Source organism: Sorex araneus, chromosome 6 (assembly GCF_027595985.1).
Source record: "Sorex araneus isolate mSorAra2 chromosome 6, mSorAra2.pri, whole genome shotgun sequence".
NCBI classification, from domain to species: domain Eukaryota; kingdom Metazoa; phylum Chordata; class Mammalia; order Eulipotyphla; family Soricidae; genus Sorex; species Sorex araneus.
The window spans coordinates 26705699-26772626 of NC_073307.1; the positions used below are offsets into that span (position 1 = coordinate 26705699).

At 51.6% G+C, this 66928-nt stretch overlaps 2 protein-coding genes across 8 annotated transcripts; one reads left to right on the forward strand and one right to left on the reverse strand.

Moving 5' to 3' along the window:
• The first annotated feature begins 6281 nt into the window (after window positions 1–6281).
• On the forward strand, window positions 6282–25318 carry SKP1 (S-phase kinase associated protein 1). Its single transcript, XM_004609865.2, has 6 exons — window positions 6282–6439; window positions 10937–11033; window positions 15267–15340; window positions 22380–22523; window positions 22794–22934; window positions 24896–25318. Exons 2-6 carry the CDS (start codon window positions 10937–10939, stop codon window positions 24929–24931), a joined length of 492 nt encoding a protein of 163 aa, XP_004609922.1. The 5' UTR covers window positions 6282–6439; the 3' UTR covers window positions 24932–25318.
• A 6956-nt stretch (window positions 25319–32274) lies between these two features.
• TCF7 (transcription factor 7) lies at window positions 32275–58208 on the reverse strand. 7 transcript variants are annotated; one of them, XM_055144000.1, is made up of 11 exons: window positions 57910–58208; window positions 57740–57806; window positions 57010–57134; window positions 41565–41676; window positions 40845–40935; window positions 37921–38040; window positions 37302–37464; window positions 37091–37198; window positions 36343–36391; window positions 35229–35301; window positions 32275–33959 (listed from the first exon to the last, which is right to left on the reverse strand). In XM_055144000.1, exons 1-11 carry the CDS (start codon window positions 58153–58155, stop codon window positions 33521–33523), a joined length of 1593 nt encoding a protein of 530 aa, XP_054999975.1. In that variant the 5' UTR covers window positions 58156–58208; the 3' UTR covers window positions 32275–33520. The 7 variants fall into 7 exon arrangements, with proteins under 7 accessions (XP_054999975.1, XP_054999976.1, XP_054999979.1 ...); XM_055144004.1 differs by lacking the exon at window positions 35229–35301 and adding an exon at window positions 39328–39420 and having other exon boundaries at window positions 33732–33959; XM_055144005.1 differs by lacking the exon at window positions 35229–35301 and adding an exon at window positions 39328–39420 and having other exon boundaries at window positions 33824–33982.
• Between the last annotated feature and the right edge of the window lie 8720 nt (window positions 58209–66928).

A 66928-nucleotide genomic window follows, 5' to 3' on the forward strand; every position in this document is an offset into this window, starting at 1 on the left:
TTCAGGTTTAAATCTCAGTTATACAATGCTCGAATACCCATCCCTTCACCAGTGCTCATATTCCACCACCAAGAATCCCAGTATAGCACCACCCCAGATTTTTTATTTTTTAATGGGGGCATACCCAGTGATGATCAGGGGTTACTCGTGACTGTATGCTCAGAAATTATTCCTGGCAGTACTTGGGGAATTATGGGATTCCAGGATTGAACCTAGGTCAGCCGCATGCCATGCAAGTGCCCTACCTGCTGTACTGTGTTTCCAGTCCTTGGCTCTGACAGCTGCATACCTCGTTACCTCCTTTTAAATTTTTTTTTAAAAAATCTTTTTGCAGTGTGGAGAATAAACCCAGAATCTCACATGCAAACAAGTGCTCTACCCCAGAACTACATTCTTTGAGTCCCAAACCTTTTCATATGCTGGTAGAATAACAACGTTTTTGAATTTCAGGATTGCAAGAAATCTAGCATAAAAGCTTTGGGTTTTAAAAATTCATGTTGGAGGACTGGAGCGATAGCACAGCGGGTAGGGCGTTTGCCTTGCAATGGGTTTGATTCCCAGCATCCCATATGGTCCCCTGAGCACCACCAGGAGTAATTCCTGAGTGCAAAGCCAGGAGTAACCCCTGTGCATTGCCAGGTGTGACCCAAAAAGACAAAAGAAAAATTCATGTGGGGGCCTTACAGTGGATAGTGTTCTTGCTTTGCAGGCAACTGACCTTGGTTCAATGTCCAGCCCATGTGATATCCTAAGCCCTGTCAGGAGTGATACCTGAGCAGAGAGCCAGGAATAAACCCTGTGCACTGCTGGGTCTGGACCCAAAACTGAAAAAAAAAAAAAGTTCATTTTGAAAATAGAAATGCCAAGAATTTGACTCTGTGTGTGTATGTGTGTGTGTGTGTGTGTGTGTGTGTGTGTGTGTGTGTTGCCAGGTTTTGAACCCTGGGCCTCACACATGCAAGATAAATGCTGTATTGCTGAACTACATCCTCAGCTCCTCCCCTTTTATTCAAAATTTGGGGAGAGTATTTGAACCCACACTAGGCAGTCCTTTGAGGGTAACTCAGCCGTGTGCTTGGGGGTTGCACCTGGTAGTGCTCAGGAAGCAAGACAGTGCTGGGGAGCAAGCTAGAGTTGGCCACATGCAAGACAAGTGCCTTAATCCCTGTACTGTGTCTCCGGCCCTCAACAGTTTTAGGCTGAACTGGAAAGATAATACAATGGGTAAGGTACTTCCCTTGCATCTAGCTGACTAGTGTTTGATCCCTGGCATCCCATATGGTGCCCCTGAACACCGCCAGGAGTAACTCTTGAATGCAGAGTGTACAGTAACCCCTGAGCATCACTGGGTGTGGTTAAAAAAAAAACTTTAAAAAAATGTATCTATTTTGGGGGCTGGAGTGACAGCACAGTGGGGTGTTTGCCTTGCATGCAGTTGACCTGGGATTGATTCCCAGCATCCCATATGGTCCCCCGAGCACCTCCAGGAATAATTCCTGAGTGCAAAGTCAGGAATAACCCCTGTGCATCGCTGGGTGTGACCCCCCCCCAAATTATTTTTTAAAAAAAACCTTAAAAAGAAAGTTTAAAGGGGAACCTTGCTGCTCTGGCATCCAGTGTTGTCGGTATAATGAAGCTCCTGAAATGAAGCAGTGCTCAGGGGACTATTTGTGATGCTGGGAATTCTAATTGGAACTTAAGGCAAAATCCTTACCTGCCGTACTATCTCTGGTCCAATATACACCTTTTTTTTAGCTTACACACACATGGCTGCAGAGTGGCTGGAAATCACCTGCAGCACTGGGATCACAGATAAGCAGAGCTTACAAGATCATGGGTGGTGCATGTGGGACACTGGAGATTTTAACTTGTGATTGTGTGTTTGCAAGGCATCTGCTGTAAGCCCATGAACTGTTCCTCCAGACCCTTTTTTGGGGGTGTGTGTGGTGGTATGGAGAATCAAACTTGGAGCCTCATGTATGCAAGGTATACACTTTACCACTGAGGCACATCCTTGACTCTTGACTCCTTTTTTCTTTGCATTCAGGATTTGATCTTCTGGATAACAAAGCAGTCTAATTTTAGATAAAAAAAAAAAAAAAAAAAAACACCTGGACTTTGATTAAAAAAAAAAAAAAAGGAAGGTAAGGCTAAGCAGTGAAATTTAGGGTCAATGAAGTGAAGTAACTTGCTCAAGTTCACATAAGAGCGCTCCTGAACTTAACACCTTGTCAAAGGAGCAAGATTGGTTAACATAGCAACAGAGCCTAACTCTGATCATGGGGACTAAGTTATTTCTTAGCCTATATGCTGTCCTATAGGCCGGAACACACAACTAGAGCCCAGAGTCTGTCCCATGACTATAGGTGCCTGAAAGGGGAGTCTGAGAGGGCAGATTTTTTTTTTTTGTCTTTTGGTGCAAAATTTATATACGTGTTAAATACTACTAGGTTATTGTTCAGGACAAGAATAGAAAGCATGCCCTACAGAAGCTTAGGAACAATGTACAGAACTTTACAGAACAGAGGATAACTTTTTTTTTTTTGCTTTTTTGGGTCACACCCAGCGATGCTTGGGGGTTACTCCTGGCTTTGCACTCAGGAATTACTCTTGGCGGTGCTTGGGGGACCATATGGGATGCCGGGGATCGAACCTAGGTCGACCAAGTGCAAGGCAAACTCCCTACCCGCTGTGCTATCGCTCCGGCCCCAAACAGGATAACTTTTAGTGGAAACCTGGATGCTGACAGAGAATGGAATTGTGAGTAGACTAAGTAAGGAAAAGGAAATCAGGAAAAGGAAGAGCAGGTGGAGTCCAGTGTCAGCTGCCTTCAAGCAGCTGTTGTGATGGTAACATTGGAAACTGGTGTGGGAAGGTTCACTGTGTAAGGGGGCGGGGTGTCTGACTACATCCTTGGCTGAAGTGTCCTTAGATCAAAGTTCTGCATATTCTTATCAGCCAAACTGAAAGCAAAATGTTCCAAATTGAAGCTCAAGTTCACTCAGATATTATTCTTATCAGTGATCAAAGGGTATAGGCCCCAAAGCCAATCTCTCACATTGTCTGGGATTTCAGGAGCTTTATTATACCAACAACACTGGATGCCAGAACAGCAAGGCTCCCCTTTAAATTCTTACACCTCTTCTAATTTTAGGTGCACCAGGAGGTTTTGTCCTCAAAGGAATACTCCTGTGAACCTCTGTTGCAATGAAACTAAAAAGGAAGATAATCTATGGGAACGAATTCACCATAAAGGCTAGATTTTCCCACGTGGATGACTTGAATCTGAGGCTTTTAATTTCCTCAGAAGTAGTATTATGGGAAATAAAATGTTTCTGGCTATTGAGAGATAAAATACCTACACTTGGAGCTGGAGAGATTGTAAAATGGGTAGGGTGCTTGCCTGCATGCAGCAAACCTGGAGTTAATCCCCAGCACCCCATATGGTTTCCCCCGTACCACCAGGAGTAATTACTGAGTGCAGAGTCAGGAATAACCCCTAAGCATCATGAAAAAGCAACAAAACAAAACCAAAACACAAACGAAAAACACAAAATACCTACACTCAAGTGGGACGGATAAGTACAGGGGTTAAGGGACTTGTTTTGCATGCGGCCAACTCTGACTCAATCTTCAGTACTGCATACACCCCCCAAAAAACAAAACAAAAATACCCAAAAAGAAACCTGTTGAGAGGTGTAACAATGAAATAGTTTCTTCTTTTACACACACATTCTCTTCTTCCCCCCTTCCTCACACACACCATACTTAATGTGGGAATAAGTCAGTCTGCAAACCACAGTGCTGCAAATACTTGAGCCTCCTGAGGTGGGTTTGGTTCAGAAAATATATAGCTAACTGCATTACTTTGACAGACAGTTTGGCCCCTTAGTGCTTCATCACCTAGTACCTAGTTCAGATACTCTGGAGCTTAATTAAAATCATCTAGAAGGGGTTGGGGCTGTGACTCAGTGGTCAAGCACCTGAACTTCGAGGGTTTAAACCCTGACATAGCATGACATCCCCCTACCCATTCCCATATGCTCTAGTGGCACTCAGCACCCCTCCCCTGAGTGTGGCTCCTATAACAGGAAAACAAAATAAAAAGAATCACCTGGATAACATTTATTGCTGCTGAGAACTTGTTTAAAAGGCAGGAAGACCTCCCCCCAGGGAGTCTGATTCATTGAAGTCTGATTCATCAAGCCTGGGAACCTGCATTTTCCCCATATGATAAAGCAAAAAGGTTTTGTTTTGTTTCTTGGTCACACCTAGCTCTGTTCAGGAGCCACTTGCCTTGCCACGGTGCTGGGGGTCATACCTCACTCTGCTCAGGAGTCATTCCTCCATAGTGGTGTTGGGTATCAAACTGAGGTCAGCCACATGCGGGCAAGTGTCTTAATCCCTGTACACTTTTTTCGGCACTGAAGGGGAAAAAATGAGTATGTAACAACATACTGATGAACTAAAATCCAGAAGGCAAGAAAAAAAAAGTTAAAAAGTTAAAAATCATTCTAGTATTTATCTGCCAATCACCTAGTTTCCCATCTTCTGAGGCAATTTCAGGTAAATGTATTTGTCCTGCTTCTATTCTGTGCACACAATTGCAGCTATGAGTAGATGGAATCTGCATTTAACTTTTTTTTTTTTTTTAACCATACTGGCTGTGCTCAGAGCTTATGCCTGGCCCTGTGCTCAGGGATTACTCCTGGCAGCCTCTGGGGACCATATGGGTGCTGGGAATCGAACAATCATGTGCAAGCCAAGGATCTAACCTGCTGTACTGTCTCTCTGGCCCCTATGTATTTTTCGGTCTTGGGGCCATACTTGAAGGTGCTCATGGATCACTCCTTTGGAGCTCAGGGAACAATGTCAATTGGAAACCCAAACCAGGTTATAAGTATGCAAGGCAAGGTCCCTATCTGCTGTACTATCTTTCTGGCCTGGAATCTGCATCTAAAAAAGAAACATCCCCAGACATTTTTGAAAAACACTTTCGTGTCAGGCCCTGTGCTGGGGGTGTTCAGCCGCACTGGGCACCTGGCACTGCCTAGTCCTGCTGGGACGCCTAAGGCAGGCTGACAGGCTGCCACCTGGTGTGCCTTGGACAGCGGGGGAGTAGAATTCGGCCAGTCTGGGGGGGCCCTGCTTGCTGGGGCAGCTCTGTGACGTCCTATCAATTGGGGGCAGCAGCGTGGCACGGGGCACACTGGCTCCCACAGCCTGCGGACAAAGGCCTGGAAACCGGAGACGCAGCTTGGCCTCCCAGCCGGGCTCCTCCCGGAGCCGCAGGCCTCTGATTTCTCTCGGGGGCCCCAGGAGTGAAACGTCTTTTGTTTCCCTGGCGTCAGGGCCACCATCACGTGCCCGCGGGTTAGGTGAGCCTGGCGCCTGCGTCTCTAAGGGGATGGGTGCCCGCGCTCCCCAAGCAGGGCAGGGTCAGCCCGGGCAGTTGCGGGCGCCCTGGTTGAGGTAGGGGCTGTCCCCCTTTCTTTTCGGGGTGACTCCATCTCAGGACAATATCAGAGCCTTTGGGGAGCGGGATTCCCGCATAGCAGAGAACTGTCTAGGTGGGACCCTGGCGGTTTTGTTCACTGCGGAATCCCACCACCCACCCACCCACCCCCCCGCCCACACTAAAACTCCCCGTGTCTACTGAATTAATCTAGACTCTTTAGTGTGGGGGTAGCCCACAACGATAATTATTTTCCGGGCCTGCGAGCTCCAGCAGGGCTCAATGGTGGGAAATTAGGGCCCTTAGAGCTCCGTCGCTCCCGCCCCAGCTCTGACGCACACCCGGCCCCTCAACACACTGAGGAGAAATGACCGACGGTGGAGAGTGAGCTGAGGCGGGCGAGGCTCAGCGCTGGGCACGGTAGCCCTGAGTGTCAGGTCGGGGAGCGCGGGGCACAGCTGCCATACTTCCCACCCCGCTCCCGTTTGCCGTGGAACCGGGAGCCTCGGCCCCGCCCAAACGCCGCCCTTGTCACCCCGCCCACACGCTCGTCGTTTCTAGGCTTTTCAGGACCAGGGGTCTTTCTCTTCCGCCTAGGACAGCCCCTGCCTGAAGGACCCTTGTGGGTCGCCGAGCGCCCTCCAGGGCCCCGTGTCGGGCTTGAAGCGCGCGAGCCCGTCTTCGAGGCTGCGAGACGAAGCGTCAGCTCCCCGCACGGCGCCGGCCACCTCCGCACCGCGCTCGGGCCGGTCGGCGCGCTGGGCCCGCCCCGCCTTCCTCGCTTCCCGTCAGGCGATCTCGGCGGCCAGCCCTGGCGGCCCGGTGACGCCGCGGGGGGGTCCTCAGCGCCCGCACCCGCTGCTATAAAGGCCGACGCCGCTGCGCGCGCCGCTGTAGTGGCCTTGTTCTCCGCCTTTCTCTTCCTTGTGCTGACGCGGCTCGGTTCTCGTCAACCTCCAGCCCACCGTCTCCTGACCGAACATCGTGAGTATCCGCCGACCCACCCGGGAAGGGCGGCGCCGCCGCAGGGAGCGGGCTGGGTGGCCGCCCCTTGCGGCCGGGGCCCGCCTGAGGCAGGCGGCACCTGGGCCTGGCTCGCCTGCAGGCCCGCTGGAACCCGTTGCCGTCCCGTTCGCTACACCCCCTCCTCCCTCGCCCCTCGACTCGACGGGGTCGTCTTCGGGTCGCGCGACCCCACGACGCCCCGTGGGCGGCCCGGGCGGGAGGCGGGAGCGTCCCTCGTCGGAACTGAGTCTTCCCCGCCTGCAAGGCCCTGGCGGGGGTGGGGGGGCGCTTAATGGAGGGTTTGTGGGCGACGTGGGCGGGGAGCGCGTTTGTTGTTGGGGGTGCTTGGAGGGAGCCGGGCAGTGGGAGGCCCCGATGTCTCGGCCCTCCGTTCCTCCAACGCCCTCGGTGTCTACAGTCCGGCTCCGAGGCCGAGCCCTGCGGGAAGCCGCCCGCGCGCCCTCGCGTTGCCGGGCCCTGCGGGCACCACCGCGCTCGGCCCGATGTCATCGGGGTGGGGGGCGCCTCCTGGGCCCCTCCGGACGAGACTGGGCTTTGGAAGGGCCTGCGCGTTTCACCTGCTCCGGCTCCGCTTGCTTAATGGCGAGGCGACGTTGTCGTGTGTGTTTTTTTTTTTTTTGGGTCATGCATGTTTTTCCTTCAGGACGCAACAAAGGAATGGATCTGTGTCAGAGAGCAGTGCGGACTCCCCCTTCCCCCCTGCTCGCTTTACAGAGAGGTGGCAGAATTTCAGGTTACTTTAAACAAAAAGAAAAGGGTTTTTTTGTTTTTGTTTGTTTTTTTTTTGTAATGACGTAATCTCACCCACTGCCTGCCGGCCATGGAGGAGGGTGAATACCCAAAGTATAGGATAACGAATGGACTTAAACTTGGGAAATCGAACTTTCATCAATTATGTGAAAATTTTGCACTAGTTGTCTGACACTTTAAGAAATGCTCATTTAGTGTATCATGCTTTTTTTTTTCTTTTTCTTTTTATTTAAGAATTTAAGTCTAGGATTACGAGGTGCATTGAATTACAGATTAACCGATTGCCTTCCTGCCTTTTAATTAGATTTCAGCTCCCTTAAGGGTAACCTAATCCATCAGTTTGACTATGACTAAGCAGGTATTGCTGTTTTTCAAGAGTTCTTTGAAAGAAATATGAAATAGGGGTATGGCTGCTAAGTAATCTAATTAACCAAACTGCCAGACTAGTGACTGTTACGTTCTTTCGAGTACTATGGGATATAAACAAAACAGAATATTTTGCAATTACAAATTGGAATCCTGTTAAGATACTTCTTTCAGAGATAACTTTTGTTGTTGCCTTGTCACAGAGGAGAGTACTTCTCCAGCTGCATTATTGATAAGCATTAAGCCGGGTGCAGAAGCTGTCATATTTGTGAACTGAAGAGTGAAGTAGAATTCTCTCCAGCCGAGTGAGAGCAGTTGATTTCAATGTCTGGCTTTTAAAGTAGTCTGTTTCCCATCTGTTTGTTTTTTTGAGAGAGGTGGGGGTGGGGGGCCCACACCCAACCATGCTCAGAATCACTCAGCTCCTGGCAGTGCTCAGGGGACCTTGCAGTGCCAGGAATCCTGCCCGCAAAGCTTGCACTCAGTCCTTGGAGCCATTTTTTTCTGGTTCAGACATAGTCTGTCTTGGCTTCCATAACAGTTTGGACAATATTGACAATTATTTGAGAAATTTTTAACTGAATAAACATTCTTAATCAACTTAATGGATTTTAAGGCTTTGAACCTAAAGTGAGTGCAGTGAATGTTTTAAATATTGAAAGCCATGTTTTCAAATTAATAGTCACATTACCGAATTATAAGTATCTCAGAAGCTCAGGCCTTTAAAGATATACTCATTGTAAATTACTGGATTATAAATATTTCAGAAGCTTGGGCCTTCAAAGCTATATTATTTGAAATGAAGAGGTTTTGAATTCTCATATTTAGATAGATAATTGGTGTGGTGGCTTGAAGATGGTAAGAAATTACCAGCTTTGGGGCCGGAGCGATAGCACAGCGGGTAGGGCATTTGCCTTGCACGCGGCCAACCCGGGTTCGATCCCCGGCATCCCATATGGTCCCCAAGCACTGCCAGGAGTAATTCCTGAGTGCAAAGCCGGGAGTAACCCCTGAGCATCGCTGGGTGTGACCCAAAAAGCAAAAAAAAAAAAAAAAAGAAATTACCAGCTTAGAAATTTTAGTTAAAAAATATTTTCTTTACCAGAATTTGTTCTTTGAAGTTAATTAATTGCTTAGTTAACTCATTAGTTGCCAAGTGTCTTTTTTCCTAGTATCTCACAGTTTATAAGTTTATACATTTTGGGGGCAGCTTGTTATTACTATAGGAATTTTTGACAGATTTCAAGCCCGGACAGTTCATAGTAGAAAACAAAATCAGTATAATTTAGGTTATTTATTTGGCTTAGGTAATTACATTGATTACTTAAATTTTTTTTAATTCCCTGGTATTGTATGTTTTTGCATTGATCCAGAGAGATAAATTTTGATTCATCTCTTTGAATCTGAATTTATTTTACTTGTAGGTCTCACTCTGGAACAGAGACTACCTTTTTTTGGGGGGGTCACACCCAGCGATGCTCAGGGCTGACTCCTGGCTCTGCACTCAGGAATCACCCCTGGCGGTGCTCAGGTGACCATATGGGATGCTGGGAATTGAACCCAGGTCGGCCGTATGCAAGGCAAACGCCCTACCCGCTGTGCTATCGATCCAGCCCCATGGAACAGTGACTATCTTATGCAATAGTTTTGGTCCACCTGTTCTCACATTTGGAGGCAGTTATGTGGCATTTAACTAGTTAAATGGAGTAGTCGCGATTGGGTGAGAGCAGAAAGACAGGGAGAAAATAAGTCTGTTTTAAATAATACTTTCAGGCAAATGTATAGCTTAAATTCAGACCATTATTGAGTGAATTTAGTAGGGTAAACCTTAGCTCTAGAATCACAAAAAACACAAAGCACAACTTTATTTAAAAAACACGAAGCACAACTTTATTTAAGGGGCCACACCTGGTGCTGCTCAGGGCTTATTCCTGGCTCTGCTTAAGGATAACTCCTGGTGGTATGGGTGGGGGCATGACTTATATGATTTTGGGATCCAACCAGGGTCATCCTCAATGCAAGATTAACCCTCTGATGTGACTATTAATTTCAAAGAGTAAAACTTGACATTTAAAATATTCACCCACTAATAGTATGTGTATATATATATATATTTTTTTTTTTTGGAGGGGGGGGGTCACACCTGGCGTGGCACAGGGGTTACTCCTGGCTTGCACTCAGGAATTACTCATGGTGGTGCTCAGGGGACCATATGGGATGCTGGGAATTGAACCCGGGTCGACCGAGTGCAAGGCAAACGCCCTACCCGCTGTGCTATCACTCCAGCCCCCACTAATAGTATATTTTAACCCCTGTACCATCTCTGCCCCACACACAACTTTGGTTTCTCAGAGAGAGACTTAGAGTAAAGGCAGTAGGACTGCTTTAATGAATGTGAGGGGTGGGCGTGGACAGGTGGGCAGTCACATATGACTATACTCAGGGCTAATTCCTAGTTGTGTTCAGAGGACCACATGGGTTGCCAGGAATTGAACCAGGGTCATCTGCGTGCAAGGCAAACGCCCTATCCACTATACTATTACTTTGGCCCTGTCTATTTCTACCCAGTCCTGATAGAAAAGTTCAGACAAGAAATCATTTAATAACAAAACTTTGGCATAGCAGCAAAATATTTTATATTTAAAACAGTATAATACATTACTGGCAAAAAAACCTTACAGATATGGGTTCAAAGAGAACTCAGTGGACAGGTGTGCACACTTGACATGCTGAAGGACCAGGTTGAATCCCCAGAACTTCCAGGAACACCCCCTGAGAATTGCTGAGTATGGCCAAAAAAACACCAAAAACCTTTTATATCTTTCAGTTGAAAAAGAAATTGGAAGTTAAAATATAGTCACAAAATCACCAAAAAAATAGAATGCTGGAAATATAATAAAAATTTAAAAATTATATTTTGTATATGGGGGCTACATCCATCCATTCTCCTGTGATTCTGGGGCTCTGGGATTGAACAGTGCAAAATGTGATGGGGATTAAACCTGGGCCACTCATTTTTTATGCACTCAGCCCATTGAGTTATCTCTCCAGTTTTCCTTTGAAAAAACTTTTTTAGAAACATTAGAATTTTTTTTTTTAACAGGATTGTATACTGAAATTCATTTTGTTCAATTTGTTCTTTTTGGGTCACTCCATGCAGTGGAGGCTTTGTGGTGCTAGGATACAATACAGTATAGAACTCCCGGTCCTACACATGTGCTAAGCCTAGTGAGGGACCTGTCCATCTCCTCCTTACAATTTTATAGTTAAAATTAGAGGGCTTCTAGCACATAGTGTAATTCTTTATTTCTTAAATTCCAAATTCAATCTTTTTTTTAGATGCCTTCTATTAAGTTGCAGAGTTCCGATGGAGAGATTTTTGAAGTTGATGTGGAAATTGCCAAACAGTCTGTAACTATCAAAACCATGTTGGAAGGTAAGTTTATTAGAAAGTTGGTGTCAGGGGAAAGAGGGAAGAAAATTGATAGTTTAGGTAACTGTGGACATCACAATTGTACTGCATCATAAAGTACTCTGTAACATGGAGTGACATGACAAAGTTTACATTCTTTAAGATGCAAGTTGTATTGTGATTGATATAGGTCAACCTTTCTGCATTGTTCAGATTAGTTTTTTTCTTAGTAAATAGTAAAACTAATGTTCAGAAGATTTCCAACTTTCCAACTCAGTTGATCCATTTTTATTTTTAGTAACTTTGGATTTACAATTTCTCCTAGCAGTGCTTGGGACTTACTCCTGGGTCTGCTCAGGAATCACTTCTGGCAGGATTTGGGGGAATCATATGTAGTGCTGGGGATCAATTTTGGTTGACTCCTGAGTAAGAGAAGTGCCATACTCACTGTATGATCTCTCTGGCTCCAAGTTGCAATGTTTTGCTTTTTTTTTTTTTTAAAAAATAGAATCACCTTGATTTACAAAGTTATTCCTAATTGAGTTTCTGGTACACAATATTACAAAACTAATCCCTTCACCTTTTTGTTTGTTTGGGGGCCCCACCTGGAAGTGCTCCGTGGCTACTATTCGCTCTGCATGCAAGAATCACTCCTAGTAGGCTTAAGAGACCCTCTGGAGTGCCAGGGATCTAACTCGAGTTGGCTGTGTGCATAGCCAGTGCCCTACCCACTGTGCTATTGCTCCAGTCCAGTCCCTTTACTACAGTCCAATCCACTCTTTACCAGTGTCCCCATGTAATCTTTATAGTTTTCTTTTGGCCACACCTGATAGTACTCAGGAATCTCTCTTGGTGGTACCCAGGGAATCGTGTGTCGCTGGGGATTTACAATTTCTAATGATAAATAGGAAAGTCTTTGGAAAAGGGATATCTTCCAATATGATAGCTAGCATATCTTTATTTCAGTAGAAGGGAACAAGTTGGGTAGACTAAAATTTAAATGGATGCCTTCTTTTTGTGCTATGTATTGAACCCTGGTCTGCATATATGGCAATGTAGTTTACAAGTCACATTCTCAGCCCCAATGTTTTCTCTCTCAGCTCCAGTATCTTCTTTTGTTTAAAGGTCGTAACTGATGTACACCGAGTCTGCTCCTGGCTTGGTGCACAGGGGCTGCTCCCAATGGTACCTGTGGGGCCATTTGGTACTAGGGACCAAACCTGGGCTTCTGTATGCAAAGCCCTGACCCCATGTCTTTGGTTTTGGTGTTTGGGCAACATGCAGTGGTGGGACCATGTGGTATCAGGGGACCCAGGTCTCCTGTATATAAAGCATATGCTCCAGCCTATTGAACTATCTTCCTTGCCTTTTTTTTTTGCTTTAAACCAAATTGTTCTTATGTTTATTTTGTTGCTTCCGAAACTGCTACAAAAAAACTGCAGTAGGAGTATAAAAGGCAATAAAACCAGGCATGAAACAATGAAGCGTTCATTAGTTTACATTGATTTTTTTTTTCTTTTAGTATTGCCAGTGGAATGGTGGACAATAGTATGTCGAAGTACAAGTCAGTTTTCTCAGTTTTCAAGAGTCGTAGGGAGTGAGGGCGGACAACTTAGTTGTGATATGAATGTTCTCAGCACTCACATACCAGAGATTTTTACGTAGCGAAAATCTAGTTTTATAGATACCAAAGAGTTAAGTGCCAAACACTAACAATAGACCGTTGAGACGAGGTATGTGAGAAATGATCTTTGTCCTTGAAGAGTTTATAAACTAGGAAGGAGAACAGAGACCAAACAAGGCAAACTGTCATAAAGTATAATTTGAGTATTATAAAATTGTGTGCCAAGTGGTGCTGTGGACATACTGTAACTGATGTGGAGATGGCTTGTAGAAAGACTGCAGTGTGCAGTATTAGTGATGTTTCAAATGTAGAAAAAATTAGTGTTTTTGAATATTCTGAGATAATGTCGATAGGGTATGGTAGAGAAAAAGTTGATTTTAGTTGTAGTTTACTATATTGGGATAATTGCAGTTAGTAGAGCTAACAAGTTTGAAAGGAATGAAGAAAATAAGTTTTAACATACTCCATATGTTTTAGAGTCCTTTAACAGTCCTAGTAGGCATTTGAATATGTGGGTATTAGTCTTTGAGTTGTAGAGTGCTATAGATAGACTTAAATGAATTATGGAAGAATATATCTAGGAGTGAGTTTAGCGGGAACCATATTTGGGTGAGGGTTATAAGTATAGAAATCAGAAGTGAAGAATTGAGTGGAATTTGTGGAAGTCACTGAAAGGAAGATGTTTTGAGGTGCCCAGAGTGGTTAACAGATTTGTATACTGCAAACTGACCATTTAGGTTTTCATAGTTAAGTTTAGAGGACAACAGACATTAAAATATAGTAAAGGCTGAAGTGAAGTTGTAGAGTATATGGTGACGTGTTTGCTGATAAAACTGAATTTATAGTTCATTTTTGTAATTGATACTAATCTTGCGACATTTATCATGTATCTTGGAAAATCCACGTATAGATCCTGTCTGTTAAATTGTAAACCCGGTTGATACATCCCACAGTCACTGCCATTAAGTGCCTGTTAAATGAATAACTATAATATGGTCACTAAAGTGTGTGAAAGCAGTACACATAGCCCCTTCCTAAAGGTGAGTAAGGCTTTATCTAAAAGATGTAGAAACTGATAGACTTACCCACTTGGTTGCTTACTTTGACAATGAATGAATTCTTTATTTCATCTTAATTGATGCCTGTGCTGCTTCAGAAATATTTGCCAATATTAGAACATAGAACTCCTTGAAGGTTTTCCATTCCAGCTTTGATCACTGAAGCAAGTGGACTGATAACACAGCAACAGTTAAACAATTATTTTCCTCTGTAGCCTCTGGGCATCAGAAGTGTTTGATTTTATCTTAAGTACCAGTGGTTTATATAGAATTCTAGTCTTAAAGACTGGAATCATACTGAAATTGGCGGTACACTGTTTTCTTTGTTTTACGGCTATAGTATTGCTGGGTGTAATTCTTCTGGGGGGCATAGAAAAGACAAAACCTAGGACAGTCAAGTGAAAATCTTGACAGATAAACATGTGAATTGATTTGTTCAGGACCAGGGGTGTAGCATCAGGATATAGGTGTCTTTCAGAAGTCTTAAAATATCAAGCCTTATTTTACTGCACAGTCATTGCCATTTTCATGACAATTTTATTTCAAAAGTGAGGGTACAGAGATGTGACTCAGCAGATAAAGCACTTGCCATACATGAAGCCTAGGATTGACCTGTGACACCATGAAGAAAAAAAAGAAGAAAAATCTGGGGTGCAACTCTTTGTGAAGGTGATGTGTGTGTATTCCTTACAAACAGGATAAAATTATTACAATTGCAGTTATTTGATTAAATATGGTAACTTAAAAGAATAAGTATACATTGTATCTGAAAAGCAAAAGAAAAATTGCGCATTCTTAGTTTAAATGGTAGAGAAGTAATCCTTTATGACCATAAGACTCTTATTTTACTGTTACTTAAGCCAAACCTTTTTCCAAATAACATTTGGATCTGAACTGGTCTACTGTAATATTTTTCTCCTTTCCCTTAATATCTTACTTTCCCAAATCTTTTGCAGAATATATTTTTTCCTCTCCTCTTTGATTAAAGTTTTTCGTATAATTCAGGAAAAGCTTAATTAGCTTAATCTAAAGTGAGATATTGCTGTTAAATAGTTTTACTCTAGGTTGCAGTGAAACAGGCAATGATGGGAAAAGGGAAGGTGAGTGAATCAATCTGTACAGCAAAAAGCATTCTTCTTTTTTGGGGTAGGGGGCCCCAAACCCGTTGGTGCTCAGGGCTTACTACTTTCATAGTTAAGAAACTATATGCTCAGGAATCACTCTAGTTGGGGCCGTTGTGGGGGACTATATATGGTGCTGGGATCAAACTTGGATTCAGCACATGCAAGGCAAGCGCCTTTATACCATCACTCTTGCCCCAACCTGTAGGTTTTTTATCTATATTTTTAATCTTGCATGTTTGAACTGTGCTTGGCTCTACCCTTGGTTTTCTGATAGCCAAGTAAACTTAATACTAACTACAATTCTCTGTTCTCTGCTGACTCTTAAATGTTTTTATGTGTACTTTTTATAGTCTTTTAGACATCTTGTAAGTTACTTGTTTGAAACATAAACTGCTTGCTGTTAAAGTTTTTAAATTAGAAAATAATGGCAGTTCTCTTCTGGTTGTCTTAGATTTGGGAATGGATGATGAAGGAGATGATGACCCAGTTCCTCTTCCAAATGTTAATGCAGCAATATTAAAAAAGGTAAGCTTGCTAACAGTATACTTGAATTTGTGCTTTTCTTTTCTTTTTTCATTTAGTACAATTCCCATGTTGGTATATAGTAAGAGAGTCTTCTTGCCTGAAGGCCTGGCTGTCTTCCCTGGGGCCCCTCCGAGGGGGTGGGCTCCACCTTCCCTCCACACCCCGAGCAGAGCTCCCACGGCCGAAGACTGCCAGAGCCTAGCCATAGCCATGCTCAAGGCCCCTCTCCACATGTTCGGACGAACCTCACGCATGAAGGTACGGGGGCTGAGACCTCCAAGCCTTCTCGGATCAGGACTGGGCCTCTTCCGCCCAGATTTCCCATTTTCCAGTAGCTAGGTGGTCACACCCAGGGACTGCCCCTGGCGTCGTGTAATCCTACCAACAACCAACATTTAGAGACTTAAAACCAAGCTCCTGGAAGGGCGCAGCCACTTCAAGGCCGAGAGACATCTTATAGCCTACTTCTCCCTCTGGGAGAACCTGGCAAGCTACCGAGAGTTTCCTGCCCACATGGAAGAGCCTTGCAAACTCCCCATGGTATATTCATATGCTAAAACCAGTAACAGTGCTGGGTCTCATTCCCCTGACCCTGAAAGAGCCTCCAATGCGGCATCGTTGGGAAGGACGATTAAAGAGAGGCTTCTAACATCTCAGGGCTAGGACGAATGGAGACATTACTGAGACTGCTTGAAAAATTTGACGATCAATGGGATGATGATGATGTTGGTATATATAGGTTTCTTTATTTAACATATAATTATGACTAAGTATTTTTAGTTTATTTACCCAGCCCCTTGTGAGAATTAAAGTTGTCTAATCTTTTGTTGGGCTGGAGCGAAAGTGTAGGGTGTTTTCCTTGCACTTGGCTGATCCAGGTTTGATACCTCCGTCCCTCTCAGAGAGCCTGGCAAGCTACCGAGGGTATCCTGCCCGTACAGCAGAGCCTGGCAAGCTACCCTGGTGTATTCGATATGCCAGAAACAGTAACAAGTCTCACTTGGAGATGTTACTAGTGCCCTCTCAAGCAAATCAATGAGCAATGGGATGACAGTGATACAGTGAATCTTTTGTTATTGATATTTTTTAAAAAGAAAATAACATGGGGCTGGAGCGATAGCACAGCAGGTAGGGCGTTTGCCTTGCACGAGGCCGACCCGGATTTGATTCCCAGCATCCCATATAGTCCCCTGAGCAAAAACCGCCAGGGGTAATTCCTGAGTGCAGAGCCAGGAGTGACCCCTGTGCATCGCCGGGTGTGACCCCCCCAAAAAAAAAGAAAATAGCATATGCTTATTAAAAATGTAAAAAAAATTTTTTTTAGTATGGTTATTAAAAAGAGTATGCCTTAAGTGAGAGTGAGGACAGGATATGTGCTTTTACTTAGGCTTTATAGCCATACCTGACTGTCCTCAGAGCTTATTCCTGTCTCTGCGCTTGGAGGTCATTACTGATGGGGCTTGGGGAAACCATATGTGGTGTCAGGGGTTGAACCCAGCTTTGCAGCGTTTATGGTAAAACCTGCTGTACTATCTCTGCAGCCCTTTTGTTGTTCTTTTACTGGTCTTGTTTTGGGGCCACACTTGGCGATGCTCAAAGCTTTCTTCCTGGCTCTGCACTCAGGAATCACTCCTGTCAGTGCTCCGGGGACCATATGGAATGCCAGGGATTGAATAGGCCATCTGTGAGCAAGGCAAGTGCCCTGCCTGCTGTACTATCGTTCCAGCCCTTTATTTGTATTTTTATGTGGTGCTAGGGATTGAACCTAGGGCCTTACACATGTGCTTTACTGCTGAGCTATATCCCAGGTCTGGCCTTCTGTGGTGTCTCCCTCATCTCCCCCTTATCATTATCACCTGGGTACTTTACCTTGTGCCTAAGCATAAAACTACTCCACATTGAATAGAATTTTAAGGTTTATGGGCATATGTGCCTTAAAAAAGCTAGTTACTTTAGTGCTTGTCTGAAAAATTACCAGCCAGTTTCCACTTGTAGGTAGGGGGATGCTGGCTAGAAGATCTATCTAAATATTGAAAAAATTCAGTATTTTATAGTTTAGAGCTTAAATGGATTGACTCCAGTTAGTTTCCTAATTGATCATAAACAGTTTCATTTGGATGGTTTCTTTTGACCCTGACAGACATGCAATGATTCTAGGTAGTATTTGTTTGTTTGTTTATGCTTTTTTTGGGTCACACCTGGAGATGCACAGGGTTTATTCCTGGCTTTGCACTCAGGAATTACTCCTGACAGTGCTCAGGGGACCATATGGGATGCTGGGAATTGAACCCAGGTCAACTGCGTGCAAGGCAAACACCCTACCTGTCTGAGTCAGTCAGGGCACTCCGGACTCTGTGCTCAGAGATCACTCCTGGAGGATATCAGGGACCATAGAGGTTCTGGGGATTGAACTTGGGTTGGCCATGTGCAAGGCAAGCACCCTATTCACTGTACTGTCTGGCCCCAATTTTTTTTTTCCTCCATACCAAATTGGCTATTACCAATTTATTTAATTTGATAGAAAGTTAAAATGTTTTGTTTTTTAGGGACTATACCTGTCAGTGCTTGGGAGTTGCTCACAGTTGTTTGCTTGGTGGTCATTCCTGGCGTGCCAGGGATTTTGAACCCTGGCCTCATGCCCTTTGAGCTGTCTTTCTGGTCAAAATTTATTCTTTAAACCTGAACATTAATATGTTAATGACCTTTTTCTTACAGGCATTTAGTTTTTACTGATTTTTGGTTACACCTGGCTGTGCTCATGGCTTACTCCAAGATTAAGTCAGAGCTCAGGGGACCATATGGAGTGCTAGGAATTGTATCCTTGGGTTCTGCACCCAAGACAAATACCTTAACAGGAGTACTGTCTCTCCCAGACCCCTTAAGACCATACCTGGTGGTGCTTAGGAGCTGCTCCTGGCATGGTGCTGTTCTGGGGTTTGAACCTAGCCCTTCTGCATGCAAAGTTTGCACTCTTGCACTCTGCTCAGTGAGCTCTCTTTCTGGCCCTCTAAGAGGCTTTAAAAAGAAAAAAAAGCATGAGTGCTGGCGAGATAGTACAACTCTTGGATTGTGTCTTGCCAGTTTGCGGTATTTTTTGTTTTTGTTTTTGTTTTTTCCTTTTTACATTTTGGGTCACTCCTGGCAGTGCTCAGAGGACCATATGGGATACTGGGAATTGAACCCCGGGTCAGCTGCATGCAAGGCAAATGCCCTACCCAATGTGCTATTTCTCCAGCCCCGCCAGTGTTGAGTTTGAACCACATATGGTCTTCTAAAAGTATCACCAGGGGTTACTCCTGAGCACACCTGGGAGTGGTCTAAAAACAAAAACAAATTGTGAAAAATGCATAATATTGAATTTGCTATTTTAATATTTTTCAGTGTACAATTCACTGACATGAAGTAGTATATCTATATAGTCATACAGTTGCCACCAGTTGGTGAAAAAACCTGAAAAATTTCAAAAACCTGAAATTTTTTCACCAATTCAAACAAACTTTATACTCATTAAACAATAACTTCCCATTACTGCTTCACATTGTTACTATTTTCTGTATGAATTTGACTACCCTGTTTACCTCATTTGTTCTTAAGTGATTGGCCTATTTTAATTAGCATAATGATATCATGGTTTGTCCATGTTGTAGTTTTGTTTTTTACTTGAAATATTTTTAAAAAAATTTTTTGGTTTGGGGTCCACACCCAACATCGTGCTCGGGGATCACTGCTGGCAGGGCTCAGTGGATCATACGGAGTGCTGGGATCAAACCTGGGTCAGTTGCATGCAAGACAGTCAAGCACCTACCTGCTGTATTATCTCTTTCCCAGCCTCCTATAGTTTTTGTTTTTTTGTTTTTTGAAGGGGTGTATTGAACCACGCCTGCTGTGCTCGGGGATTTCTTCTGGCTCTGTGCTCAGGCAACACTGAGACAAGGGGTCAGTGAACTCCCGAGGTGCCAGGGTTCAAACCTTTATCAACCACTTGCAAGGCAGGTACCTTGTTCTACCATTCTCTCTGGCCCTAAAAGTTCTATTTATTTTTTTTGGTTGGGGAAGGGAGTGTTGGGCCACAGCTAATGTTGTTCATGGCTTACTGCTAGTCCTGTGCTCAGAGATCACTGCTGGCAGTTTTTTCCTTTTATTTTTGGGGTAGGGCACACTTTGCAGTGCTTAGTGAGTTTTCTTGTCTTTGTGTTCAGGTGTAACCCCTGGAATTCTCAGTGTAACCCCTGGAATTCTCAGGGACCATATTATGGTGCTCAGGATCTGAAACAGGGTTGTTTGCATGTAAGGCAAGGATCTTACCACCTGTACTATCTATCTCGCCCCTAGAGTTGTTGCTAATGTGTGTTTCTTAAGACAATTCATAAGGGATTAAACACTAGACCTCACACATGCAAGGCTTTACCACTTGCTACCATTTTACCCTGATCCTAAACATTAGATTTTATTTACTTAGATGTATTTCTGATTCTGGGTTATTGTGCTAATAAAGTTTGTATCTTTGGGGGCCCAGAGAGAGTACAAAGGTTAAGGCACTTGCTTAGTATGCAGCTGTGGCTGCAACTCTGGTTTAATCCTGCCATTGCATGTTGCTCTTGAGCACAGAACCAGGTAGGAACCTGAACACTGCTGGATGTGGAACCCACCCCCTATATTCCCAATTCAGTTTCAGTACTAATGCACAATGCTCCAAAAAGGAGTTTTACATGTATTCAAATGTCCTTTTAAGTATTGAAACTATAGCAGTGAACCAAATACACAAACTCAGTTCTAATGAGTTTGTGTAAGGAAAATGAACAGTGATATAGCATAGCTGTTTGGGGGGAGGGAGGGTGTGCAGAGCGATAGTACAGCTGGTAAATAAAGTGCTTGCCTTGCACACAACTGACCGGGTTCGATCCCTGGCACCTCATATGGTCCCCCCAAACTCCACCAGGAGTAAGCCTTGAGTACCATTAGGTGTGACCCAAACATTCCCTCCCCCCCACCTCCCGGGGAAAAAAGAGGCCCCTGCAAGGAACCAAAGAAACAAAGGGCAGAGCACAAACTACATATAAGAGACCCAGGCTCTATCTCTGGCACTGCAGTGATCCTCTGAGCACTACAGGGAATAACCCTGAGCACTACTGGATGTGGCCTGAAAACTGGAAAAAAAAAAAAAAAAGAAGGAAAAGGCTATCTGATGTTAGGGAGATAGCATAGGGGGTAGGGCTTATACCTTATATATATGCATGGGGCCTGGTTTGATCCCTGGCATTACTTGGTTTTCCAAGAATTATTGGAATGGAGACCCATTCCAGTTATAAGTCCAGAATCATAACTCTGGAGTCCCTGAATGCTGCTTTCTATAGTCCTGGTGGTCCCCAACATCAGGGTCCCTAGCCTCACTACAGCCTTGGACCCTAGCATTGTCTAAACACACTACTTGACTGAGAATCAGTGGGAATGGCTGGGACCACCTGGGGATTTCTTGAGAGGCTAGGAAAATGAGAAAAGCAGTGGCATATAAATGAGTTGGTATATAGAGATTTAGCTGTTTATCTGTTACTGTTTCCTTTTCCTTTCCCTTTGTTACTTTTTGTGACCAAGGGTCTCACAGTTACTGTGTATGTTGAAGTTTCATGTGCCTTAGTTATGCTTATGCACAATTTGGAGGGGCAGAAGTAAGGCCTGAGCGCAGCTGGGTGTGGCCCCAAACCCTAATAATAATGGCACTAATTACTTTTCTACTAAGGGAACTTTTCTTTTTAAATTTTTTATTAGTGAATCACCGTGAGATAGTTACAGACTTACAAACTTTCATGCTTGCCTTTCAGTCATACAATGATTGGGTACCCATTCCTCCACCAGTGCCCATTTTCCACCATCAATGGTCCCAGAATCCCTTCCTCCACCCCACCCTGCCTCTGTGGCAGGGCATTCCCTTTTGCTCTCTCCTTTTGGGTGTTGTGGTTTGCAATAGAGGTACTAAGTGGCCATCATATTTGGTCTGTAGTCTAGTTTCAGCCCGCATCTCCCATCCTGAGCAAGTCCTCCCAGTACCTTTTACTTGGTGGACCCTTCTCAATCTGAGCTGCCTTTTCTACTAAGGGAATTTTTTTTTTTTTTTTTTTTTTTTTTTGCTTTTTGGGTCGCACCAGCAATGCACAGGGGTTACCTCCTGGCTTTGCACCCCGGAATTAATCCTGGCAGTGCTTAGGGGACCATATGGGATGCTGGAAATCGAACCAGGTCGGCCATGTGCAAGGCAAACACCCTACCCGCTGTACTATCGCTCCAGCCCCACTAAGGGAACTTTTGGGCCTTTATTTTTAATTTTCTTGTTATTGTTTTGGAGCCTCACCCAGTGCTCTAAAGATTGCTCTTGGTTTTGTGCTCAGGGATCACTCCTGGTGGGCTTGGGGGACCATATGGGGTGCCGGGGATCGAACCTGGTTTGGCCACATTCAAAATAAGCACTTTACCCACTGTACAATGTCTCTGGGACTACTGTTGCTGTTCTTTTGTTTATTTATTTAACCTATTGCTCTAGTGTAGTCTTATTTTTTAAAATTTTGCGGGTACACTGCTGTGCTAACTCCTGACCTCGTGCTTAAGGATCACTCCTGGAGGTGTTCGGGAAGACCATTTGTGGTGCTAGGGATCAAACCAAGGTCTCCTGTATGTAAGGCAAACGCCTTGCCCACTGAAGCCTTCTCTAATGATTTTTAGGTCTTTTATTCTGGGATAATTTGTTGTATCAGTTGCAGATATTTTACAGTCTTTGTCCTTTGTTTCTCTTGCACAAGAGCTTTATTAATGTGTGGATTAATGTAATCTGTCTGCATCATTTTCTCTTTTCCAAGATTAGCTTCACTTGGGGTTTTGAAGATTTCTTAAACTTAATTTTTGTTTTTTTAAGCTTGGCCTCTAACTTTATTATTCAAGATAACATCTTGCTAATTCTTAGCACAGTTAAGGAATAAACCTGCCTCAAGGTACAATGAGTTCCTTGTGACAAAATGCCAAAAGAGGAATGAACTTTTGTTGTTTGTAGGTTATTCAGTGGTGCACCCACCACAAGGATGACCCCCCTCCTCCTGAGGACGATGAGAACAAAGAAAAGCGAACAGATGATATCCCTGTTTGGGACCAAGAATTCCTGAAAGTGGACCAAGGAACACTTTTTGAACTTATCCTGGTATGAATTTTTAAAATTTTTTAATTTTAATTTTTTTGGATGTCCTGTTTTGTGGGTGATATTGGACAGTATTCTGGAGCTCCCTTTTGTGCTTTGAACAGTGGGGTGCCGCATATGAAGCTTGTACTCAGCTACTTAAACTTTATCTCTAGCCGCAGCTTGCAGTTTTACGTTTTCATTAGACTGTAAATGGTCACTAGTTTTGGATTTGGTTTAAAATATATTTTAATGAAAGCAACAATCCCTTTTTTTAAAAAAAAATTTTTTTAGGCTGCAAACTACTTAGACATCAAAGGTTTGCTTGATGTTACATGCAAGACTGTTGCCAATATGATTAAGGGGAAGACACCTGAGGAGATTCGTAAGACCTTCAACATCAAAAATGACTTTACTGAAGAAGAGGAAGCCCAGGTAGGTAGCCTTCCACTTGTTTTGATCACCTGCTTTATAAGAAACATGCCAGGCAAAGAGGTTCCTGTCTTGATCTTACATGAAGGATAAAAAGTACATTCTACGTCTTAAAAATATTCTTGGTTAAGATTGCTTTGACCCTGAGTTTAAAAGCATTTAGATGATGCCACAATTTTGTTATTTTTAATTTTAGATTTTTGGACCACACCTGTCAATGCTCAGGGCTTATCCTGGCTTTGCACTCAGGAATCATTACTGGCAGGGCTTTGGATACCATATGGGATGCCAGGGATTGAACTCGAGTAGAATCCAGGCAAGCACCCTGCCTGCTGTACTGTCTCTGTGGCCTGTTTCCACATTTTTATAAGCATAAGAAAGATTCACTCAAAGATGCTCTTTGATATCTTTAGCAGTTAATAGTTTTGTTACCTTGGTCTTATGTACTGTAGATCATAAATAATTTAGAAAAAAGTAGGATTTATGGATTGTTGTGTTCTAAAATTTTTTTGTTTAGGCACTGGTTTACAAAACTTAATGGTAGGGTTTCATGCATAAAACATTCTAGCACCACCCATCCATCAGAGTAGATGCTTTCTTCTTCATTGTGCCATTGTCGCCTTTCTCCACCATCTCTTCCCAACACGCAGCTTCAGTTTTCAGTTACTATGGCCTTTAAACATTGTTATTGCTCTACTGTGCTTCTTTATATCCCACATAAGAGAGAGATCATTCTGTTTCTATCCTCCTATGACTAATTTCACTCAGCATGATTGATATTCTCTGAATCCAACTACGTAGCAGCAAATTGGATGATTTCGTTTGTATGCTAGGATTATTTGCAATAACTTAGTGAATGGAGAGGAAATGAAATAATAAAATGATCTTATCGGCAGCTACAATCTGAGATTGAACTACTTTAATTTGTTCTCAGTTCTGGGGAAAATTGCCAGCTTTTGCTTACTGTTATAATTTTTTTTTAATTAGTTTATTTTTAATTAGAGAGTCATCGTGAGGGTACAGTTACTGATCCATACATCTTTGTGCTCATGTTTCCCCCATACAAAGTTCGATAACCCATCCCTTCACCAGTGCCCATTCTCCACCACCAGTAAACCCAACATCCCTCCCCCCCTCCCCAGTCCCGTCTCCCCCCACCTCACCCTGCCACTATGGCAGGGAATTCCCCTTTGTTCTCTCTCTCTGATTAGGTGTTGTGGCTTGCAACTTACTGTTATAATTTTAACAGGACATGGGATGGTAATGAAGGATCACAAGAAAGGCACACTTAACCTGTTTTGTTTTTTTTTTTTAAACATTATTTTAAAAAAATTATTGGTTTCTGGGCCACACCTGGCAGTACTCGGGTTACTCCTGGCTCTGCACTTAGGAATTACTCCTGGTGGTGTTCAGGGGACCATATGGGATGCTGGGAATTTAACCCAGGTCGACTGCAAAGCACCTTACCCACTTTACTATCGCTCTGGCCCCTAATCTAGTTAATTAAAAAAAAAAATCACTGGGCCACACCCAGGGTTGCTCTTGGTTCTGTGCTCAGGGATCACTTCTGGCAGGGCTCAGGGTCTCTAATGTGGTGCTGGGGATTGAACCTGGGTCAGCCATGTGCTAGGAAAGTGCCCTACTTGCTATACTGTCACAGGGCCCCAATCTATTTTTTTGTCTGTCTGGTTTTGGGCTGCCACACCTGGTGATGGCTCAGGGCTTACTCCTGGATCTGCACTCAGGAATCACTCCTGGTGGAGCTCGAAGTAATAAACACTTGGGGGTTTAAGGCAAGTGCCTTATGTGTAATACTATCTCTCGGGCCCCCTAACTTGTTATTTTTATGTTGGTGTGCTTTTTTAAAAAAATTCTACCTTTGACCTACCTCACAGAATGTTAGTGAATAATTAGATAGCAGTGTTAAGAACGATTACCTTGCAGTATTTCATTATCTCTTCTAGGTACGCAAAGAGAACCAGTGGTGTGAAGAGAAGTGAAATGCTCTGCCTGACACTGTAACACTGTAAGGATTGTTCCAAATACTAGTTGCACTGCTCTGTTTATAATTGTTAATATTAGACAAACTGTAGACAAACGCAGCAGCAAATCAGTTGTATTAGCAGAATATTGTCCTCTTTGCATGTGTAGTTTGAGTACAGATTCCAGACCTAAAGCTTGAGTTTCTTCTCTTATGATCAAAAGTGTTTTTTTTTTCTTTTTTTGCTCTGAATAAAACTGAACTGTGGGTTCTCTCTAGAAAGTGGCATTTTGGGCTTTCCCTCTTTTGTAAAGCGATTTCTGCCTAGTTTATTGTCTAGTTGACTTTAGTGACCTATTAAAAGTTGGCGTTGTAAATAAAAACAACTTGCAAAATTTTTTCTGAACTAGAATTAACAACGTATTTTTATTGATGAGTTGAGGACTGTAAAGAGCCTGCTTGAGGTTAATATTCTGAGTGGGGTTATTAGGAGGACTTTTTTCTTCCTGGAGTCAAGTATCCATAGGTATTGATTACCCTATGTATAGCAGGTTTCCCTTAATTTGATTTTAGGACTTGCCATTTTAATCTCTCGGCTTTGAATAAGTTGGTGAGAGACTACTAAAGGTTATGGGGATTTTGTCTGACAAGCTAGTTTGTTAGATTTTCAGTTAAAGACACTTAACACATGTGGTATGTCCTTTTTTTATAATCAGTGATCCCCATATGGAGAACTATTTACACTGCTTGCATGTAAAAAAAAATGTGGCAAAACGCAGAAAGCATCCATCATGAATGCAAGACACTTTCAATAAAAAGTAAGTTACGTAGTAGGTAGTAAGCAGTTTGCTTTTTTTGTACTTAAATATCTTTTACTTAATATTTAAATTTATGAATAAATGTCTACAAGCTGGAAAAGACCTATAGACATTTAAATGTCATAGCTCCGTGGAGGTAGCTGCCATAAAAGTGTACTGACAGACTTTCATCCAACTGTCATTTATAAAGTTCACCGGATCCAGTGTTTCACTGATGTACTTGGGTACCCATGTACTGTTGTCATTTCTAGCTTCTCCCTTGAAATAGTATGATGGGTCTTTTTTCTTTTTTTTTTTTTTTTTTTTTTTTTTGCTTTTTGGGTCACACCCAGCGATGCTCAGGGGTTACTCCTGGCTTTGCACTCAGGAATTACTCCTGGCGGTGCTTAGGGGACCATATGGGATGCCGGGGATCGAACCCAGGTTGGCCGCGTGCAAGGCAAACGCCCTACCCACTGTGCTATCACTCCGGCCCCCTCTTTTTTCTTTTTTTGGAGGTAACTAATGTATTTCCCCCACTTTCAGATTAGCATCATCATCTATTGACATACTGACATGTAGTCTTGTATTCACATAATAGTTTTCTGTTCTCTTCACATTTAGTGTGAGCTATTGTGACTCAGATTATTACTTGACAAATTTGCCTCTACTTCAATACCACATTGTTTTTCGTGTTTCTGGTCTACACCTGGCAATACTAAGGGCTTACTTCTCTGGCTTTGCACTCAATTACTCCTGGCAGTGCTCAGGGGGCCACATGGCATGTCAAGGATTGAACCCGGGTAGGCTGTATGCAAGGCAAGTGCCCTACCCACTGTGCCATCTCTCTAGCTCTACCTTATTTAGTAATAAGTCTCAAGCTCTCATATTATTGCCCACTTATTCTCTGTCAGAGTGAACACTGGTAAATATATCCTACACCCTGTTTTTTTTTTTCAGTCTAAGGTTAAATGATTTTACTTTTGGGATCAGGGTCACACCCCACAGTCTTTAGGTTGCTCTTTTATATTCTTTTTAAATTTTACTATTTTCCTATTTATTTCATCCAATATTCCAACATCAATCCCGTCACCATTGCACTTTCCCACAACCGTTATTTCCTGTTTTCCCAACCAGCACCCAAGCCTGCCCCAACCACAGGTCCTAAATATTTGGGTTACTCTTGACTTTCTGCTTGGGTCACTCCTGGCATTGCTTGGGGGACATATGTGTGTATGAGTGGCGGGGGTTGGGGGTGTAAGTGCATGGTACTAGGGCTCCCATGTGTTTTGCATGCACTCTAACCCTTTGTGAAATCTTCCCAGCCCCAATAATATATTTTTTTTCCTTTTTTTGGATCACAACCAGCATTGCACTGGGGTTACTCCTGACTCTGCACTTAGGAATTACTCCTGGCGGTGCCATATGGGATGCTGGGAATCGAAACCCGGGCTGGCTGCGTACCAGGCAAACGCCCTACCTGCTGTGCTATCGATCCAGCCCCAGTAATATTCTACCCCCATAATATTCTAATTTTTAGACGCAAATTACCTTCTATTTTTTGGTGCCAGGAATTCCCAGGACCTAATATATTTAGCTCACCTTCATACGTCTACCTTTAATATACAAGTCCAATATGCTTAAATTTTGCCTTTGAAACTTTGAGAAAAGGTCACATTTTCCCAAAGTTTCATAAAGGCATCCCTTTCAGTTGCAAGATTGTATTTGTTCTTTCTCAAATGTTATTTCATAATACCTGACTCAACTCTGCATCACTGCTTTGCAGGTTTAAAGGAAAGGTGGAAATATTGCATACTCAGAAAGCTATATTCAGGAGGCTGGAGCAATAGCACAGTGGGTAGGGTGTTTGCCTTGCATGCAGCCAACCCGTGTTTGATTCCCAATATCCCATATGGTCCCTCGAGCACAGAGCCAGGAGTAACCCCTGTGCATTGCCAGGTGGGACCCAAAAAGAAAAAAAAAAAAGCTATATTCAATAGGTATTCTCAAAGTTGCGTTTTTGTGGGGGAGGGAGTGGAGGGTAAAATCTAATTCTACCTACACTTATCTTCACCTTATTCCTCTACTTTGCACATTCAATGAGTAAGCCTTTAGGAAAAAGAATGAGAGACACAAATGAAAAAGGAAGAATTGGTACAGAGCCCTTGGTGAAAGAAGTACCCACTTGAACTCGTAACTGTCTCCCGTGTAATTAATAGTTGCTGCCACTTTTTCAGAATATGACTTTTAATTTGCAAGGACTTCTAAGGATAGGATGGTTTTTACCACATGACCAAATATGCCCTCTCCAGTTTAATGATCACAGTCCCATGTTTTTTAATGGCTTTAAGGTATCTTCTGGGAGGCTGGAGTGATAGCACAGCGGGTATGGCGTTTGCCTTGCATGCGGCCGACCCGAGTTTGATTCCCAGCTTCCCATATGGTCCCCTGAATACCGCCAGAGGTAATTCCTGAGTGCAGAACCAGGAGTAACCCCTGAGGATCGTTGGGTGTGACCCAAAAAGCCAAAAAAAAAAAAAAAGTATCTTCTGGTCTGAGTTAGGCTTTTCTTTCAGGGAAGTAACTGGAGAAGTGTCCCGTATGTTGTTTCAAAACTCTTTGCTTAGGAACATGAAGTTAGGGTTCTTCTCAGATGCCACACCCATCACAGCAGTTAAGACCAGTGAGACTGTTTCTCCAGACTACTAGATAGCCCAGGGGTCTGAGTTTAAAAGAGACCCTGGGATATTTATGTTCTAAAACAGTGACTGGAACAGTTGGGGGCGGGTGTGGGGTGGGGGGGGTCAGAGTATTTGATAAAGCAATGCCTTTATCAAACTGGCTGTTTTAATCACCGATGACACCACCACCACCCTCCCTGGTTCTGGGGCTACACCTAGCAGTATTGAGAGCTAATCCTGGCTCTACTTAGGGATTACTCTTGGAGGGGCTTGTGGGGGAGGGATACCATGTTGGGTGCCAGGGATCGAACCTTACCTGCTGAATTATCTCTTCAGCCAATTTCAACTTTTCTTGACAAATCCTTAAAACTGAAGAGACCTTAGAAATAGCTGTATTAACCTTTCTGCTAAGAAAGTGCTTCTGGACTTTTCAAAAAGTTATAGGAGAGGGGCTGGAGTAATAGCATAGCGGGTAGGGCGTTTGCCTTGCACACGGCCGACCCGGGTTTGATTCCCAGCATCCCATATGGTCCCCTGAGCACTGCCAGGGGTAATTCCTGAGTGCAGAGCCAGGAATAATCCCTGTGCATCGCCGGGTGTGACCCAAAAAGCAAAAAAAAGTTATAGGAGAGAAGGGAGATGCAGATCAGAATAACCATGAGATACTACCTCACACCACAGAGACTGGCACACATCCAAAAGAACAAAAGCAACCGCTGTTGGCAAGGATGAGAGAAAGGGACCCTTCTACATTGCTGGTGGGAATGCCGACTGGTTCAGCCCTTTTGGAAAACAATATGGACGTTTCTCAAAAAAATTAGAAATTGAGCTCCCATTTTACCCAGCAATACCACTGTTGGGAATATATCCCAGAGAAGCAAAAAAGTATAGTCGAAATAACATCTGCACTTATATGTTCATCGCAGCACTGTTTACAATAGCCAGAATCTGGAAAAAACGGAGTGCCCAAGAACAGATGACTGGTTAAAAAAATTTTGGTACATCTATACAATGGAATACTATGCAGCTGTTAGAAAAAATGAAGTCACAAACTTTGCATATAAGTGGATCAACATGGAAAGTATCATGCTAAGTGAAATGAGTCAAAGAGACAGACATAGAAAGATAGCACTCATCTGTGGAATATAAAATAACAGTAGGAGACTAACACCCAAGAATAGTAGAAATAAGTAGCAGGTGGTTGGCTCCATTGCTTGGAAGCTGACCTCACATGCTGGGGGAAAGGGCAGCTCAGATAGAGAAGGGAACACCAAGTAAAATGTGGTTGGAGATCCCGCGCGGGGAGATGCGTGCTGAAAGTGGACTAGAGACTGAACACGATGGCCACTCAATACCCCTATTGCAAATCACAACACCCCAAAGGAGAAAGAGAACAAAAGGGGGGCCAGAGTAATAGCACAGCGGGTAGGGCGTTTGCCTTGCACGCGGCCGACCTGGGTTCGATCCCTGGCATCCCATATGGTTCCCCAAGCACTGCCAGGAGTAATTCCTGAGTGCAAAGCCAGGAGTAACCCCTGTGCATCGCTAGGTGTGACCCAAAAAGCAAAAAAAAAAAAAAAGAACAAAAGGGAATACCCTGCGAAAGGAGTGGGGTGGGATACAGGGTTCAATGGTGGTGGAGAATGGACACTGGTGGAGGGATGGGTTCTCGAACATTGTATGAGGGAAACACAAGCACGGAAAAGTGCAAATCTATGACTGTATCCTCATGGTGATTCACTAATTAAAAAATATTTTTTAAAACTTTATAGGAGCTAGTATAGCAGGTGAGGTGCTTCCCTTGCATATGTCTAACCCAGATTTGACCCCAGCACCCCACATGGTCCTCTTGCCTTGCCATGAAGAACTCCTAATCAGAGCCAGGAATAACCCATGAGTATCACTGGATGTGGCCCAAAAACAAAACTAAGTTATAGTACCAGGCAAGAGAGCACAAATGGTAAGAGAATATGCTTATTTTTTAAGTGTGAAACCCTACTTCCCATCCCCAGTATCATGTGTCTGATTCTTTCTCCCCCTAACAGTGCCAAGTATGGTACTGGTAGCCAAGCATGATTAATCCACTCCAAGTCTCAAATAGTGCCAGGCTCGGCTCTGCGCCTCCTGAATACCACCAGTTACAGTTTGTGATGAAAAAACAGATAAGCAGAGACAGTAAAGGTTAGCACGTGCACGCTACCCAGGTTTAAGCCCCAGCACTGCATGTTCTTTGCTTTACTGGGTATGACCCAGAGATCCCCAAGCATCTCAGGGCTCCAGCAGTGGTATGCTGTCACTGAGCCACCATCTTAGCTGGCTGACTATCTCCAGTTGTGACCCCAGAGTTTCCTGAAAAACAAAAACAGCTCAGAGTGGTCTAGCTATGACAACTGCTTATAAAAGGGGGAAAACCACTTTGAGAGGGCTTTGCTAGCTTCCTGAGTTACCATAATTCACTGAGCACGGGAGGGCATAGGACCTGTTTGCAGCAGAGAAAGGGTCAAGATCTACCATTTCAGGTAGAGGAGACTGCTCCATTAGACTGGAGACCTGGCTTCCTAATCCTCGCATCCATGGGCTCCTCAAGCATAGCCAAAAATAAAAAATAGAAAGTTGTTATCTAGTCACAGAAAATAGGGTACTTGGCTGGGAATGAGAGTAGGATTGCTGGTGTATTTGAATTTGGAACTGTGATCTCAAGTCATGCTCTGGCTTTATAAGGAATGCCCTAGTGTGATTTGGGAGGATTCAAATTTCCTCTTTGAAGTTAGATTTTTAAAAGGCTTGTCTGATTTTAAGGATATTGCCAAAGCCCCCTTCTCTCCCTCACAGTTCACAAAGGCTACATTGTTCATGTACTAAGTGTACTTTAAATGAGACACCAAATCAGATGCAGCAGTCCCTGCTTGCATAAGACCTGGTTAGAGTGTAGTTTTTTAAAACAACTAGGCCAGTACCCAGAGCTGAATTCTTTAAATGGAACAGATGTCAAGAGAATGGCTGCTGTCTAGTATCAGAAACAAGCAAAGCTGGGATTACAACTTCAGGTGGCCTACTTTAAAGAGAACCTATTCGAAAGATGACTGTATTTTTAAATATCAAAAAATGAACTCAGTGAAGTGAAAAATTGTAACTATTCCAGTGACTACTATGGAAGTTATTTCCCAACAATCTAAAGATTAATCTAAAAGATGGCTTGATATCTTTTATATCTGATGTATCTTAGCAAGTTAGTAGTATACTTTAAACAGGACAGAAATTGCTGAGTAAAAAGCAGATTGTGGTGGCCTGGGGGATAGTACAGGTTAAGGTCTTTGCACATGGACAGCCTCAGTTCACTCCCTTGCACCACATGGCTTCCCTCAAGCCAGTATTCCCTCCACCTCAAAGGCAGATTTTGTAGTTTAATCAGGTTTCTGAGGTGTCAAGTAAAATAAGATTACTTCAATCACCTTAAAAAGATGCAGCATTCAGAGGAAAATACAGGTTTCATGATATTAGGTCATAAGATGCCTTCCTGTTTGCTCTTTGCCCTTCAAATGGGTTATGTTCTTATGAAATAAAATTTGTCTCTTCTCTGCCCTTAGAAGAAAATGGAGTAATAGTGGTTGCTATTTCAGGTTGAATTGTTGTAGGGTCCATGGATGGCCGTTTAAACTTATTTATTCTGAATATTGGCTGGTCTGCAGTTGTTGAGGTCAGAGCACTGGGTAAGTAAGAACAAGAACCATACCCAGCATGAGACGAGATCAATCACTGGCTTCTCTGTATTTAGTGCTCTAAAAATGTGTATCATAGTAAGAGAATGACCCACAAGTTCAAAGCTATGAAAAGGGAAAGGAGTGACATTTTCCATGGTTACTGAAACAGCTTATTCTTCCCGGTCAAGCTTTTAAAAATGAAAACCAGTAGAAAGTATCTTTATTCTCATGTTTAAAAAGTTTTCTATGATGCAGTAACAATACAAAAATATTTTAAACACTACACAATGGTCCTTTTTCCGTCAAGACTTTGGTAACACTATACTAGAATATATATATCTTTGGATTCTGAGAAACCAGTGGCTAAAGTAGGAAGTACAGACTTTCATTGTGGGAACAGAATGGGTACAGGCAGCCCTTTTTCTTTGGATTCAGGCTATGTACAGTGAGGAGTAGGCAAAAAACACCAAAAAAAAAAGTTAAATTAAAAGATTGTTTTTTAAGGCTCAGGGTTGAAGCTTGGCTCAGAAATGGTTTAAAGTAGGCTGTGGTAAAAACCCACTATCTACCACTAGACGTTTTCTGGGCTCTTTGCTTTGGTTATACTGGTCCTTCTTGCCGCCCCAAAGGGAAACCAAAGGTGGCCTGGTTTCATGCTGGCAGATGGGTAACGGGGGTTGGTGTGTGTCCTCTCAGCTACTCAAGAGCTGGTTAGACTGATACAAATGAGCTGTAAATGGAGCTGTGAAAAAGGTCCTAGAACTGGGAGGAATGCACAGTGGATTTGGGGCAAACTGCCTTTTCTGAAACCACTAGTGACGGGCGGGCCTGGGGGACTTTAGTATTGGGATTTCTAAGGTAGGTGAATTTCTCCACAAAGAAACATTTGCAAGTAATTTGAACTAGAGCCAGATACCTGACCACCACACACACTTTCCTGGTACGGCAGTGTCAGGTTTTTTGTTGCCTAGGATGATAGGCCTAAACTTACTCCATTCCTTCCTCTCGCAAGCTCCTGAAAACATGGTAAAAGGTTTTCTCTAGTCCAGTTTACAAATAGCAGCTGGTTTTCTGTAAACAGGGCTTCTCTAGCACCTTTAGAGAGAAGCATTGTCTCGAGCTTTGTGGTTATGACCACACTCACACAGCCTTTGACAAACCAGCCCATTCTTGGTCTCTGAAGTGTCATATGGGAAGAGTTGACTGGGGAGTCGAGGGGATGGCTAAGGAGGGGCAGGGGCAGGGCAAGCAGCTGGGCTCCACCAGCCCACCTATGGCCCATAGGCAAAAAGCAAGGGGTGTAGGGGCACATGATTGGTAAGACAGATGGTAAAAAGACTGGATTGACTGCATACTGCCACAGGCACAGATGCCTGGTAGATGCCACCACAGATTTTAGTCCCAGCACCAGCAGTCTGAATTGATGGCCTCAGGTTCTGGCAAAAGTTGTGGTGCCTTCTCCGGGTCCTGAACCTGGAGAAGGAGTTAACAGGACCCCTGGCCGGTTTCCACGTGCTTTGGGGCTCTGTCGCCGCCTCTCCGAGGGTGGACCCCTGGGGGAGGCCACATGTCCTATGCATGCTAAGCTGCCTGAATCTGAGAGTCCTGTTGCTGTGTACTCTGCAGGGTGGGGGCCTAGAGGGGCCCAGGGGGGTGGGAGGCTGAGAGCAACCGAAAGACCTGGTGATGTTGGTGCTGACTCCGCAGGGCTAGCAAGCAGTTCTGTGGGGAAGTGGGGCAGCAGGAGGTATGAGGGTGAGTCCTGGGGGCCTGGGGACCCAGGACAGCCTAGAGCACTGTCATCGGAAGGAACGGGGCTGGGGCAGCGGCCTTCTCCGGGTAAGTACCGAATGCATTTCTTTTTCCTCCTAGGAATAGTGAAGAGAGTTATCTGTAAACAGAGGGTGAATTCACAGTCATACACCACAACCAAAAAAACGCTGTCTTGCACAGGCATACTTGACCACCTGTCCCCTTCCCATAAGGCAGCTCCAGAACTAGCACAGCAACTCCACTACGCCTGGCTCAAATGTGGGGTAGGTGCAGTTCCCAGCAGAGCCACAAGGTGGCATGGGAATCCACTGTTTCACATGGGTATGTGGAGCTCAGATCTGCAGTAAGGCAAGGAGGGGCTGCAATGCTCCTGGCTTCTTGGACTGAGCATCCAAATGCTCAGAGCTGGGTTAGGGCAGAGAAGGGGAAAGCAGAAGGGACAAGGAACTCTTCTAACTGTTCTCTGGCTATAGCTGTGTCTCGTGGTAATGGTTGGTGTAGGACTGAGGATGGAGTTGCCGCCCATCATGGATACACACACACATTCCCCTCCATTCCTCGTTCTCCTCAAATAAGGAACGTGATGGGCACTGAGAAGTTGGGGAAAACTGTCCCTTAAAACCAGTAAAATAACTGCCAAAGTGCTTTTAGCCACACCAGGCCTGGTCTAAATGAGACTATTTTAGCCACTTGGTAGTTAGATTTTTCTTTCACTGTAGCACTGTCGTCCCGCATTCACAAATAATTCTGCTGTATAGTGGAACACTGCGTTAGGACTCCCAAGGCCTGAATGTGGCTTTTTGTCTCTGACGGCTTAGTAGTACTCTTGATCCTCTACTTTTCAAGTCTCCTGGTCTCAGTAAGAACAAGATAATGAGTCATAGCCACTTGACAACCAGGTTATTCAGGCTCTCTAGTTATCTGGCTATTCTTGGACTTAAGGATTTGGGATGGGATAATAGGGATCCCAACTTGGACAAATGGGGAAGCTTGTAGGCCCTAAAGACTTTCAGGGCAGAAGCAAGAGATCACATCACCTTAATGGTGTAGGTGAGATTTTATGAGAACCCACCAGGCCTGGATATCGCCAGCCCACCACTGCTAGGGGATCCGAGGCACTAGGGACAGATGCCTTCTGGAGTCTGGCCTTCTTTCCCTTCTCTTCTGTCTCTTCCCCCATAATGCTATGTTTACCTAGCTTCCAATGATCTCTGCAGTCTGTTCAGCGTTCACTCTCAGAAGGTGGGGCTCCCCGTCTTTGGGCATAGCAGGGGGCCAGAGGAGGACTACATTCTAGCAGAACATGTGCAGAGTCAAGGGAGCAGCTTGAAGCAAAGGGAGGTTGGTGGTGGGGACAAACCCACCTGCACGGACCACACCAATCCGTCTGCTGGTTGAGGCCAAAGCGAGCACGGCATTTCTTAGGCGAGCCAGGGTCTGCTCACAGCAATGGCAGAGGGGCATAGCAGGGCAGAGGGTGAGCAGGCAGGCAGCAGGGCAGAGCAGGGCCCAGAAAGAAGAGGTAACATCAGTGTTAGCCAGTCACAGATACCCCCACAGTCCCCAAAGGCAGAGTAAACCTCTCCATGGCACAGCCAGCCCCAGTGGGAGCCCTAGGGTCAAAGCCAAGGTATCAGAGAGATGGGCACCCAGCAAGGCAGTGGAAGAATGATTTGGGCAGGGGTTGGGGGTGATGGACACTCAGGCTAGCTCCTCTCTGGCAGCATGGAACTATGGGAGAAGAGTCCAGAGAAACTTATAGGGATGCAATATGACCTTTTTAAAAAATGTATGCTGCCCATTTTCCTGGTTTTTGTTTTTTTTCTCCTTCAGTTTTACCAGTGTGTGACTCGTACTGTTCTCTCTATAGCTTCGAGCCTAATCTATACTTACTAGGTGAAAAGAAAGGCCCCCTCAACATTAGAGAACAAGCGAAGGCTTCTGTCCTGTACCCCTTGTAGCCTCCAGCTTTCCTGTGGAACAGCGCATCTGAGAAAGTCACAAATGAACAGTCTGGGCAGGAATTCATCCACAGACCTGCAGCAAAGGGCTCGCTGGGTTCTTGAAACAGCGCTTTGCACTAGCATTGCCAAGACCCACCCGACTGGCTCTGCCTAGCAACCTGCATCCCCCTCCGCAAGCAAGACTGGTCAGGATGCAGTGTTGGAATTCAGCACTGGAGTATACAGTCTATTCCTTATGGTTTTACTAGACAGAGGCTAGCTTGTGGAGGGGTTGGGGTGGGAGTGTGTTGCTGCTTCATGAATTGGCTTCTTCTGGTCTGCCCTGGGACTTAGGAGTTGGCCACTGTGCAGAGTTTTGAGTAGGGATCTCATTTACAGATCTCATTTCCAGAAGCCTGGCATCTTGGCTTTGACGATTCCTAACTACCTGGTTCCTCAGTCGGGGCCAGAGTAGGGCTGCTGATGAAATGGGGGCCTGCAGAGGAGGCTCTGCTCTGCTGAGGGAATGCCTCACCTGTGTTGGATTCTTGCTGTTTTTCTCTCGACCTCCTTTTCTTCTTACCCTGCAGGGAAAAAAATTGATGGCGTTTACCTGAGAGGCTTATGTTGGAATCTGTGAGCAACTGGCTGGCACATGGGCCTGACTGCTGCTGGGATTTCGGGCGTGCAGGCTCATCTTCCACCTGGGAACTCTGGTGTTACTTCTTACCGGGGCTGGTGCTACCATGTTCTCACAGGACCTTGGGGACTTTCAGGGCTAACCCTTGTGGGCAATGCCTTACAGCCCTTTTGTGTAGCTTCCTGGGCCAGCCCTCTATTGCTTCGGGGTAGCAGTTATCTCTAAGGGGCCATGGGACAGTTAGGAGCTCTCCCCTCTCCTATGCTGCCACCCAGGGGTTCTGGTACAGTGCTCAAGGGACCATGGAGCACGAGGGATTGAACCCAGGAATCTCACATCAAAGCATGCACTCCAGGTCTTTGGAGTCGTCTTTACTGGCTCTCCTGGTCTCCTTCAATGGATGAGCTTCCCTCCTAGGGGTTTTCCCTTTCCCCTACAGGCCCAAAGCCTGTGCCTCCTTGGTGGAAGAGAGCCTGGGCCGGTATTTGGGATAGCCTCCTTGGACTCCAAATTCTACCACCTCCCATCTTTATTTGTGCCCTCGAATAGTCTTGCCTCCCCTACAGATACTGAGGTCTGCAGCATGCAAGCCATCCCTCAGGAGTTACTCTCTGGGGCCTCTGCTCCGAGTCTGACTACTCACATAGTTATCCCGAGCCGACCAGCCTGGATAGAGCTGCATGTGTAGCTGCCTCTCCTTTCGCGCCAGCTCATAGTATTTGGCCTGTTCTTCCCGCGATAGTGCATGCCACTGCAACAGGCACAGGGTAGGTGGGATGTGTTAGACAGCAGGCTGCACAGGACAAGAGGTAATGAGGGGCCACCCCTGCCAGCCCGCCGGCCCCTGGCCTTACCCTGCGACCCAGGATCTGATTGATGGCAGCACTCTCCTTGAGCGTACACTCGGCAATGACCTTGGCTCTCATCTCCTTCATGTACAGCATGAAAGCATTCAGTGGCTTCTTGATGGTTGGTTTCTTGGCCTCCTTCTCGGCCTTGGACTCAGCCTGCGTCTTCCTGAGAACACATGCCCACGTCATGCAGAAACCATCGCCTGGTTGTTAATGCTCCTACCCCCTCTGGTGTGTAAAGACGCATGTGAATGCTAAGGGTTTATAGATGAAAAAATTTAACCTGTTCCCAAATGGGTAAGCAGAGCTTAACTACTCCTTACTAGGATACTAGAAAAGCTTTGTGAAGACTTCTCAGCCCCACCCTGGCTCAGACAAATTCCTTGGTGGCCACGGCACAGAGTGATAGCAGAGCAGGTAAGGTGCTTGCCAACCTGGGTCTGATCCCTGGCACCCCATACAGCCTCTCAAGTACTGCCAGAAGTGATCCTGGAGCACTGCCATGTGTAGCCTCTCCTCCCAAAATTACAAATCAGCGGTCAGTGGCAAAAGGAGCAAGTATCCTGGCCGAGAACCGACCTAAGATGCGCGCCCGCCCGCCCCAGTGTGTCTTTCCACTCACAGGTTTCGGTCATAGGGCTGCAGCTCCTGCTTCCCTGAGGGAGGCACAATGGCCGGGTGGGGGATGGCTGCAGGGTGACCAGATACGCCAGAGCCTAGCATCAGGGATGGGTGGGTGAACCTGGACAAGAAAAGAGTTAACACTGAGCCAGAACTCTGAACACATGGGCCTGGCATGATTCAGAAGGAACAGATAACCACACCACCAAAGGCCTGCACACAGTACACAGATAACGCACCTGCTCCCAACACATTACACAGACACTGCAAAAACGTGCACAGACGTGACTCGGATGGACGCTACATCTGATTTTTGCTCATGAACGCTTATGAGCCGTAGCTACCCTGGGAGCTTTCTTGGTCCCTCCAGGCTTCTCACAATAGCCAGAGTGACCTTTTTGAGCCATACCCTGCGGTGCTTGGGGATCACTCATAGCAGGCGCAGGGGACCAAAAGGGGTACCGGGGATTGAACCTGGGCCAGCCACGTATAGAACAAGTGCCCTGCGCACTGTACTATCTCCTCAGTCCCAGAGTGACTTTTTAAAAACCTAAATGCTTATGGTCATTCTTGAAATTCCCCTAATGCCCACAGGATAAAACCCAGGTGGCACTTTCCTGGGTACACACAGCTCTGCTGACAGGTTTTTTTTTCTTCTGCTGACAGTTCTTGCCCCATTTTCCCCCTCAGCTATTACTTCCCACCCCCAGCCAACTAATGCTCTGTCCTTCTGGCTCAGGAGTTACTCCCCCTTGACATGAAGCTCCTCAACCTGTTACACCTGGCTGGGTCCCACCGGGCTTCCCTAGCACCCAAGTGTCAATTCAGATGTGGCATGGTCTACTCCCACTCTGAACTCACTTTCCACACTTGGCACGGGTCTCTTACTGGGGGGCTAAGCTAAGGCCCATGTACACCTCCATTTCACTTCTGTGCTCTTCGGTGGAAGTCACGTTGCCTTTGTTGCTTTGCTAAGGGGTGGGGGTGAAGGGTCCCTGAGCAGGCAGCCTTCACGGGCCAGAGGCTGAAGGTGCATGTGAAAGAAGGTGCTTTGGCTCGGACAGTCCCAACCCCCTTTCTCAGCAGGGATGCAGGACACGGGCGAGTGCACACACAGCTGCACAGCGGCTGACTCACGACACAGAGCAGCAGCTCGGGCACGTGTGCAGGTACCATCTTTGGCTGTGCTGTCCTCTGGTGCACGCAGCATGGCCCGGGCTTAGGCTGCTCCTACGCCCACTGGCTTCATTGTTGGGGACAGAGCAGCAGGGGGCTGAAGAATGACAGACGGACGGCTGGAAAAGCGACTAGCACAGGGCAAGCACGGGCCTGGGCATGGCCTCTGTGGGCAGTGAAGCCTGGGCAACAGGAAGCAGGAGCCTGGCTGGCTGCACGGAAGGGGACTCACCTGGGGTAGGGGGCGCCAGGGGCTGTGGTGGGGGCAGGGAAGTGCTGTCTATATCCGCAGGAGGGGGACAGGGGGTAGAGAGGAGGGCTGGGCCTGTGGTTGGGAGAGACAGCGGTTAGAAGGCTGGCTACAGGCCACATGTGGGGAAGGACCCATAGTGTCAAGAGATCAGCCTCTGCTTAGAGGGCCCCGCTGTATTTTATGTGTTGGCCACCAGAGGGCAGCCTCTACTGCACATTTCCCCCTCCGCAGTCTAGGGCTGGTGCTAACAAAATTCGAAGTGACAGTCCTTGCTTGCAGGACCTCTCCAGCCTCACCTGAGACATCCCGCCCCAGAACCTTTGTACCAGTGTTTACACAATGCAGATTCTTCTGCTCCACGTTATTTCTTTTTTTGTTTGGTTTTTTTTTTTTCTTTTTGGGTCACACACCTGGCGATGCACAGGGGTTACTCCTGGCTCTGCACTCAGGAATCACTCCTGGCAGTGCTCAGGGGACCATATGGGATGCTGGGAATCAAACCCGGGTCGACCACATGCAAGGCAAACGCCCTACCCGCTGTGCTATTGCTCCAGCCCCCTCCACGTTGTTTCTTTTAACTCCAGCCTGACTAGTCTTTCTCCTGAAAGCCTTTGAGATTGCGTTTGATACCTTCCCCCGAATCCTGCAGTCCCCAGTCAGCGCGGCTAACAGCCTATCCCTGTCGGACCCTTGGGTGGGGCTATATACTAAGTGGACAGCTCCCAGGGCAGGAACCTCCAGAGAAGGGTTCTTCTACAGTGCTTTGTGGCGTTCGGGACCCGGCCTGGCACACAGCAAACCTGGGGATACTTGGAGCTTGCCTGATCTGTATTCAGTGGAGCAATCTGGAAACAGACTCTGTGATCGCCCCACCCTGCCCAGGTCACACTGCCACTGATTCCAAAGGGCCAGGAAGCCAAACGCCAACTGAAGACGGGCCCGTGTCCTTTAGTTTGCAGTGTGAGGGATGGAACCGAGGGCTTGACATACGGCGATGCGTGTGCATTTCCAGGAGCTGCCGCCCTCACCTCAGGAGAGGCTCTCGGCCCACACTTGTGCCTACGGCCTGGGCTTCCCTCCTCAGGACTCCAGGTGAGTTGCTCAGAAGTGTGTGCTGCAGCAGGAACCGTGGGCATGAGGGAGGGGTCTGCCACCCCTGCGGCTCACCCAAGAAAGGAACCAGCTGGCACGGCAGCCAGTGACAAGCAGCCACCCGTCAGCACGCAGAGAAGCAGCACCCTCTGGCCCGCGCATGTCTCCCTCCTCGGGCCTTTTCACCCCACAATCGTGGGGCCCTGTTTCCCCAGTCAGGAGTCTAGGAGAGCAGAAGCCCAACGCCAGCGGGCCTGGACCAGGGCTGGGTCTGAATCTTGGCAGAGGGAACGCGCCCGGCTGGAGCGGAGCCGGGCCCGCCCTCCCACCCACACCGCCGGCAGCGTGGAGGGGGCAGTGGAGCGCAGATACACACCTTTCTGTCCCCCCGAGGCCACACTCACCAGCTCACGGTGTGGGGGAGCTGTCCCACGCTTCCTGAGGTCAGAGAGTAGAAGCCTGAGAGGTCAGGGGTCTGCAGAGGCCGGTGGACTCCTGCAGCAGAGAGGGTAAGTGAGCAGGCCCGCCCTGAGGCCACTTCATTACTCACCCTAAAGCCTCCAGTCTGGCTGGAAGGTACCACCTCCTTTTCCTAGAGGACCAGGCATCCCCCCCTCCCTTGTGATAACAGGACACCCCTTCACTCCCACCCCCGAGGCAAGGGAACCAAGGGCAGAGGGGGTGACCTACATCGGGACGCTGAGTGGGAGGTTAGGCCGCGGCACTGCCCCGCCCGCTGGCCTGTGGGGGCTTGAGCTTGCCTTTCTGGGCAGGAGGCAGATCCCCTGGGGAGCTGGAGGGTCCTCTCTGCTCCCCCAGGGTTGAGTCAGCAGGTTGCCCACAGATGACAAAGACTGATTTCAGAATGACTTGGCGGGGGCCGAGGTGACTCAGCATCACAAGCACCACTTTCCATTTTCTCCCCGGGGGCAGAGGGGGGCTCGGGTTTAATAGCAGCCCTGTCGGCTCCCGCACGGCGCTGGCGGTGGGGTCACGCAGGGCTCCAGCTCTCCACCCTCAGTCTCCCCAGCCCTCCTCTGGCTTGCTTGAGGCCTGGGTTTGTACAGCTCCAGGACTGTCCACTGCAAGTCCTGTGCCCCCCCGCCCACCCCCCAGCTCCCTACCTTGCTTCTGGCTGATGTCGGCTGGCGCAGCTGTGGGGTGTGGGCTGCTGAAATGTTCATAAAGAGGAGAGAGCTGGGGGATGCCGTGACTGGGCTGACTGGCCTTGTTGTGCTGAAAAAGGAGAAAGGGGGGGAAGGTAAATGTGGGGCGATCTGAGGGCAGTCTGTAACCAGAGCCCCAGGTAGTTCTGTCCAGACAGCCAAATTGTGTGTGTGTGGGGGGGGGGGGGGGAGGGCGGGGCATCAGAGATGGCTCAACTGCCCGAGCACGTGCTTTGCACGTGGAAGTCCCTGCTGACCAGTCCCTAGGACAGCCTGGAGCTGGTCTCCCGCAGGCCCTGAGTGGAACCCTCGTCTGACCTCAGGCATAGCGGGGTTTGCTGACACAAGCTGCCCCCACCACGCGTAGTTCTCTGACTCCCCAACCCACTAGCCTCTGCACTTCCTGTTTCCTCAGCACCGCAGGACTCTTACTTTTCACAGTCACAGAGGTCTGTCATGATTCTTCGGGCTTGGAAGGGGGCGCTCAGGCAGCATAGTGACGGAGTTCTTGGGCCCCAGGCCACTCTGCAGAGGCTCCGTGCAAGCCCTTGTCCTGAGAATCAGCTACAGCTAAGGCTGCCTCCCGCTTGGGAAAGTCCAGCTGTGTGGTTACAGCTGCTGGGGGCAGAGATGAGTGGCTTCTGACCCATTTCACACAAGAAACCAGGGTTAGGAGCTTGAGAGTACAGTGGCAATGGGCCTGCCTTGCATGTGGGCTGACCCGGGTTTGATCCCTGAGCACTGGCCGGGTGTGGCCCCAAAACAAAGCAGTTGGGTGTTTTCTTTCTGAATTTCGAGCCACACTGGCTATGCTGGGCATGGAACCTGGCCCGGCACACAAAGCAAACCCTTCAGCTCTCTGAACCAATGGCGTGTCTTGAAGGTGACAGTTCTCAAAGTAAGTTTAGTTTGGGCTCAACAGGGACAGAGAGATAGTACAGCCAGAAGGGCATCTGCCTTGTACAGGCCGGCCTGGGTTCAATCCCTGGCACCTCATATGGTCCACAAGGGCTACTCAGGAGCAATCCCTGAGTCCAGAGCCAGGAGTCAGCTATAAGCACCCAAACAAAAGCGTTTGGACCCCTTTGCACCCCTAGGTGAAATATCACACTGGTTGCACTAGCCAACTTCCTTTACATCTCCGGGCCTCAGTTTCCTCTCGTGACTCTTTCATCACTGGGTTTGGGGCAGTCAGCCTGGGAAGGAGCCGGAGCAGGGGCCACTAGCCCTGTCTGTCAAGGGTCTGAAGTTAGGTTGGTGGGCGGGTGGGAATGAGCGACGTGGTAGCCAAGGTATGGGGCTCCCACCCTTCTGGCAGCAGCCCTGGCCTTTGTGACCCCACAGCACGCCTCTGAGCCCTCCAGGAGGAGCCTTACACACGAGGACCAAGCAGATGCTTCTCGAGCGTTCTGGTGGCTGCTGCCTGGGAGCTCCCATGACTCCGGCTGCTCCTGGGCCTGCTTTGGGCTCCCCCTCCCTAGGGCAGGGCAGGGCAGGCGGCGGCCTGCTGTCCGTTCCAGGAAGCGGGGCTGGAGAAAGTGGCACCATTCACCATGTGCATCCTCTGACTCGAAGCCTTCTAGAACTTGCTATACTCCTGAGTACCTGTTTCCTGGTCAAATGAGACCTTCAAAGGAGGTGGCCATGAGGGTCGGGGGAGACAGCACGGGCAGGAGGAAATGCCCTCCGTGCCTCTCCAGCCCGGTCTTGGGGTCACGATGCAACAGAGGTTTGCCGGACAGCATCCTCCGGTGAGAGTGGCGACAGCACTCCTGGCCTGGCCCTGGCCCTGGCCGCAGGACTCTGCATGTGCTGTCCTAGGGTGCAGCTTGCCAGGAAAGCCCTTCTGGGAGGCTCTGGCCACGGACAGGCTCACACTCCTCCTAGCACTGACCCCTGACAGCCGTGACGTCAGGCAGGAGAATGGAGGTGCCTCAGGCCCGCAGACAGAAAGGGCCAGGACAGCACCAGGAAACGGGTCCTCGTGTCGTGCAGCGGGTGACAGGGGCTTTGCATGTCCCCTCTCATGCCCACAGGGCACCAGCAGGGTGCGGCCTCCCGTGCTCATCCTTGCAGAGCTCTGCCCAGCCACTGTCCTCAGAGGGTCACCGCAGGACTCAAGGTCCCTTCTCGGTTACTGAACTCCAAGCCACGTCTCCTGTGTTTTACATCTCGGCAGCGCCAGACAATTGATTTTTCCTCCTCCCTGCAATAGTTTCTTTCCCCACCGCTTCCAGAATATCACCCTCTCCCATTTCCTCCTGCCTCTGCCCTCCTCTGCCTCTTCCTGCCCTACTCTCCCTCCTAGGCTAGGGCTTCCGAGAGCTTCCTCTGATCACCCCACATGCCACCGGCAGCCTCCACTTCTCCCAGGTACTAGGTTTGCCAGATGTCCAAGACCTGCTCCCAGCGCCCAGCCCCCACTTCCGCGGGGAAGGACGGCTCCCGCCCGCCGGGGGCCACATACCTGGGCCCCCCGCCACGTCTCCCCTCCACATCCCACTCCTCGGCAAAGCTAGTGGCTCTCCTTTCAAGACCTGTTTAGAATCAAATCAGTTTCCCCTTCCGTCCCCCGGCCTGGTGCCACCCACTGTCCCTTCCCCTGGGTGACAGCAGCAGCCTCCCGCCCTCTCAGGCAACCCCCACCCGGCACCCCTCACTTGCCATCAGCTCCCGCCACTCCGTCTGCAGCCCACCCGCTCCCGGATCGCTGTCCCACGCAGGTCCAGGGCTTCCTGGGTGCTTGTTTTGGGGACACACCGGCATCGCTTAGGGGCTACTCCCAGTGGCGCAGCCAGGGGTCGGTCTGGGACGCCTGCGTGCATCGCATACAACTCCCCGTGCGATGGTTCTGCCATCTGTCCCGCCAGGAAGCCGCCTGGAAGCCCGACCCTCGCTGGCCTTTTCACTATCGGACCCTGGGTGGGGATGTCCCTGGTCAAATAATGCACTCAGCCACAGATGCAGAAATTCCAGCACACCCACGAGCTGGGGGTTAAAGGCAGAAGGCCTGCGACGGAGGCGGCGGCCTGGGCGCCCCTGATGCGTTCCAGGCCAGTGGGAGCCAGACAGCACAGCCCGGACCAGGCCTATGGGCAGGAAACTGGCCTCGGGCCTCAGGCCTCAGGGCCTCAGGGCCACGTCCTCAGGTACCTGGTCACCACCTAAGGGTGCAAAGGCCTGGAGCGCCGGCCCAGTGGGTGGAACAAACCCCCTGCAGCTCCCCTGTGAGGGGGGCCCCGTCTGAGCCGAAGCTGTGGGCAGCCGTGCCGGCCAACCCTGGCTCTGGCCCACAGCTCAGCACCGGAAACCTGCCCAGGTTTTACCGTGGGCAGCCTTGGCAGCAGCGCAGGGACCACTGAGCGTCCACTCACACCCTCCCCTAACGTGGGCTCCATCCACCCCGGCCATGATGGTGAAACATGGGCCCAACAGAGCCTGTACATCCACATATGTGTGTGTGAGAGAGAGACACATACAGAGATAGAGAAAGACAGAGGAGAGAAAAGGAGAGAGAGGAGAGACAGAGAAGCGGGGAGCGAGGAGAAGGGGGAGGGGAGCACAGGAGCCGCAGCCAGCAGCCCCTCTTCTGCCCGGCGGCTTTCCCCGTGAGCTGGGGAAAGCCTCGGCAAACAGTCTGGCACGGCCACAGCTGAGGGCCGGGGGCGGAGCAGGGCCCGCTGTGGGCCTGTGCCCTTTCCATGCCCACGCAGGCTGCCTTCAGCCGCACCCAGCCCCCTCTCCTGCTGGTGGGAGTGGTGGGGGGCGCTGTCTGGCCCAGGCAGCAGCCAACGGAACGTCCCGCTCCACAGCCCCGCACAAGGGCGACAGCCCGGTGGGGCTGCCTGGGGCCTACCTGGGGCGTCCCTCCTCTCCTCACTGTCCCCAGCAGGCCCTGAGCCTCGCGGGTGTCCCACCTTCTCTTCCTTACCTCTGAGGACAGTCCCAAGCGCGGGGCTCGGCGCGGTGAGCTGTGCAAAGCAGGGACAGGCTCTGCAGCATCCTGGTTTGCCCAGGACGCCCCGGGAGCCCTGTGTCCTGCCCCCAGCCCGGCCCCCGGCCCGCAGCCCTGGGTCTGCTGTCATCCCAGCTCTGTGCTCCAAAGTGGCCCTCATGCTTCTGAGCCCACAGCAGAAGTTCCTGCCTCTGGGTGCCCTCTTCGGGGGAGCAGCCTGGAGCCAGGCAGGACCCGAGGGTGGAGCCCAGAGCGGGGAGAGGGGCCACTCCTGAGCCAAGTCCCCTCTGCTCCTAAGTCTAGCCTGGGTCTGGCCGGGCTGCCCCTCCGCCCCTCCCTCCCTTCCCCACTTCCTGCAGGCTCAGGTGAAAATACACCCCAGCGGCCGTCTCCTTGCAGACCGCAGCCACCAGCGGCAGAGAAACTCCCTCGCCTCTGACGGTTGACTCTGAAAACCCCCGAACGCTGGAACCCCACAACACTTTCCCAGCGAAGAAAGTTGCCGCATCCTCTGGTCGCAAGCCTGGGGGCAGGGGGCCTCGTGTGAGGGTGAGCAGGTCCTCTCACACTCCCCAGTCTCTCTCCCCCCGTGCTCACGGTTGCTGAGTTCTCTCTGTGTGCCAGGCGCTGAGTGACATACTTCAGAGTGCCTTAGAGGGTGGTATGGCCCTTGCAGTTCTAAAGCAAGCCCGTGCTAAAAGAATTATTAGGGCCAGAGCGATAGCAGGACGGGTAGGGGAGGAGGTGCCGGCTTTGCACATGACCAACCTGGGTTTAATCAGTTCAATCCCCACCTCCTCCTCAAACCGTGCCCTGAACATGGCCAGGGGTGATCCCTGAGCACCGCCAGGTGTGGTTCCCCGAACAAAAATATAATAAGCCCTGTTTGACAGCCAAGGAAACTGAGGCACAGAGATTCTGTAACTCACCCAAGGGCACAGAGCTGGTAGGTAGCACGGCAGTGATCGCTCTGCTGCCTTCCCCCCCAGACTTCCCTGGACGGTTTCTACAGAATGAATACAACTGGGTCCTTAGCTGGATGCTGTGGGGAGTGGGGTGCAGGGTGAGCCAGTATTTGGGAAGAAGTGGGCGATGGTGGACAAAGGGGACCTGGAAGTAGCGGGGCACTGCTGGGCACCCGAGACCCCAGGCTGCCACCACTGGCCGGAAATGCTCTGGGAAACAGAATCACCACAAGCCCTGAGCACGGTGCCTTTGGGCCAGTGAGAGGAAAAAGGGCCCCTTCCTCCGGACAGCCCAGCCCCTGCCCAGGAGCCCTTCTCTCCGCCCTCCAGGCTCCTGCCTCCAGGCTAGTGTCCCTGTTCTAGGTCCAGCAGGCTGCCCCGGCTCCCCAGACTCTGTCTGAAGGAGGTGTCCACTGCCTGGCGCCCATGGCGCTTCTAGTGCTGTGAAGTCTGACCAGGAGCTGGGTGGGATGCTTCTTCCGGTCCTGAGGTCAGGAAAGCTTTCCCGGAGGAAGCGAGCCCCCCACCTTTTCGGGGAGGGGGCTGCCTGCCTATCTGCATGTCCCCACAGGCCACGGACCCCACCTCTGCAGTCCTGCATACCCCAGTGGGGCTCATGCCCTCTCCTCCTCAGCCCCACTCCGGGCACCACTGCCCTGGACAGGGCGCGCGAGAGCAACGTCCGGTGCCCGCAGCCCATCACAGCAAAGGCCAGAGCTGTGGCACCCAGTGGGAGGTGGGGGATGGCTGGTCACCCCCGACATGAGGGCCCGGAGCCCTAGAGGCGCATGTGGCGAGGCCCCTGGCGGCCTGGCCCTGCAGGTGAGGCCCTATTAGTTGACTTGCATTTTCCTTCCTCCTCTCTGGGGTGAACGCCCCTCAGGGCAGGATGTTTTGGGAGGAAAACAGGAGCTTCCAGGAGCAGTCAGGCTATGCCGGAGCAGGTGCCCCAGCCCAGTGCCAGCTCCGAGCCTTTCAGGAGCCCGCCCGCCTTCCACAGCAGGAGGGAGGCAAACACTCGAGGGGTTCGGAGGGGTCCCCAAGGAGCTGAGTGAAGGGCTCAGAGCAGCCGCAGTAGAAAGAGGGCGACTACTGGGGGCCTGGGGGCACCTGCGGAGCGGATCCCACCTCCCACCGCAGCCAGAAGGTGGCACAGTTAGAAGGGCCCCGCCAAGGCCTCACCAAGCACCAGCAGACATGAGTCTGGATCTGGCAGTTGGCCAGAGGTGCGAGCAGGCAGCACGTGGGTGGCCTGTGCGTTCCCAGACCCCCCCCCCCCCCGGCATCCTTCCCCATTTCCTGACGGAGCCTTTCCCGGAACCAACCGACCAGTTGCCCTGGCTCTGCCCTGCCTGGCCCATGCGGGGCCAGTCGTGTCCTGAGGAGATGCCGTCTCAGTCAGTGAGAGGGATGGAGAGGGAGAGGCCCTTCTCCCAAGCACCCATGAGCACCCCACAGATGAGGAGGAGTCGGCGGGACAGGTGTTCTCATCGGAGCTTTCCCAGAAAGGCCCTGAGTGACCTGGGCCTGGGGGCCGGACGCTCGCCTCGGCCCATGGGAGGGAGGGCAGGGCCTCGACTCGGCTTCCCACCTCCACGACCCCCACCAGCTTCTGAGCAACAGAACTGGGGGCCCCCACGAGGCCGTCTGGTGTGGGGGGACCAGGGGTGCTCACTCGGGTGCAAGCCCTCTCCATCCAGCCCAGAGGGAAGGCTCCGGGGCTCCGGCTCGGCCTGCCTGGCAGTTTACGGAGGAGGAACAGGCAGGCACGGGGAGGCGCCACAAGACTCTGAGCTGCACCCCGGGACCCTGGGAAAGCAGGTGCACCCAGGGCGGGGACAGGGCTGCTGCCCCATGCACTGAGAACAGGACCACGCAGCTCATCAGACACAGGGAGCAGAGAAAATGCCTGCTGGGGGTGGGAGGGGGCATGGGGGCAAGTTACAGGAGCACCCAGGGTGGGGACAGCGCGGGGACAGGGGCCTTTCCAGGTGCAGCTCTCTGCTGCATCCCACAGGGCTAACTAATGGAGTGTTTGTTTTTGTGGACAGTTTCTAGAGTTTACGAAGAGAAAGGAAAAACGAAGGGAAGGAAAAGAGGAAGGGGGAGTGGAGGGAGGAAGGCCCTGGACCAAGGCTCCTCAGGCAAACCAGCCTCTCTCCGTGCCAGTAGCCTGCGGGTCCCAAGGAGGGTGTGACAGCTCTGGGACCCTGAGAAAGAGGAAGGCCTCGCCCACAGCCAGTTCCATTGAAATGTCCCCTTTGAAGCCCTTGTCCAGCAGGAAGCCTTACCAAGTAGCCACCCGGGTTCGGCCCCCGGCACCCCGTATGTCTCCCAAGCCCCACCGGAAGTGATCCCTGAGCACAGAGGCAGAAATAAGGCCTGAGCCCTGCCAGGTGTGGCCCAAAAACGAAAAAGAAACAAAAAAGCTTTCCCAGATCACACTGACTGCCGAGGCCCTGGGCTCCTGTCCCCGGCCAAGACACCCAAGGCTCAACTTGGAAAGCCCCGCTACTCCCACAACCTGTGGGCACCTGACAGGGCGCTCCAGGCACTGAGTGCCCTGCCGGAGGACCAAGCTGCGACCCAGCCCCTCAGGACCCCCCAACCCCACCTCAGCTGCCCCCTGACGCTGCAGCACGGCGTGGCCAGCCCACCTTCGTCCATCCCTATGCCTGTGACGGGCTGCCCCAGCCCCACCCTTGGGGCGGGGGGGATGCTGCCCATCCCCAGAGCCTGCCAGCTAGCTGTGGGGTGGTGGCCGGGCCTCCCGGGGCCCTGCTGTGCCCAGCAGAGACCTCACTGCCACCACAGATCCCTCCACCAGCTGCGTCTAGAATCCCCAAGGCCCACCCACCTCTGCCTGCTGGGCCACCAGGCTGGCCACAGAGCCATCTGATTTGAATGAAACTTCAAACTTAATGACTTTCATGCTGGTTATTTAAAACGCAATGCAATTTTCTTAAACACCCTATTATTTCCTTTGATAGCTACAAAGCTTCCCCCAATCCCATAAGCGTGTTTATTTTTAGGGAAAAGAGTGGTTAGCAGTTGGTCACAGGACGACAGGGAGTGGGGACCCACAGAAAGGCAGGCAGAGTCAGTCTGGCCGCCTTGCTGCGGCTGCCGGCCCACGGGGTGCCCAGGGACCCAGCCAAGTCCCTGTCTGCTTCATGGGCTGCAGTGTCCTCTAAGACGGTTCAGCTGGCTATCCAGTGAGCTGCCCACGTACATTCCAGACATGGACATGCTGAGAAGGGGTCCTGGGGCCACTGACCGGCCCTCAGCTGCTCCTCCTGGTTCCTCCAGACATTCCGCCCCAGGTGAGGCCTCGGGTCTGGAGCTCAGACCGGCTGGATGAGATCAGTGCCCAGATAAAGTGGCCCCGGTTGCTTGGTCTGTCGGCCGGTGGCGGCCCACTTGGGAGGGCGGGCAGGTGGGGCCTGCCAGCCGGGGCTCCCCGGCAAGGGAGGTGGCCTGGTGGTGGGCGTGCATGCAGAGGTCAGCCGAGCCCTGCCAGTGCGGGGCGTCCTTGGGGAGTGGCTATTTTTAGAGCCCCGTCTTTCATGTGGCCGAATGATGTCGAGTTTACAAAGCATCGGTAATGCGTTTCAGATGGCGGCCAGCAGGCTGGGGGCTGGGCGCGATGCCACCACTGCCAGGTCAGAGTTAGTCAGATCACCTCAGCCTGGACGCCCCTCACCTGGCCTGCCCTCCTGCAATGTCTTCCTGCCCTCGAGGGGCGTTCCGGCCCCCACTTCTTGCTGAGCTAAGCAAAGCCCACCCAGAGGCCTCCTGCCCCCGACCCCACCCCAGCGCATGTTAAAGAAGACTAAGATTTGCTCCAGGTCACTCAGCCAGGGGAGGGGGCAGCCTAAACATTCCGAGTGGAAGGGTGTGCTTCCGTCCTTCCGTCGGGAGGCCAGCCCAGACGGCGGGGGCAGCAGCACTGACCATGCTGACCCCCAAAGCACCGCCCAAGCCCTGCCTGCCGCCATGCTAATGGCCTCAGCTGCACAGCCCCACGTGGAGGCAGGCAGTGGGGCGCAGGGGCGTGGGTGGGCTTAGAAGGAGGGCGGCGAGGGGCGCTTGGCTGGCAGAGGGTCTTCGAGCTCTGGCCGTGTGTCTGGCAGTGCCTGCTGGCATGGCCTGACGCTGCGGCCCAGCTCACACCCCTGTGGCGGCCGACGCCCAGCCTGGGGCCTGGCTGCCAGCAGGCTGGGAGGGGCAGAGGGCGGGTCTGACCAGGACAAACCCACACCAGCTGCGGCTGTGCAGGCCAGCCTGATGCCGGCCACACGCTCCTGGTGTTTTGATGTTTTTGTTTGGTTTTGCTTTCTTGGTTTTTTTTTTGGGGGGGAGGGGAGGGGCGGTATTCCCAGGTGGCACTCAAGGGGGCAGGAGCTGCTCCCACTGATACTCAGTCACTGAGGATGGAGAACCCCAGGCCTCTCAGGCCCTTGGCTCAGGCCCTGGCACACACAAGTCTGCACCCCCCGACCGTGGGGCGGTCTCCCCAGACCCAGAGCCTGCCGTAGGGGGTCGCGGGCCACAGCACCAAACTCCCCGGGACTCTCAGAGCAAACCTGCTGTGGGTGCTGGTCAGATCACGACTGACCACAGACCTACCTCAGGACCAGCTCCCCTCGGCAGAGGGCCCGGGCCTGTGACTGGGGAAGAATAGCTGCAAAGGGGGCTCCTCCCTCCCGCCCCAGCACACTGGGGTCCCCCGTCTTCCCCGCCCGTGCCCTCGGCCCTTCTGCAGCATCCCAGGCCTGCTCAGCTGCCAGATCCGCTGGCCTCGCCCTCCACATCCAACTCAAACCATCTGCTGGCGGGCACCACCCTGCCCTCTCAGCTGCCAGCCCACGGCCTGTGCCCACCAGCCACTCCCAGAGCTGGCCACGGCCTAGCCACCTCCCCTGCCCTGCAGCGCCAGGCCCACACTACCTGCCCCGTCTCAGCTCAAACTGCTGGCCACTCAGCACCCCACTCGCACCCGCGAAGAGCCTTCCTGGAGGCCCTGGGGGTCTCCCCTGAGCAGTCGGGCAGGGCCTTGGTGCCCCCTGGGTGCCCCCAGGATCCCTGATCCCTGTTCTGCTGGGACTGCACTCTGGGGGGCAGCATCCTCTCCAGACTAAACAAAGGCCCAACAAGGGGGTAGTGATGGGGGCAGAGGGGCAGAACCTCACATTACACACGCGATGCAGATGCGGTGCAATGACCGTGGGGGGGGCTGCAGAAGGAGGGGGGCCTCTTGGTTCCAAGTGTCCCGGCCCCTGGCCATGGTGCCTTTCACACACCAGGCGCCTGCTCCCTCCTGCATCTCCTCTGTGAGGCTCAGGCCCTGAGCCAGTTTCACAAGGTCGCATTCCACAGTGACCCAAGAGGGGTGGGAACCCCCAACCCCTGGGTTTCAACGGGGAAACTGAGGCCCAGTGGGTCTGAGTGTTGAGAGCCTGGGGCCATATCCTAGCCAAGGAGTGGCAGCTATGGTGTCTGAATTGAGGGGGACCTTCCAGACTCAGGGCTACCCCGCTTGGCTTCCCATCCTCGAAGGGTCCTGAACATGCCCCCGGCCCACAGCAGGGAGCTCTGGCGTGTGGGGGAGGGGCACGACCTGTCAACACCTGTTTCCTGCCCGCAGTGTCTGTGTGGCAGGAAGCACCCGGCGCAGGGTCCAAGCGCTGACGGCAGCCCTGGCTTGGCCCACAGTGGCTGGGGCTGGGGAAGCGGCCGCCCCCACCCGTGGCATGGCCTCCTGGCTGGCGTTCACCCCATCCAGCCTGACCTCAGGACCAGCCCCTCCCCCGGCCCCACAGGCAGAGCTCCCACGTGCTGGCTGAGGGGAGGAGAAATACTGGGGTGCCGGCAAGTGGGGGGCCTATGAGCCCCTGTGGGCTTCTGGGGGCCGTCAGGTAGATGTGAAGTCCTGGGGGGGAAGGGGACCCAGGAGACAGGGGATGGGTTGCAGGTTTCCGGTCTTCCAGAGCCTTCCAGAGTCTGCCCCTCCTTAAGCCTGCTCCCAGCAGGGAGATGAGGCCGGCACGGGCACTGAGAGAGGGAGCCCCAGTGCCGAGGAGAGCCCACACTCACCCCCAACACCACATGGTCCCCGCGAGCACTGCCGGAGGCGGACCCCAAACCAAATTAAAACCCCAAAGAGAGGAAACACCCCCAGGCAACAGGGAAGCAAAGGGTAGTGCTTCTTCCTGCCCCCTGGCCCCCCAGTTCTCCTGGAAGAGGAAAATGTCCACACAGGAAGTTGGGCACTACAGCCCAGAGCGTCAGGCGTCTGGGAAAAGGGAGGACTGTCGGGGGCCACAGGGGTGCGAGGTGGGGGGCACTGACCATAAGCACAAGGCTGATGAAGACGCCTGTGCGAGGGGACGCAGGGGGCGGCCAGAGGTGGCCCTGGCAGGAGAGGCGGACGCGGTCTGCAGCAGATGCACACGGGGCCCCTTTCCTTCCCTTCTCACCCACGGGGAGCGCGGCTCTGTGCTGGGACCAGGCTGTTTCCCACAGACCTTTGCGCTCAGGACGGAGCGCGCAGCCATGCTCCCCCGGGCCCTCCTCCAAGAACCCAGCACTAAGGTGGGCAGCGAGGTGGGGCTGGCACCCTGGAGTGCCCCTGCCCAGCACCTAAGAAGAAACCCACCAGGCAGGAGCTAACAAGGGAGCCAGGGCAGCAAGGGAGACGGGGCTGTGCCCCCACAGGCACCGTGAGAAGGCGACCCCTGCTGGGCCCCGCAACACTGCCCAACGCAAGGAGGGTCTCCCCTGGGCTCCCCGAGGAAGGCCACAGGGACAAGCTGGCGAGGGCAGGAGAGAAGCTGGCAGCTGGGGTAGGCACTCCTGCCGCGGGGTGTCTGGCGGGCGCTGATGCCTGTGGGGACACCGAGCTGCTATGAAGTGGCAGATGAGGGGGCCGCCCGGGCACGCAGGCTGTGGCCAGAGGGCTGGACTAGGCCTCAAGAGCAAGGGGAGGGGGCCAGAGCAACAGTACAGCTGGGAGGGCACCTGCCTAGCATGCGCTGACCCGGGTTCGATCCCCAGCATCCCTTACGGTCCCCTGCACACCACCAGGAGTAATTCCTATGTGCAGAGCCAGGAATAATCCGAGCACCACTGGGTGTGACCCAAAAACCAATACCCCCCCCCAAAAAAAAGAAAGCAAGGAGAAGCCCCAGGAGGGCTAACGCCGGAGAGACATGATCCGATGGATGTTTCGGGGGACCCCACAGGTCGCCATGGGCCTGGGAGATGGTGGTGGGTGACGGGTGAGGTAACCTGAGGTGTCTGGAGGGCAGCTGCCAGTCCCCCCTCACCCTCCCCATCTGCCGGGCGCCTGCATTCGCCAGGCACTCCCCGCGCAGAGGCCGCCTCTGGGCCGCCTGGGTGCCAGGCGCTTCCTCACCCTGCCAGGGCCGCGGCCACAGGCTCGCCAGGTGACCGTCCCTGCAGAGCTGCCCGGTCAGCAGCACTTCCTCCCTCTGCTGGAGGCTTGCGTGTCACCTCACCACCCTCCCGCCCCCAGGTTCCTCCCCAGACCCTCTAAGCCCGGAGTCAGGCACGAGCACCCAGGCCGCGGAGGCCTCGCCCCTGTCGCCTGGTGTGGGCTCTGCCCGCACACCCCAGGGTGCTGGGCTGGGCTCGGCACGGGGCAGCGGGCACCGGCTCTGCTCTTCACAGACACTGAGAAGGGACCACACGCCAGGAAAGCCACCATCTTAAACACACAAGCCACTGCGAGGACAGAGCCTGCTCCTGCTCCCACCGCTGCCTCCAGGGGGTCCATGTAGCAGCCGAGAGGCTCAGGATGAGCCTTCCGGGGCCGCGGGTGCCGAGTGGAGGCCACAGGTTTGCACGGACGGTGAGGCCCACACAACACGGTCCCCTTCCACCTGGCCCGGAGCACCTCCCTGTCCCTGCCACCGGCCTTCCCTCAGCGCAGAGAAGATGAACAGAACTAAACCCAGCAGTGGCCGGAACTCTGGGCCCGGAGCCGCTCCTGAGCCCCCAGCAGGTTCCGACAGACCCCGGACGCGCCCTCCCCACAACGCCTCAATGCGGAGAGCAGAAGCCTTTCGGGAACAGAATCTCCCCCAGCCTCATGACACCCAGCTGGGAGGGGCCCCGCTGCCACTGCTCCTGGCAGGAGTCAAGTGTGCAGTTCTGAGGTCCCCAACATGGTGGCCACGTGGGCATCCCATCCCCACCTGGGTGCGAGCCTCTGGCTGGGCCGCTCCCGCCCGGCCTGGAGGGCCTACAGGAGGGCCCAGGAGCGGAGCTTTGGAGAAGGAGCCACACGCCACCTTCCCTGCAAAGCAGGGGCATTCTGCCTGGGCCCACGGAGACAGAACAGCAAGTCGGGTGCTCACCTTGCATGCGCCAACACTGGTTCAGCCCCCGGCACGCTGTGTGGCCCCCTGCGCCTCATCAGGAGTGAGCCCTGAGCACCACCAGGTATGGCTCCCCAGAACTCCCCGCCCCAGAAAACGCCGGCCCTATCGATATGTCCACACAAGGCGTCCAGTCACGAGCTACTACTCTCACAGCTGGAACATTCTCCCAGGCCCGGGGGTCAGCACGGCTGAACGTGTGCTCTGCATGCAAGAGGCCTGCGTCGCCCTGAGCACGGAGTAGCAGTCCCCAAACAAACAAAATAGGTTTCCCCATGTTCACATAACCCTTCCAGACCCACCATCACCCCAGCTGAGGCCTGTGTCTGTCTGTCCGTGTCCCCAGGGAACAGCTGTCACCTGGGCACAAACGGCCAGGACCAGCCTGTACTTCTCCGGTGTTTCTAGAATCAAGCACTGGGAGGTTAGGAGGCCCAGGACAGGGGCGAGATAGGATGTGACCCCACAGGAGCAGGTGTGACCACAGCGGCACATCCACAGAAGCTTAAAATCCCAGAGTGGGCACAACGTGGGCCTTCAGGGCCACCATCAGGAGAAACGCGGCCACTCCTCTCTCCTGGCTGGGGGAGGTGGCCAGCTGCCTAGCCAGAGAACTGGGAGCAAAAGGGCACCAAATGGTCCCTCGTCACACCCTTCAGGAGCGCGGACCTCCCACCCCGGCACTCTCCCCGCCTGTCCCAGCTGGGTGAGGGGCTCAGACACGGCCTTTCCCATGTATCTCTGAGGCCTCGAGAGCCCGGAGGGGTCCTGCCCTGCTGGGACCACCTGAATCTGGTCAGGGTTAGCAGCCCCAGCCCCTCACCGGTTAACGGTCTGGCAGTGACAGGTCCGGTCAATGTGGCCCCAAGTCTAAGGGTGTACACCCTTGCAGGGAGCACCCAGAGCACCTGCACTAATGCAGGACCAAGGTCTCAGGAGGGAGAGTAGCTTCCTGGGGAGTAGGGGGACAAAGAAGCAAAGAACCCACAGCCATGGGAGGACGGAAACACCTCATAGATGGGGCCCCTGGCAGCAAGTCGGACACGCGGCCAGCCAGCTACCAGGTTTTCTGACCTGGTTCCACACAGAAGCCTTATTCTGTCTTCTTCACTCCCATCGCTTTTGGCGTGAAACGACTCTCAGAAGGCACCCTCCCCGCTCCTGCCCCGAGAGGGCTGCCTGCCTTCCCCTGGGTGCCTCCTGCCACGGCAGCCTCCCACCCGCTGCCCCACCTGCACCGGACTCTGTTTGCACCCGGCACCCACACACCAGAGCCTCCCCACCCCACATGCACTCAGCACCGCTCTCACCTCACCTCACCCTAACCTCAGGACCACGGGACGGTCGGAAGCCCTCATCTGCATTTTTTTCAGCACTGCTTCCTTGCATCAGGGCCCTCAGACAAGCCGCAGTGGGGAGAGCAGGCCGGGCAGGAGCAATCTCTTCGATCCAGCATGTAGGCACCGAATCTGCGAGTTCCTTAAATATGCCTCTTGGGCTCGCCGCTGCTTTGAGAGTCCTCTACAAAGCCTTCCAGAGGCTGGAGACCCACCTGGGGCTCTAGAAGCCCCCTTCCCCCCACGTGGTATTTAGGGTCTTTCTTTGGCACAGGCACTCTGGGACCAACTCACGCACGGGAAGTGGAGCTTGTTTCTCCAGCAACACCAGATGGGAAGCGCACACCAGCTTTCCCACCCTGTCCTCCTGGCACCCAGGCTCTGGGCTCAGTGGCAGATGCCGAAGGGCAAAATTCACAATGAGGGCCACTGTGCTCCCCCAGCTTTTACTCACACGGTCCCCAAACCCTGGCCTGATCTGTGACACCAGGTTGCTTGGCACCTGCTTGAGAACTAGCGGAGAGACAAAGGCAAACAGCTAGTGGGAAACGTGGTGCCCCCTTTCAACAAAGTTCACACACACACACACACACACACACACACACACACACACATTCCCCAAGGAAAACAGGACCCAGTTCTCGCGTATCTATTTTGTTCTGGCAAAAGCCCGGTTCCTGTCACGGCCTCACATACCTGGTCTAGAAGGTGGGCATAGGTGGGCAGGGGTGCAGGGCCACTTACCAGCGGGGGCTGCGGCTGGGGATGCTGCCCGGCTCCTGAGGTGGGTGGGTAGTGCATGAGTAGGTTAAAGGCGGAGTAGACGGTGTCTTTGTACATGCCGCTGGCACACTCTGGGGCCTTCAGGCCTGGAAAAACCACAGCTGGGTCAGCCTTGCCAGCCCGGGCAGCTCGGCCGAGGCTGTCTGCTTGCTCTCTCTCTCTCTCTCCCTCTCTCCAAAAAGAGAGAGAGAGAGGAAAAGGTCCCGTTTGCCAAGAGGTGCCCTTCGAGTTGGTGACTTGAAGCAGCAGCGGGCTGGGAGGGTGCCTGCAGCGCCAAGTCTGTGCGCAGGACCCCGAGTCCAGACCTCGCCTTCAGGACGCTCCTGCTTGACCCTCGTACCCCGCTGCAGCCCCGCGAGCCTGGAGCGCTCTGGCTCCCCCAAACCCCGGGCTGGGGGGGTGTGGGACTCGTCAATCACCTGGGCTGGAGGGAGGCGGCCGCGGCGGGGGTCTGTTTACTCCTATAAAGGTCAGGGCACCGGAAGTGACTCGAGCCCGGGAAACCCGCCCCCCACTCTCCCCCACCCCCAGGGTTTTACCGCCTCCACGCGCTGCAGTGGGGAGGGGAGGAGAGGGGGGGCGGCACCCCTTCGGCGGCCTGGCTTCCCGAGCGGCACCCCCAACCCCCACCCCGCTTCTCCCAGGGAGCCTGAGCAGGAGAAGCAGGGACCCGGGTCGTGCACGAACTCACCATCCTCCAGAGACTCTGGAAGTTTGTCCGGGAAAAGTCGCTGCGAAGCGTGTTCCCGCCCGAGAGCCTGCGGACGGAGGCAGAGAGGGGGCCGGTGAGGGGCGCTCCGGGAGCGGCCGGGCGAGGGGTTCCGAGGGGGGGGAAAGGAGGGAGGGAGGCGCGGGGCTCACCTCGGCCGCCACCTCGGCCTCGCCGCGCCCGCCGGCCCCGGGGACCCCCGCGCCGCCGGCCGCGCCCTCGGACTCATTGACCAGCGACGACTTGAGCTCGGCCAGGTCGCGCTCGGGGCCCGCGGCGCTGTCGCGGCTCTTGTCGTCCTGCTCCTCGCCCTCGTCCTGGAAGGCCAGCAGCTCGTCGGGCGCCCCGAGATCGTCGCCGCCGCCCGCTCCGCCCCCGCCCGAGTCCAGCTGCGGCATGGTGCGCGCGGGGCGCCGGGGTGCGGGGCGCCGAGCCGGCCCGGCAGGCGGCGAGCCCGGAGTCGGGACCTCCGAGCCCGGAGCGCGGCGGGCGGAGCGCGGGCGGACTCCGCCTGGGCGGGCTGCGGCGCGGGGCGCGGGCGCCGGGCTCAGCGGCTCCGGGAGCTGGCGGCTCCGAACATCAAAGGCGCCGCCGGCCGCGGGCCGGGGGCGGGGCGGGCGCCGGGGCGGGGCCTGGCGTGGGCGGGGCCTGATGGGGGCGGGGCTCGGCGCCCCGCCCCGCCCGGGGAAGCCGCGACGCGCCCCAGGGACAAAGTCTTAAAGGGCTCGCGCGGACAGTGCGAGGCTCCCAAGAGATTGAAAATATCAATCAGGTTTCTAAAATGCGACTACTCCCAAGGAGAAAACTGACCCCGCGCAGGGGTCAAGGTTAGGTATCCGTCGTGTGTGTGTGTGTGTGTGTCTGTGTCTTGGAGGGGAGGCTGTCCTCCCAGGCCTTTGGTATTTGAAGTTGAATTGGAACCTGAGTCAAGGTGTGAGTTGAACGTGGGCTGAGCCCCCCAGCGTCCTGTGCTTGAACCTGGGAGCAGGCAGGGGTGGGGAGAGGGTCCTTCCTAGAGCTCAGGCAGAGCTGCTCGAGGCCGTGCTCTCACTGGCGGTCCAGTAGGGTGTAGCCTCTTCAGTGCCTCGTTCCCCGCGTCCCAGCCCGATGCCAGCCCGGGATGTCCTTCAAAGCCGCCTGCACTCAAGCGTATTGCACATTTTTGGAGTGTCTGATACATGTGGGCCACATACAGCACACATCTGTCGAGGCTGCTGACCCGCCCTCTCGGCCTTGTGGAAACTCGGAGACAGAGAGGAAAACAGCAGTGAGATAAGGAGGAAGCACCCTCGCTCCACGTGCATCCTCCACCTGCACCCAAAGCCCCCTCCAGGACTCTCCCAGCGCAGTTCCCCGCCTAGAGCCAATGGCCAGGCGTTGGACTTTCGGGTAGGAGGGAGATTCCGAAGGGCGGGGCTGGGGGTGGGGCTTGCTCATCCCCAGCAACTCAACTCTGGCAGCGTGCGTTGGCGCCCTAGCCGGGTGCCCTGGTGCCCGTGCAGGGTCTGGGTTACAGGGACGAACGGCGTATGGCGGCAGAGGAGAAGGGGACCGAGGCGCGCATCTGCATAGCATCTCCGGGCCCCACACTGCGTCCACGTGTTGCTCGGCCGTACACGTGGACTAGGCTCAACCCCCGCCTCCCCCACTCCCTCACCCCCGCCTTAGGAAAAGACTCGGGGTCCCGGGACAGCCGACCCTGGGCAAATCTCTGGGTTGAATTGTGCAGACCTCTCCCGAGAACCACTGGGGCGGAGGGTGGTGCCTTGGACGCCTCTCCGGCGCAGAGCCCCCGCAGGACCCCTGGCAGCCGCACCAAAGCCCGGCCGGAAGAGGGCCGCGCCGCCCCTCCGCGTCCAGGCTGGGCCTGGCTGGCTGCGGATCAAAGAGTCGGGGCGGTCCTTCTCGGCATTCAGATCCTATCTGCTCCCGGGCCAGCGGGGCGCCGCGGCCCCCCACCTCAGCGCCGCCGGAGCGCTCGCCTTCACCCCTTTGGGGAGCTGGAGGAGGCCGGGCACGAGGGCTGAGCTTGGCCCATTTAAGTGTGTGGAGGGCATTGCCCGTAGGGCGCTCCTTGTCCACTTTCCTAAGTGTGAACTTGTGCCCGCTCTCACCTCATCCTGTCCGGGCTGGGGGTGGGGTGGGGGGAGGGGCTCCGGCCAGCCACTGCCCCGCCTGGAGGGGAGAGGAAGAGGGAGCTCCTGGCCTCCTCCCCCCCCATCGCAGCCTGTGAGCTTGTGGGAACCAGTTTGGGGATGAGGCTCCCTTGGGAAAGCGAGAAATACTGCCTAACCCAAAGGTTTGGGGCGGGGAGGGGTCTTCCTGCGTGTGACGATGATAACCGGCTTATCCCCAGCCTCCTCCAAGACCGGCCGCAAGATCCACGAGGTCCTTGGTGGAAGTTTCCTGCAGCTCCCTGTGATTGCCCTGGTGTTTGGAGCCCTGCGATTTCCCTGGAGAAGGCAGGGAAAGCTGGGCAGCTCTCAAGCGGTGGATTTGTTTCATTAAAGCTACACTTTTCTTTCTTTTTTTTCTCTTTTTGCTTTGGTTTTTGGATTTGGGGCCACACCCCAGCTGTGTTAGGGCTTACTACTGACTCTGTGCTTAGGAATCACTCCTGGCAAGGCTCTGGGGACCATATGGGGTGCCGGGGATTGCACCCAGGCCAGCAAGGCAAGGCAAGCACCCTCCCCGCTGCTGTATTCTCTTCAACCCAATACTACATTTTTTCAGCTTAAAAGGATAATCTTGAATCAGACATTAGGAACTTCTGCTTTATTGCTGTGGAAACAGGCTTTCTGGACTAAAATGAGGGTGAGAATAGATTCTTCCCTCCTCCTCTCCCTTTGTTCTTGTTGCCGTGGACACAGGTCACACACTATTGTGGTGTGAGGGATCACCCAGGGCAGTGGCCAGCGTGATTGTGGTGGGTGTGAGGGTCCCTGTGATTGTACTGGGTGTATGAGACCCTGTGATGGTACTGGGTGAGTTTTCTGTGATTGATTGTGCTGCGTGTGGAGTTCCTGTGACTGTTCTAGGTGTGAGGGTTCCTGTGATTGTCCTGGGTGTAGGGGGCCCCTGGGACTCGGTCTGAGTGGCAGTGCTAAGGGTCACGCTTTCAAGGCAGGCCCTTTACAACTGAGTCACTCTTGGCTGTAAAATAGATTTTCGTGTGTGTGTGTGTGTGTGTGTGTGTGTGTGTGTGTGTATTTGGGGACATACCAGGAAGCACTCAGGGGCCACTCCAGGCTCGTTGCTCAGGAGACCCCGCCGTGTCAGAGACAAGCCCCGCGCTCCAGTATACGTAGCCTTCACTTCAGTCTTTTCAGCCATTTGGCGGGCCCTAGAATTTGCCAACCCCTAGAATTTTTTAAAAATTAGTTTTTATTTAGCAAAAGAGGGGGCTGGAGCGATAACATAGAGGATAGGGCGTTTGCCTTGCACAGGCCGACCTGGGTTCGATTCCCAGCACCCCATATGGTCCCCCGAGCACCGTCAGGAGTAGTTCCTGAGTGCATGAGCCAGGAGTAACCCCTGAGCATCGCCGGGTGTGACCCAAAAAAAAAAAAAGAAAGAAAAAGTTCGCTCCTCCAATCTGCCATCCCCGTGTTCCTTTACACACTTTACAGGGCTCTAAAATTCCAAAGTCTAGAACCACTGCTGACTCTGAGCTCTTGGCCTGTTTGGTGGGAGCAGGGAGGGGGCGAGAAGAAGTAGGGAAAGAGGGATGTGGGGAAGGATGAATAAAGGGAGCAAAGAAGGTTGAAACCCCCTGAAACCTGCTCCGGGAGGGACCATCTAGCATGGGTCTTGCTGTGGGCCTGACTTTGGTGAGGACAGAGGCCGAGGAGCAGGCCGGCCTCGGGACAACTGGCCGCTTGGGATCCAAGAAATCATTCAGGTGGCGTTTGCTGCTGGGTTTGTCTCTGCAGACCGTGGGCTCAAGGTGAGATACAGTGCAAGGAATGTGTCCAGAGTGATCGGGTAGGTTCCTGGATGGGGAACTTTCTCCTGGGTCTCAAAGACTCTCTGGAGGGCTTGAAGACTCAGAGGAAAAGGAGCTTGTTTTTCTGAGAAGCTGCTACAGCTTTGTGAAAGCACCTTACCTGGTCATCATCATCATCATCTTCATCATCATCTTCATCTTCATCCTCACAATGACTCCATCTCATTCACTTGATGCTGTGGGCATCATGTCCAGAGTTTCCCACTCATGATCCTATTTCATCTTTATCATGCCAATCTTACAACATTGGGCCCTGCCCGCTATTTGTGAATGAAGAAATGAAAGCGCAGAGAAATTGAGTTAAGTTCCCCATCATCAGGACGCAGGATTAGTCCACACCCTGGCTACTGTGTTCAGTTCTGTTCTTTTTTTTTTTTTTTTTGCTGATGCCTGCTCAAGCAAATCGATGAACAACGGGAGGACAGTGCTACAGTGCTACAGTTGCTTTATGGGTCACCTCCTGCGATGCACAGGGCTTACTCCTGGCTCTGCACTCAGGAAGTACCCCTGGCAGTGCTCAAGGGATCATATGGGGTGCTGGGAATCGAACCCGGGTCGCCCACGTGCAAGGCAAACGCCCTATCTGCTGTGCTATCGCTCCAGCCCCTGTTCAGTTCTGTTCTGACCCCTGACAGTCCGGAGAGGGACCCCTATCTGCCATGTGCTCATTAATCGAGACCTGACTTTCAGGACCGATGATGGTGAGTGAGGGGGCCTCGCCAGCCGTTTGCTGGTTGGAAGGGCGCAGGACATCCTCCTAGAGTGGTGGAGACCTCAGTCTGTCCCGCCTCCCCTTTGGGACACTGTAGACTGCCTGCTTGGGGCACTTCCTCAGACTCCCACCCGGACAATAGGCCCTGAAATTCTTCTGTGTATGTGTGTTGGAGGGAGGGGAGGTGGGACTGAAATTGACTGAGCCGCTGCCCCCCATCTCAAAGGAGTAAAGCCTTGAAAGTTGAGTCAAATGACCAGCTGCAGAGTGACCCAGTTGGAGATTTAATGAGAAGCTTCATCTTCATGCAAATTAGTCAGATGGGGTGCAGGGAGACTGGGGGGGCGCTAGGGGAAATAGTTCAGAGGTAGAGCATGCTGGAACCCTGAGTTCTATCCCCTGCACCTCACGGTTCCCCCAGCACTGAGCTGAGAGTAGCCCCCAAGAGCACCACTTGATACGCCCCCTCCCTTTAAAAAACTAAGCCAGATGAACTGGTCACGTCCTCAGAGGCTGGAGGTGGGGCAAAATAAGAGCTTTCTGGGGTTGATGGCGAGCAAGCCAGTTCCTGCTGAGTTTCCATCTCCGCCTCCCCTGCCCTTTTGCAGCCAGAAGACCCCAGAATAATCACTGACCCTGTCTGAGCCTCAGCGTCCTCAGAGGTGAAATGGGTATCGTGCCCCAGCCTGTGGGTCGAGACTGAGATGAATCACGGGTCCCAGAGCTCAGCACGCCGCCTGGCACATTCCAAGCGCCCTAATAAATGGGTGCTCTTGAGCTAAATATTTTTCGGAAGTTGTTAGGCTAATTGGCTCTTCATGTAACGTCATGTAAATCATCTAAATGTTCTCATGGCCTGAGCCCACTTAATCACGGCTAAGGCCGAAAATATACATTTCCTTTCCTTTTCTTTCAAGTTCCTTTAACATGAAAGGCCTGTGTGAACTCTCTGACCTTTTCTAACAGGGAGACCCTTGAAATGTGGCATTTCCAGCAAACGGCTCAAAGGAGCCCCTGATGGATTTAGTAAATTACAACGGGAGAGGTTCGGTGCGGCGTCTCTTCCTGCCTGCCCGCCGGCCGCCTGGCATCCTGTCCGGGCTTGCTGCCTGCCGCCCGGGGGCTGGGCTGCCGGCTCCCGGTAGGAGCCTCTCCTGGGGAGCACGAGCTTTTGGGGCAAAGCCCGCTCACAAGACCGAGAGGCAGGCGGCAGTTTGTCTCTGGAAACTTCCTTGTGTATGTCCGTGTGTGCGTTGTTGCAGGGGTGGGCTGGCGACATGCAAAAAAGCAGATAATACAATCTCCTGGTCAGGTATCAGGCAGCTACCTTTAAAATGACTCCAGGAGCCAGAGAGATTGTACAGCGGGCAGGGCTCTTGCCTTGCAAGTGGCCAACCCATGTTCAATCGCTGGCACCCCTTATGATCTTCCTGAGCACTGCTGAGACTGATCCTTGAGCACAGAGACAGAAGTAAGCTCTGAGCACTGCTGGGTGTGGCCCAAACCACTGCCCCCTACCTCAATGACTCCAGTTTAGTGTCCCTCGCTGCATATGGCTGCCTAAGCACAGTGCCAGGAGCAGTCCCAGAATACTGCCAGGTGTGGCCCCCAAACTGCCCAAATAATAATAGAATGAAGCAGGAGGGAAGGGCGAGGAGGTGACTCAGGAGTGAAGCACGCGCCTTGCGTGCACGAGACCCGAGACCCACGTTCCATCCCTGTCACTGCCTCAACACTGAAAGGGCTGTAGTCGGCAAGCACTATAGGCCCTGGTCCCATAAACTCCCAAAATTCATTATAAAACATAATTTAAAAAAAAAGTTTGATAGGGGCTGGAGAGCTAGCACAGTTGGTAGGGCGTTTGCCTTGCACGTGGCCGACCCAGATTCGATTCCCAGCATCCCATAGGGTCCCCAAAGCACCCGCCGAAAGTAATTCCTAAGTGCATGAGCCAGGAGTAACTCTTGTGCATCACCGGGTGTAACCCAAAAGGGCAGAAAAAAATAAAAACAGTTTGATAAAAATAAAGCAGGCGCAGGTGGGCAGATGGCTCAAGAACCTGAGTCCAGGCATGGGTGGCATGCTGGAAGGCCAAGCCAGGAGTGGCCCTTGAACACCACCAACTAAGACACCCCTCCCCCAAATAAATTAATTTTAAAATAAGTAAAATGAAGAAGGAGGGTTGGCGAAGAGGGTCCATGGTAGATCGTGTGCATCATGTGTCTGAGACTCTGGGTTTGACCCCCAGCACCATTCTGTCTTTGCAACACCAGGGGGCTGGCAGTGCCCTGCCCTCTTGGGCCCGAGAGCCCTGGCTATGGTGCATACCCAGCAGTGAGCCTAAAAGTTAAGAAATAAATAAGTAAAATGAAGAGAGGAAAGTTTAGAAAGTTCCTTTCTCATCTGTGGGGTTTTCCCCCAACCCCTGAGTGCAGAGCCTTGAGCATTGCCAGGTGTTGCCTAAAAACTTTTTTAAAAAAGAAGCAAAACTTACAATAAGGCCAGAGGTTAACTAGTCCTGATGAAATCCTAAGGACATCTGGCTAAATTGGCCCCGGGGAGGAGGGTTGCAGTGATGGAGAGCTGCCCCACAGGTTCAGAGGGCTTGTTAGGACAATTCCCCACGGGCTAATTTCCCACAGTCTGCCAGCCATTGTTTCCAGTCAATGGAGCTGGGAGGAACAAATAGCCCTGGCTTTCTCCAGGAAGGGATCGGGAGCCTGAGATACCAGAGGCTGCGGGCAGAGCAAGCCGGGAGTGGCTGCACTTGCCCAAGAGCCAGGTAGTGAAGGCCTGTGTTTTGGTCCCTCGCTCCAAGGCTGGACTGCTGGAGAACTCATGTGAGCCTCTGCTTTCCCTCTGCCCTGTGGCCCTTCCCTAGTTGCCAGGACGCCCAAGGTGATGGGACCAGAAGTAAGAGACAAGAGGCATCACCAATGCAACTAAGAAGTCGAGACACAAAGGCCCCATGTCCTTGCGGGAGTCACTGGCAAACAGTTTCACAAACAGACGTGCCCACATGAACTCTTGTCTAGTGGGGGGGATCAGCGCCAAACACATTGACAAAGGGTGTCTCGTAGCACTGTTTGAATTTGATGCTTATTATGAGGGCCTGACACAGAGCTGACAAACTTCAACGCTGGGAAATTGGGGATGGATTATTGAATGGAGGGGTGAGTGGATGGAAGGCAGCGTGGAGGCCTGGGTGGGGGGGTGGATGGATGGAGATTTGGATGGATGTGATGTGGGGGATGGACTGATATGTGAGTAGGTGGATGGATGGGTAGGTGGAGAGGTGAATAAGTGGATGGATGTGTAGGTATGTGGGTGGGTGAATCGTCCATCGCAGTGGTCATGTAGAATCGGGGCCATGTAGGCATGGGGCCAGTCACAGCTTTCAAGGAACTTGCCATCTTATGGGACTCGATAGAGGTTCTGGGAACCAGGTGTCCAGAAACAAGACAGTTGTGTATGTGTTGTGGTGCACGACCTGGCAGTCAGGAGGGGCTTCCTGGAGGAAGGAGGCTGACCTAGGAGTCAAGTAGGATTCCAGAGAACAGGAACTGAAGCAGGTATGGCCGCATTCAACACTCGGAGTTAAAGGTAGACTTTGACTGCATTAGTTCTTAGAGGCCCAGAATCCTCGACTAGAGTTTGCGGTGTTCAGAATGGCGCATTCCTCATATCCTGCTTTCTACAGTGCCCCCCACCCTGGGCATCTGGGACAGCCCCTCCCAGACAACAGTGCTCCCCCATTCTAGAACAGACTTCTTCTGGGGACATCATCTCATGCTGGGCTCCAGGCACCGTATCCTGTGGGGAACACCGCAGGGGGAGGACCCCGTTATATTCCTGCCCTGCCTTCACCCTCCTCAGCTGGGGTGACGGGGTGAAGGGGCAGCAGGATCTGGAAACGGTGGACCCCGTGGACAGGGAAAGGCTCCGAACGCCCCTTGTACAGAGGCGCCTCCCTCACCCCTGACTGTCTACGGTCCCCCAGGCTGCTTTTGGCCACAGCTACTTCCACATGTGGTTTTCCAAGGAACGTGGTTCCTCTGGTTCTTTTGTTTGTTGGTTTTGGTTTTGAGGGCCACACCCTGCAATGCTCAGGGGTTACTCCTGGCTCTGAGCTAAGGGACCACTCCTGGTGGCGCTGGAGGGACCATGTGGAATGCTGGGGATCAAACCTAGGTTGGCTGCATGCAAGGCAAGTGCCCTCCCCCCTGGACTGTCTCTCCAGCCCCCAGAGGTCTTTTGAAAGACTGATAGAGGATTGCTGGTTCCAGGGGGCCAGCAAGGGCCCTCCTCATCCAAAGCACATTCTCAGCTTTGACCCATCAGGGAGGAAATTAGCCATAATTGGATCCTAAACATCCTGGCTCTAAACAGGCTTCCACTGCTGGATGCTTAGCTCCTGGGGGTCACGGACTCTCTGTCGGCTCCCTGGCTGAGT

What these genes read in the sequence shown, in the direction of transcription:
- SKP1 (XM_004609865.2), top strand. Translation starts at nt 10,937, where the DNA reads ATGCCTTCTATTAAGTTGCAGAGTTCCGATGGAGAGATTTTTGAAGTT. An exon ending in TATCAAAACCATGTTGGAAG is followed by an intron (nt 11,034 to 15,266) that starts GTAAGTTTATTA and finishes TGGTTGTCTTAG; the next exon opens with ATTTGGGAATGGATGATGAA. An exon ending in CACTTTTTGAACTTATCCTG is followed by an intron (nt 22,524 to 22,793) that starts GTATGAATTTTT and finishes AAATTTTTTTAG; the next exon opens with GCTGCAAACTACTTAGACAT.
- TCF7 (XM_055144000.1), bottom strand. Translation starts at nt 58,155, where the DNA reads ATGCCGCAGCTGGACTCGGGCGGGGGCGGAGCGGGCGGCGGCGACGAT. An exon ending in CGACATCAGCCAGAAGCAAG is followed by an intron (nt 40,936 to 41,564) that starts GTAGGGAGCTGG and finishes TCTCTGCTGCAG; the next exon opens with GAGTCCACCGGCCTCTGCAG. An exon ending in GGTCGGCTCGGGATAACTAT is followed by an intron (nt 36,392 to 37,090) that starts GTGAGTAGTCAG and finishes TTTTCCCTGCAG; the next exon opens with GGTAAGAAGAAAAGGAGGTC.